This window comes from Acipenser ruthenus, chromosome 4, assembly GCF_902713425.1.
Source record: "Acipenser ruthenus chromosome 4, fAciRut3.2 maternal haplotype, whole genome shotgun sequence".
Taxonomy (NCBI): Eukaryota; Metazoa; Chordata; class Actinopteri; order Acipenseriformes; family Acipenseridae; genus Acipenser; species Acipenser ruthenus.
This window is the reverse complement of record NC_081192.1, coordinates 93677183-93749271: the sequence shown is the minus strand read 5'-3', so window position 1 is coordinate 93749271 and position 72089 is coordinate 93677183. Positions and strand designations below refer to the sequence as shown.

Below are 72089 nucleotides of genomic sequence, written 5' to 3'. Positions count from 1 at the left end.
AGAGGCCTCATTCAAACTCTTAGCTGTATTTAAGTAACATTATAAAGGTGGTTTTGTTTTAATTAGGTGATCTACTGTTTGTGATTAGTACCAGGTTAAATTGAATAGAGGTTGATTTGCAATTTGATTGGTTTACACACAGCTTTTAGCCATATAGTTAGTATAATAGACAGCTAGCCTATTTGTGCGCCAGCACGAAGCACCAGCCAACCAAAGAGCCTCTCTACCAAAGAGCCGGAAGTTTAGCTGTGGGAGTCCAGCGAGGAGAGACCTGCAAGGAGAGGCTATTGGAGAAAATCCGAACCTAGCAGCGCTCTGAAAGATGCCAACTATTAGACAGGTCTGTACCCTCCTGCTCCTGCTCCCACTACTACTGTACCTATCTGTCTCACCTGTCCTACTATAACTGTCTCTCATGTCCCTGTTATTCTGTCGTCTCACTCCCATCCTCTGTTCTCTCTCCGCCGCTGCTCCAATAACCCCTCTGACCTCATCCCTCTGCCTCTCCCCCCTCCCACTCCCCTCCCGCAATCTCTCTGGTGCCCTCTGGAACTGTTGCGCATCATCTCTGCCTTTGTCTCGCACCTCTCTCTCGATTTCCTTGCTCTCACTGAAACCTGGCTCTCTCCTGATAACACTGTAACTCCTGCTGCCCTGTCCTCTCTCTACATCCTGTCCCATACTCCACATCTCACTGGACAGGGAGGTGGGACTGGTCTTCTCCTCTCTCCCTCCTTGCTCTTTTCTGTCCCCTCTGACCTATCCTCACTCTCTGTTAACACCTTTGAATTTCACACTGTCCAACTAATCTCTCCCTGTCAACTCCTGCTAATTGTACTGTACTGTCCCCCTGGACCTCTCACTCACTTTCTCGATGAACTCGACTATCTCCTCTCCTCACTCCCCTCTCTGTCTGCCCCAGCTGTCTTGTTAGGTGATTTCAACATCCATCTCTCCAACCCCACCCACTCTGTCAGATTCCTTCCTCTCCTTCACTCCTTCAACTTCTGTCTCTCTCCATCCCCTCCTACCCACAAAGCTGGCCTTCAACTGGACCTAACCCTCTCCAGGCCTGCTGTCCCTTCACCCTCTCTGATCACTAATTCATCTCTTTTTCTCCGTCTCTCCCCTCTCTCCCTTCTCCACCTACCCCCACTGTCACCTCCTGCCTAAACCTCTGCTCTCTCCCCCTCTGTCCTTGCCTCCACCGCCTCTCTCTCACCACCCTCTTATCGACTCCTTCTCCCAACTCTCTGTAGACTCTGCTACCTTCACCCTCTTCTCCTCCCTCACCTCCTCCCTCGACTCCCTCTGTCCCCTCCCCAATCCTGGCTCTCCTCTGTGCTCCGACTCAGCAAGAACCAAACTGCGCTCTGCTGAAAACAATGGAAGAGAACCAAACTCCCTGCTGCCCTAGACATCTACCGCTCCCTCCTCTCCTCCTTCTCCTCTACTCTCTCCTCTGCTAAACACTCCTATTTTCAATCTATTATCCAATCCTCCACTAACAACCCCTGGAAACTATTTTCTACCTTCTCAAACCTCCTCCCTCCTCCCTCTTCTATCTCCTATGACGACTTTGCCTCTTTCTTCTCCTCTAAAATCTCTGATATCTGCAAACTCTTTTTGTGGAACAACCTTCCTATGAATGTCAGGACTGCCAGTCCCTGACCACCGTCCGGCGTCTCCTCAAGACACACCTCCTCAGACACCTCTAAAACTCAACTCTTCCCTTCTGGACAATATAGCAGTCTGCCATTTTTATGCACTTTAACTTGCACTTATCTGCTCCCTATTTTACTGTATTTAATCCTGCACTCAACCCAATCTGTAGTATTTTGTATTTCACTTGCACTCGTATCTAACCCTGATGTAACTATCAACACTGTTATCTGCTCTTGAATTGCCCCGATATCAAATCGTACTGTGTTTTGTATTTGCTGTTATTAGGACTGAAGTCATTGTATTTTGTATCTTGCTCTTAATTGTACTGTAATTCTTGATATGTATTTTTTGTATACAACTGTAAGTCGCCCTGGGTAGGGGCAACTGCTAAGAAATTATTATTATTATTATTATTATTATTAATAATAATAATAATAATAATAATAATAATAATAATAATAATATGTCTTATGCTGATGTTAGTATTATTAACTCATCAGCCGCTAGGAGGATATCCATTACACTTTCCCCTCGCTTAATCAAAACGTGCTCTCGAGCATAAACACATATATGAAATCAGTAATCACACAATGCAAAAAGGTTCCCACTTCCAGAGCTCATCGCTTCTGTTACACCCCTAAGGGTTGATGCCGTCTCTCAATCTGTGCTTGCTCACTGCCTGACTGCATACAGGAATTAAAAAAGATATAGCTGAACTACATCAATGACATCAACATTTAAAGGGGCTACATCCTGCTCCTGCAGAATCATGGAACTCTGTAAACCTCAGATGTGCACTGTGAGCTGAAACAGACAATGAACACCCAACTTGTTGGTCATTAATGCTGAATTAATTCTGTCCCAAGACACACAAAAAAAGTTCCTGACAGCACCTCTAATTGACCTTCACTTTTTATCATTCTTTAAATTATGCATGCTATGCATATGTTATCTTGCCAAGAGCTGCCAGTCTTGATTATTTGAATGGAAATCAATCAGGTGTAGCATGTACAATATTATTATCTGTTTTCCAATTAACTAGTAAAGATTGCTTATGCATAAATGTTAATAATAGTATCTGGTGATCAAAGAGTCATTGTTTTTTTTTATAAAAGCTTTTGTCCTGAATTTGCATTTGTTTTTGCTGCCAGGCCATATTGATTGAACAAGCGAACACAGATGGAAGGAGAGTACATTTACATTAACATATATCAATAGCATAGGATAACTGAATGTTATCCTCCGATACCATGACCAAGCAAATTGCATCATGACACCCAGGAGAATAAGAGTGGATGCCAGAAAACCAGTGGCTCCTGGAGGACAAAGGCAAAGTCTTGTAGGTGTGTGTTTGAGCTCACTGCGTGTATGGCCAGTAGGGTCCACTGTTCCACAATAAGAAACAGTCTTTGCCAATTTTACCTCCCTAAGCCCTGGGAATACCAGAGCCAATACGATGATGATTGCATCTACAGGTAACCAAAGGCAAATAGGTAAGTGATCCTGCTTCAAGTTATTTACATTAGCTATATTTAAGGAACATTATAAAGTGGTGTTTCAATTAGGTGATGTATTGTTTGATTTGTACCAAGTGAGTGTGGTTAAATTGAATAGAGGTTGCCTTGCTATTTGATTGGTTTACACACAGCTTTTATCCACCTAGTTGTTATATTAGTCAGTTAGGCTATTTGTGCGCCAGCACGAAGCGCCAGCCAATCAAAGCTCCTCACAACAAAAGAGCTGGGAGTCTAGCTGTGGGAGTTCAGCAAGGGGAGGCCTGCGCGGAGAGCCTGTTGGAAAAGATCCGACCCTAGCAGCACTCTGGAAGATGCCATCTACTAGTCAGGTCTATACCCCTCCCCCCCCCCCTCCCCCCCTCCCACTGTGCCTATTTGTCTCACCTGTCCTGCTATGTCTGTCTGTCACATCCCTGTTATTCTGTCCTCTCACTCTCATCCTCTGCCCTCTCTCCACCGCTGCCCCTCCACCCTCTCTGTCATCCCCCTGGACCTCTCTGATCACTATTTCATCTATTTTTCTCTGTCTCTCCCATCACTCCCTGCTCCTCCTACTCCCACTGTCACCTCTCGCCGTAACCTCCTGTCTGTCACTAACACACTAAACTCTGCCCGAGCTGCCTCTCTCTCCTCTGTCCTAATTCTCCTCGAACTCTCTGCTGCCTTTGACACTGTCGATCATTCTATTCTACAATCCTCTCTCGCTGACCTGGGAATCTCTGGCACTGCTCTGGCCTGGTTCTCCTCCTACCTCTCTAACCGCACTTACCAGGTAACCTGGCGCAGAGCAACCTCCACACCTCTATCTCCATTCCTCTGGAATCTACCACACTCTCTCCCTCCTCCTCAGCTAAGAACCTCGGAGTCACCCTGGACCCCCTGCCTCTCGTATTCCTAGCACATCTCCACCCCGGCACGCACTTGACAATTCTTTCTGAGCAACATACGAAGAATCCGACCCTTCCTCACCAACTACGCCACCCAGCTCCTTGTCCAGGCCCTGATACTCTCCCGCCTAGACTACTGCAACTCCCTCCTGGCTGGCCTCCCTGCGTCCGCCACCCGTCCACTCCAGCTCATCCAGAACTCTGCTGCTCGCCTGGTGTTCTCTCTGCCTCGCTTCTCCCACGCAACTCCACTGGCTCCCGATCACTGCTCGCATCCAGTTCAAGACTCTTGTACTCGCCTACAGATGCCTTGACCAGACTGCACCCAGCTACCTCCAGACCCTCATCTCTCCCTACACCCCCACTTGACCTCTCCGCTCCTCCTGCACTAGAAGACTGGCTGTACCTCCTCTACGCTCCCCGGCCTCCAGAGCCCGCTCCTTCTCCACCCTCGCCCCGCAGTGGTGGAATGACCTTCCTACAGATGTCAGGACTGCCCAGTCCCTGACCACCTTCTGGCGCCTCCTCAAGACTCACCTCTTCAGACAGCACCTGTAGAACTCCTCTTTTCCCTCTGGACACTTTATCACTCTTCCTTAATGCGCTTTACTTGCACTTGTAATCTGCCACAAGTGTTATTCAATCTGTAGTATTTTGCATTTAATCGTACCTTATCACTGACACTGTTATCTGCTCTGATATTGATTCGTATTTTGTAATATACTTGTACTTACTAGAACTGAAGTCATTGTATTTTATCTTGCTCTTAATTGTATTAATACTTGTACTGTGATTCTTGAAATGTATTTTTTGTTTACGACTGTAAGTCGCCCTGGATAAGGGTGTCTGCTAAGAAATAAATAATAATAATAATAATAATTGACAAATCTCTAGCATTGACCGGCAACTGTGCAAAGCCAGGGTGCAAACCTGCACTCCTCTGATGGGTGAGCTACTCGAGGACCATTCACTGTATAATGTTTTGGGTAACTATCCACAGCATGTTTTACCCTTACAGCTGTCTTAAAACACAAGTCTACAAAGATAGTCTATAAAGTAAAAAAAAAAAAAGGAGCTCAGATATTTCACTGCCATTACCTCACTGGTGTCTTGTCTGCAGTATAGCTACAAATTATGAATGAACGACTATAAATCAAATGCATAATCTATAACCCAATTAGACAATGTAACAAAAAAATCTTAGTTTAATGAGGTAACCTAATTGGTTATTGATACAGATTGGCTTGAGGGTTCGAATTAAAGACAGGGAAGACATCCACACAGGGAAGAAATCCATCCAGGGAGGCAAACTTAACTAAAGGCATCTCGTCTGGGAACAGTGACTGTAGCTGATTAAAGAATTGGCACAAAGGCAGAAAAAGACTACTGTCTGTAAATCTATTTTGTTGGATAGCTTGGTAGCTGGAAGCTAATAAGTTAATGGACCATCAATAGTCTCCCTAAAAAAGTCTGTAACTCTAGCAGACATGACTATTTAGTAGAGCTGTCCTTCTCTAAATGATTTTAGTTCTCAGATGACCTTCTTTTCTATCAAACAAGTAAATAAACACCTTTACCAAATGACTGATTTCAGTGAAATGGTACCACAATGACAATGCTATGATGTTGTACTAAAAGTAGCACAAAATCATCTATAATGTTATTTTCAAATTGTGTCACAATTAATTGAACCAATACACGCTGGTAAGCCGTTGCTGCAGATCCTTGGAACTGTATCAGTAACAGCATTCTTGCTTTAGGGCTACTCAGCTATAATTGTTACAAACCCATTGTGTGCTATTGCTGGTAACTCTATGGCCTGCTAATGATTCTTTTAGGGTTACTTCAAACTATTCTTTAAGCTTAAATATTTAGTTCTAGACGCATGATTACTGTAAGTTACAATCATTATATAAATAAATCAATCCACCAAGCTTATCTGCTACTTTACTTCATGCTTCAATACCTTTTGTATAATCAGTGATAAAGTAATTTTATTATCAGGCTCAGTGGAGATAATATGAGACAGTTTCATAGACTTGGTATGTTCTGCTGCTTTCAGCTGTTTTCATCTCTGTAAACACATTTGGGGGCTGATGTATGGATAGGCGTAATGCAAACCATTGTGGCTGCAAAATCCGAATTGCTTAGCGTCCAGGCAATTATTTTGCACTGTGGCTTATGTAAGCTTAAAAGCAATACAAATTACTCAACATGCACAAATAATGAGCTGCAATCATGATAATGAGGTTCGCAATGAGTGCCGTCTGTGCATTGGGCTATTTAGCGGCCACTGCAGCCCAGAGGTGAGGGGAGTTAGTACAGATGTACTTAGCTGTATGCGATTTGTGGAACATGAAAATCAAACCAAACCGAAATATATGTCAGAGGCAGGGCAGCAAAGCCTCTTGGTGCACAGAAAAGAAAAGTTTTCTGAGGAGCTGAAAGTCCTTAAGGAAGAGGTCACTCAGCATGAAATGGCTCTTTTCTTCATTTTAATACATTTCAATATAATTTAAATGGATTCATGATGGCAAAGTGCTAATTTGATAGCGGGTGCAGAACGGCAGATGAAAAACATTCTTTACATATATATATTGTAACAGACCAGGGGGAGGAAGGGGAAAAGATGTAGTCAAGGAGGGGCCAAAAGACTACATTCCCCAGAATGCCACGGGAGGGAGCCAGGATGGGGTACTCCTGGCTCTAATAATAAATGAATGCCACCTGCATGCAATTAGCAGGCAGGTATTTAAACTAGGACAAATGTTTGTTCTGATCAGTCTTCAGTCTGTGTGAAGAGAGAGGCTGTCACAGTGAAGATACCTGTGTGGTCTGTAAAAGGTACTGTGTGAACCTTTTTGTGTTTTGTGTGTGTTTACAAGTGTTTTGTTCTAATCAGACAGCTAAGCCATTTACTGATGATAGTTAGGGACTGAAATTTAAAAAGTTTAGTAAGTACTCCATGTGTGAGTTAGGTTTTGTTTTGGTTTTCATTTCTTTCATTTCTGTAATTAATAAAACAGCACAGAAGTGCTATTAAAAACTTCAAATTATTGTGTCTGGGTCTGATTTTAAGGGGCTACGAACCTTAAAATAAGTGAAATCATTTTTGTGGCAATGGTACTGAGCCCTACAGACCAGCACAATTTGTTTTTTCTTTATTATGGAAATATCAGAATAAAAATGCTGGAGCAGTCAACTGCTGCACAGCAAGAAGCGAACCGGAGATGGAGACAAGAGCTGGGGCTGCCAGAACCGGAGTCTTCAGAGCTGTAGCGGGTGCTGGAGAGAATGGTGTGGCCAGCACCGGAGCGAGAGGGGCAGCCGGAGGAGCGAGAGGGGCAGCCGGAGGAACGAGAGGGGCAGCCGGAGGACCGAGAGGGGCAGCCGGAAGAGCGAGAGGGACAGCCAAAGGAGCGAGAGATACTGCTGCCGGCTACAGATATGGGAGAGGAGGTGAGGAACCCACCTCCACCACAGCCCCGACCACCATCCCTGCGATCCAGTCTGGTGCTGCCAGGTACAGTCCCTTGCATTTTGCTCCTGGACACCCTACCGGTCTGCCTGGACCTCCCTGTGCTAAACCTGGGGCCCAGGCGTATACACCATCGGCCACAGTTCTTCCCTTCGTTCCCTACTCAGCTCTCCCCGATCACCAAGAAGTCGCTGGGCTGCTGCCACATGTCGCTTTGCTTCCCCTGGGTGATCGGACATCTCTGCGCTGGTCCCCAGTTGCAGACCTTTGCCCACTGCTGCATCCCCCTGTTCCCTGGCCGTCGCTTCGGTCAACCCTGACAAACCGGTGGGGTCCCTTGTTGCTGGTTCATGGTCCCGACCTGGCCGCACCGGAAAAGGAACCGACCCTCCCTCAAGTTCGCCCGAGGAACAGGGCGAAGATGGGACTTGAAGGGCCTGTGTGCTACACACAAGGGGGAGGATGTGTAACGGACCAGGGGGAGGAAGGGGAAAAGATGTAGTCAAGGAGGGGCCAAAAGACTATATTCCCCAGAATGCCACAGGAGGGAGCCAGGATGGGGTACACCTGGCTCTGATAATAAATGAATGCCACCTGCCTGCAATTAGCTGTCACAGTGAAGATACCTGTGTGGTCTGTAAAAGGTACTGTGTGAACCTTTTTGTGTTTTGTGTGTGTTTACAAGTGTTTTGTTCTAATCGGATGGCTAAGCCATTTACCGATGATAGTTAGGGACTGAAATTTAAAAAGTTAGTAAGTACTCCAGTGTGAGTTAGGTTTTGTTTTGGTTTTCATTTCTTTCATTTCTGTAATTTATAAAACAGCGCAGAAGTGCTATTAAAACTTCAAATTCTTGTGTCTGGGTCTGATTTTAAGGGGCTACGAACCTTAAAATAAGATTCTATTGTATATAGGCTCCCTTGAGAAAGATATGTACAACATATCAAAACATTGGGCAGCTGGCTCTTTGAGCTATATATATATATATATATATATATATATATATATATATATATATATATATATATATATATATATATATATATATATAATAGAAATAAACGAAAGAAAAAACATATTTTGTCTGCAGAATTTGATGGAGACAACTGTAAATACTGTGTGCATTTTGGTAGAAAAACAGTACAAAAATGTAGAGAAACTTGACAGGTTAAACTCAAGTCCTTTAAAAATGTGGGGTTCAGCAGTTACAAAACTGTTGGATTCAGTGGAAAAAACAGGCAGAAGCTATTTTTATATTTGAATAACTCCCAAGTATTGCTTGTTATAGTTGTGTTCTTCGTATGTTACTTAAATTTACTAGCAAATGTGTTCCAAATTGCACTGAAAGGAACATTTCCTTAAAGTATGTTATACTTTTTTTTGAGGTTAGGTCACAGGGAACCTTTTGTGTATCTTGAAAAATTTAGTGAACCTGTCAAGCTACAAGGCTACATCCGCCCCTGTTAGTCACTAATTGATTGATTGCGTTCACTGTTAAATAAATCCAAAAATCCTACAAGTTATATTCTACTTTTTTGTGTGTGTTTTGTGCGATGGGGAAGGACAAGTAGATTTAAGAAGGACAAGTATATTTTTCTAACATTTTGTCCCTTGGACAACAAGTTTTTTTCAAAAATTGCACACCCTTGCATCCACACACAGTAAACCACACACACACTTCAAACTTGTGAAGTCTGATAACTCGGGTTATAAAACTGTACTAGAATTTCACACTACAATTGCATTAAATTAAAAACTATAAATACAACCAATGATTTTTTTTTTTTTTTTTTTTTTATAGACTCTGCATGCTTTTGAAGCTACATTCATGGTTGAATGGATTTTTAGAAAGGGCTTAGCTGCAGAGCTTGATTTAAGAGCCTCTCTTCTGGACCGCAGTGTATTATAACTGAGACGCTCCAGTGCTATCTGCCTCTCCAAAATATAAGTCTATTACTTTTTTCTATCAATATTGTGCTGTATCAGTTTTTTTTATAGGTAAATCCTTTGTTATACCATGCAATAATTTCCTGTTTCCTTATATTCCCTTTCGGAATCATTTAAAGGCATGGGTCACTGGATGTGTAAGTCCTCAGAGTTGTTTACATCTACTAACCCTTCTTGGTGAATATATACCTTTTAAAAAAGTATATTGGTGAGAACAACAAGACTCACTTAATGGAGTGCTAACCAAATCTGTTGGTTTTTAACCTCTAGCAATAGTATCATAGATGTGAATGGGGTCTGTACGTTCTGACCATTTAAATGGTTGTCTTGTAACACAGGTTTGTATTATCAATATGCATTTTCAGCTTTTACTCTGTCCTGTCTTTGATGCTATTTCATTGGGAAAATCTATCATATCGCTGCACAGCACACTTACCTTGATTTACTAAGACATTTCAGATCTTCACACTTCCCAGTGAAAGTCACCTTGAACCTTTTAATTAAAGATTTGTAATTTAAAACGTAATCCATCCTTATCGCTCAACATCCATTATCTCTTTAATTTTTAACGTCTTGAGACTGGGGGAAAAAGAAGCATCAAAGCTGGCCCTATTGTTCAGTAGTAAGCACATGAAACAGACTGTAAACAATACTGCCTGAGAATAACACAGAATTGCTATCTATCGTAAGGCAATGACAGGATTGCAAACAATTTTTTTTGTATTTCTTTTTTTAAATAGTTAAAGTTCTCTTTCAAATGTACAGTATCATGGCAAAGTTATTCTGAATGCACCCTTTAACATCTTAAATTAACCCTTTAAAATACCAAACATTAGCTAAGTGGCTTTCAGTAATATTGAAATGTGTCATTACCATATGTTCACATTATTGACAAAGAGCTGGAAGAAGGGCGGGAGTATTTATGTTCTCTGTTTTATTCAGCAGGTACAGTATGAATTTGAATTATTAATTGTATGTATTAAATAGTTTAAGAAGTCTAACCCATGAGATCTATATGTTCTGAAAATAAACACAATTCTGCAGCTTCTATACACGCATTTACAATTATAGACTTCTCAGGATGTTTCTGCCAATCAGAGTGCATGTTTCGCCTTCTGTATTCCATGACACATCACAGAGAAACCCCATTCAATCGTGCCACTTTCAGTTTTTACTGTGCTCTATTCTCCATATCGGCACGGTTGATGTCACCTGCTATAAAAAAAACATACTTGAGTCACCCCTCGGAATTCTATCAACTGCAAAGTCCATTGAAAACGGTGACATCACAATTGGCTACATACTTCAGCCACTTAAAAGTGTTCTTTTCATTAACCTTTTCCCTCTTTTCAATGAAATTGACAATGAACTAAAGATTAGCAAATAAATTAGCAAATTTGAATTTGTGTATTAATAAAAAAGCAGCATATAATAGAGTTACAGGACGGTGAATATCTGTGTATGAGTTATATTGACATTCGTAACTCTTAAACCGATACAGGCTTTCAGCCTCAGTCTCTTCACTGTGTGCACTGGGTTATACTGTGCCACCAACAGTCTAGAGAAATGCACTTTACATAATGTGATAAGCAAAGACCTGCATTTGAAATCTTTACCATTTCAATGTGAAAGCCACCATGAACCAGTTAATGAAGGATATGTAATTTTGCTCAACATCCGTTTTCTCTCCAATGTTTGTATCTTGAGATGCGGATGCTGGAAAATACTGTAACACAGTATCTCTCTCTCTCTCTCTCTCTCTCTCTCTCTCAAAGACTGTGACTGCTGGTTGTTTTTCCTTCTCTTTGCCTACTGGGAGGTGCCTCAAGCTGCTACAGGTTTCTCCCGTTTTCTAACTATTGTACGGGAGGCCCTTGAATGTACTTAAAGACTTGTGGGAGGGTTTGAGCCAGAAAAAGGGAATTAACTTGGCGGCTTATGTGCTGAAAATTACGCAAAAATTGGAAGAAATGACAGAACTGACTCGGGGGAAATGCCCGGCGAAACCAAAAACGCTGGTATGATAGAACTGCCAGATCTCAAAATTTTCAGCCAGGCCAACAAGTACTATTACTCTTGCCCACCTCCGCGAACAAACTGCTTACCAAGTGGCAGGGCCCTTATACTATTTCCTGGAAAGTGGGGACTGCTACTTATGAAATTGCCATGCCCGAAAGGAGAAGACCCAAGCAGATGTTCCATGTGAACCTGTTGAAAGAGTGGAGATGCAGAGACCTTGGACTTGAGCCATCTTACTGGACAGCAACAAAGAGTTGGAAGCAGTTATACCAAAGGGTTTATTCAATGAAAAGCCTGGATGCACCAGTGTCATACAACATGATTTTGAAATCAAAGACTCTGCCCTGGTGTGCCCAAAAATGTACCGGGTCCCAGAAAGGTTGTTGCCAGAGCTAAAGAGAGAGGTTGAAACAATGAAGATAACACAGTGAGTCGTCTAATCCTGTTTTGTTGGTCCCCCAAAAAAATTGTCATTTACAGCAGGACGTGGGAAGAGCATCTGCAACATCTGTCCCTGGTGTCTGTTCGCATTAAAAGAGCGGGGCTTACCCTACAACCCAAGAAATGCTCTTTGGCCCAGAGGGGAAAAAAGTACCTGAGCTACGTCATTGGTCGGGGAATTATCCATCCCCAGCTGGAGAAAGTGTAGGCCATTCGCAACTGTCCACGGCCATGTGAAAAGAAGAGGGCCCGGTCCTTTCTGGGGTTCATCCTGGACTTCACATCCAGAGCAGCGACATTAACGGATCTAACAAGGAAATCAGGTCGTAACAAAATAATATGGACAGAGGCCTGTGAGTCAGCCTTTAATGACTTGAGGGAAAGTCTTTGCAAAGAGCCAGTGTTGCAGAGCCCTCAGTTTGATGAACTGTTCACTGTACAGACAGTGTCTGTAAGTGGACTGGGGGCTGTACTTCTACAGGGTGATCTAAGAGCTGAAACCAGTGGTGTGCATCAACCAGAAAATGTTCCCACGAGATACTCAAAATTCTACTATCGAAAATAATGTCTCGCCATCAAATGGGCCCTAGACGATTTAAAATATTATTTGCTGGGGTGGGAGTTTGTTTTAGAGACTGATCATCGAGCTCTCCAGTCGCTGGGCACCATGAAGGACTCAAATACTAGAATTACTTTGTGGGTTTTAGCTTTGCAACTCTACCGATTTTCTAAAAAATATCAGCCAGGAAAATAAAATGTTACTGCTAATTTATTATCTTCAATCCCAGTTTGCAAGCCTCCAGAGGAGGAGGAAAATGGGAGAGACTGATGGTGCTTTCTCACTATTCCGTAATCTCCTAGAAAATGACGTGATTTTAAACCCTAATATTACAAACTGCTTAAATGTTACATACCCCAACCCCAGAAATAGTGCTTATCGGTGCTGTCTCTCGCTGTGATACTGTCCAGTGGAGAGCTAGTATCTGTAAAAGAAACAAAGTAAAACAAACAAGTTAACGTGCTAACAGAAAGACATACCATAGTTTATTGCTTGAGAAAAGGTACCATTCACAGGCAATGCTATGTTATGTTTATGTGATGAATAATAATGTCTCTTACCAGCTTTCTGTCTATGTTTAGAGCTAACTTGGTTTTGGTTTTCATTGTAGCGCTCTGCAGTTTCGATTTGGCCGGGGCTGTGCACTGATGTGAATGAGGGCCCACGCGCATCCCCGTCAGCCTGCTTTAAGTTGTAGACATGCGCACAATGTAAAGCATAGAAGGAGACTAGATATAGCACTCTAAGGCTAAAAGATGTTTTTTAATATTATTATTTATTATTTCACCCATTAAAGAATGGTTTACTGGGTAAAAAGGATATATATATATATATATATATATATATATATATATATATATATATATATATATATATATATATATATAATATGCTTTGCATTGAAAAGGTTAAGTGGAACAGTTGAAAAGAAGCTGGATAAATTTGGGGACATCATCTACGCATATGGAAGCAAGAGGTTTGGAGTTGAAAAAAGGAAGGAAAAGGTACAAACTATTCCTGGAAAGTCTAGACGGCAGCAGGAGATTGAACGCTTAGTTAGAGAAAGGAGACAGCTGAGGAAGCAATGGAGAACAGCAGAACAGTCAGAAGGAGGGACTCAATCTTTTACAAAGGGTCATAAAAGATAAGCTTGCAACATTGCGCAGAGCTGAGTGCCTACGGAAACGCTACAAAAAGAAGGAGCATGCAAGAGCTAACTTTTATAAAGACCCATTCAAATTTGTAAAGAAGTTATTCACCAGTGAGAAGAATGGCACACTAAAAGCATCTAAGTTTGAGCTGGAGAGATATTTGGAGGAAACACCAACAGATTCGAAAAGGCAGGAGCCTATGTCAATTCCTTCAGACATCCCACCTATCAATCCACCAGAATACCAAATGGAGGACTGTGCACCTAAGTGGAAAGAAGTAGAGCAAGCTGTGAAAAAAGGAAGGGCTTCATCATCACCAGGGCCTAATGGAGTTCCGTACAGAGTGTACAAGAGTGCTTCAGGAGTTCCACGAATCCTGTGGAAATTGATGAAAGTGGCATGGGAAAAACAGGTTGTACCAGGAGCATGGCGCCGAGCAGGTGGAGTCTTTATACCTAAAGAAAAAGATTCTACAAGCATCAGTCAGTTTCGCCCTATTTCCCTATTAAACATAGAAGGCAAGATTTTCTTCAGCATTATTGCTGAGATTGTCAACTTACCTATTAAAGAACTGCTTCATTGACACTTCAATACAAAAAGCGGGCATTCCAGGTTTCCCAGGTTGCTTAGAACACATCAATGTGATCTGGCAACAAATTCAATTAGCTAAAAAGGAGAGGAAGGAGCTCCATGTGACATTCCTGGATTTGGCTAATGCATATGGTTCAGTGCCACATGAACTTCTTTGGGCAGCATTTGATTTTTTCAGTGTACCGACGACAATAACAAATTTAGTGAAAGCCTACTTTGGAGATTTGCAATTTAGTTTTTTAACTTCAGAATTCAGCACTACATGGCAATGCCTAGAAGTTGGAATAATGGCAGGATGCACCATTTCTCCACTGGCTTTTACCATGGCAATGGAAGTAATCATTAGGGCATCAAAATGGGTAGTGGGAGGAGAGCGCTTGGCTTCTGGAATGCGACTACCACCAATTCGAGCATACATGGATGACATGACAACCATGACTACAACAGTAGCCTGCACTAATCAGTTATTGGGCAAATTAACCAATAACATTGAATGGGCACGAATGCAATTCAAGACGACTAAATCAAGGAGCATCTCTATAATTAAAGGTAAAGTAGTAGATAAAACGTTCTTCATTAACGGTGAGGCAATACCAACAGTGTCTGAGAAGCCAGTGAAGAGTCTTGGGAGATGGTACGACGGGGATCAAAAGGACACAGTTCGTGTGGGAGAAGTTAGACAACAAGCAGTGGAAGGGTTGAAGAGCATAGACAGCAGCGCTTTACCAGGCAAACTAAAACTCTGGTGCTATCAGTTTGGTCTACTGCCGAGGTTGCTGTGGCCACTGACTGTGTATGAGGTTTCTTTGACAACAGTAGAGAAGTTGGAAGTCTTAATCAGTTCATACATCAGGAAATGGTTGGGAGTTCCACGCTGCCTCAGTAGAGTGGGACTTTATGGTAAAGGAATACTGCAGCTACCAGCATCCGCTCTAACCGAGGAGTTTAAGTGCGCCAAGGTCAGACTGGAAATTACATTAGTAGAGTCACGCGACAAATGCGTAAGGGAGGCAGCATTTGTGCTGAAAACTGGAAGAAAGTGGGTGGCAAAGAAAGCTGTGGAGGATGCAAAGGCTGCCCTTTGAATTGGTGATATCATGGGGCAAGTTCAGCATGGAAGAGGGGGTCTTGGTCTCAGTTCAGCTCCTCCTACATAGCACAAGGCAGCCCCAGCTCAACGGAGGAAGATGGTAGTCAACAAGGTGCAAAAGCAGGAGGAGAGGATGAGGTGTATTAAGGCCATTTCCCAGGCCAAGCAGGGAGAATGGATGAGATGGGAGAGTGTGGAACAACGCAAGATTGGCTGGCAAGACCTATGGTCAATGGAACAGAGCAGGATCAGTTTCCTCATCAGGTCAACATATGATGTTCTCCCATCACCACAGAACCTAAACCTCTGGGTAGGAGAGGATCCCTCATGTCCTTTGTGTTCATCACCTGCAATATTAAGGCACATTTTGACAGGATGTAAGGTGGCTCTTAGCCAAGGACGGTTTACTTGGCGCCATGACCAGGTGCTGCGATGTTTGGCCTTAGCATTGGAAGACAAGCGTAACATGACCAATAAGTTGCCACCTGTTCCATCAAAACATTACACACAAAAGACAACATTTCTCTGTCCAGGAGAGCAACCACCAAGAAAAGGTGTTAAAACCAATCCTCGTCCAGGACAACTGGAAGCTGCTAGAGACTGGAAAATGCTGGAAGATGTTGGTCAACGGCTTATTTTTCCACCTGAGATTGCCACCACTAACCTTCGACCAGATATTGTCTTGTGGTCTGGATCAGCACGCCTTGTTCACCTGGTAGAGTTAACAGTGCCATGGGAGGATGCTGTAGATGAGGCGTATGAGAGGAAGAAACTGCGGTATGCTCAACTAGCCACTGAAGCGGAACAGCAAGGATGGAGAGTCTGGGTTTACCCAGTGGAGGTGGGTTGTCGAGGATTTGTGGCACTCTCTACAACCCGGTTTCTCAAAGACGTCGGATTCAGTGGCCAAGAGTTGCGTCGCACAGTGAAGAACTTATCTGAAGCAGCAGACAGGAGCAGCAACTGGCTGTGGTTGAAACGGAAAGATTCTGGCTGGAGATCTCAAGCACAATAGAAAGAAAAAAACGCTGATGTACAGATAAGTAAGCTGGGCTGAGTTGAGTGGGGGATGGAGGGGGGTGATGCTGGGACGCCAGAATCACCGTCGAGCCCTCTTGAGGTGTCATGGGCTAGTCAACGAAACACCGAGGATGGAAGGTGCCCACTTGAAGACCCCAGAGATATACCCTACTTAGCTCAATCCAGGCGGTTGTCATGCTGATGCGCTGGGGAGACCGCACTGTGGTTGATCCCCGGAGCCAGCATCGCAGCCGTTAGTGTGTGCTGATGCGCTAGGGAGGCAAAATAAGCTGATCCCTGGAGCCAGCATTACACTTCAGCCATCAACACCTGACAGAAGGATATCTACATCATCATATGGAAGGAAGCGCAAATGGATGGAGACACCTAAGGATCACATTAGTTTACTGTAAAGCTACGTCTTAGTTGGTGCTTATCTTGGCGAGAGCCGAGTTCAAATCAGCATGAAGTTTTAACATCTACTCTTGTGTAATGGAAATAATTTTTATATATATTGTAATAAGTATTGTACTATAAGAGAATATTTAAGCTCAGATTTAATGAGGGTAATTAGCATTATTGAGTCATTCCTGTAAAAGTGGTTTAGCTCTAGGGAGGGGATAGCACTGGGGAGGTATAAAAGTAGTCAGTATAGACTAGACAAGGGTTATTTTTGTTTTGGTGGAGGAAGTTGTACTGAGTGTCTATATTGAAATAATTGTGCTTGTGTTGAAATAATTGACTTGGTAATCGGTCTCCATCTGTTTTTTCCAGTGGTATAGAAAAAGGTACTTCATGCAATTTCCAGATATCTAAATTACAGGTACAACTGCGTTGACACAATGTTCTTGAAATCTGATTTAAAATTATATGAGCAGAACAGATATCGATTTTATGACATGTGTCTTGTGATGGATTGTGACTTGCTGTGGACTGATTAAAGTCTTTATATTACCAAGTCAATTATTTCACCACAAGTCCTTCAAACACTTGTCTATGACTCATGAATGCTTGTTTCAGAACTTTGCAAGAATCCTTTTTTAAAAAAAAAAAAAAACTAAAAAAAAAATTACGAGTACAAATCAGAAAATGATGGGTACAAATAAAAAATACGAGTACAACTCAAGAAAAGCTACTGGTACAAATCATAATGTTACAAGTTGGCTAGAGCGTGACATCACTGTCAAAAATACATCACAGAGATCACAGGACAGGCTGTTGATTAGGGGAACAATCAATGAGTATTTAACAGTGCATGCGTCCAGCACCTTGCATTGCTGATAGAAGGGAAGGAGTGGCTGCATGTTGGCTATCAACCCCCTTGACAGGCAAACCACACCCACGTCCTGTCTGCTCATGAATATTCATGAGAGCCAACAATTTCGGACAGCACTTCGGCGATAAAGAACACTTGTCAGGCCAAGTGAAAACATTGATCGTAGAAATAATAACACTTTCAAATTGGGGGGGGGGGGAAATAATAAAAAATAATTGGCAATAACTAAATTTATTTAAAAAAAAATGTATCTATTAAATTCATTGGAACTATTACATTTATTGGAACTATTTTTCCTGGCGTAGTAATATATTTAAGAAAAAATAAACCTATATTCATTTTTAAATAAAAATGTGTCTATATCTGTATTTCTAAAAACTAGTAGGACTATTATTTTAAAATTGTGTTCTGTAGAGTTGATTGTAAGCACAACACATTTTTCTATGTTTGCTTTACTCATTGTAACGACAGTTGTAGTACATTGTTGTTTACTTTGGTTAACAACCTGGCCTGATTTGGGCCAGCCCTGCCCACTATAAATCTGACTAACTTTGGCCCTTACCATCAGAGTGAAGTTGTCAGCACACAGGTTCTAGAGGCACCTCATGCCAAGAACAAAAGAAATTCCTGAAGACCTCTGGAAAAAAAGTTGTTGATGCCTATCAGTCTGGAAAGGGTTACAAAGCCATTTCTAAGGCTCTGGGGCTCCACCGAACCACTGTCAGAGCCATATTGTCCAAATGGAGAAAGTTTGGGACAGTAGTGAATCTTACCAGGAGTGGCCGTCCTGCCAAAATCTCTCCAAGAGCAAGGCATAAAATTGTCCAGGAAGTCACAAAGAACCCTAAAACAACATCCAGGGATCTGCAGGCCTCTCTCGTCTCGGCTAAGGTCAGTGTTCATGACTCCACCATCAGAAAGACACTGGGCAAAAATGGGATTCATGGCAGAGTAGCAAGGCGGAAACCATTGCTCACTAAGAAGAACATGAATGCTCATCTCAAGTTTGCACCTGGATGATCCTCAAGAGTTCTGGAACAATGTTCTATGGACAGATGAGTCAAAAGTGGAACTTTTTGGCCGAAATGGGCCCCGTTATGTCTGGCGAAAACCAAACACTGCATTCCACAGTAAGAACCTCATACCAACAGTCAAGCATGGTGGTGGTAGTGTCATGGTTTGGGGATGCTTTGCTGCATCAGGACCTGGACGCCTTACCATCATTGAAGGAACCATGAATTCTGCTCTGTATCAGAGAATTCTACAGGATAATGTCAGGCCATCCGTCCGTGAGCTGAAGCTGAAGCGCAGCTGGGTCATGCAGCAAGACAATGATTCGAAACACACAAGCAAGTCTACATCAGAATGGTTGAAGAACAAATTTAAAGTTTTGGAATGGCCTAGTCAAAGTCCAGACCTAAACCCCATTGAGATGTTGTGGCAGGACCTGAAACGAGCAGTTCATGCTCGAAAACCCACAAATGTCACTGAGTTGAAGCAGTTCTGCATGGAGGAGTGGACCACAATTCCTCCATGGCGCTGTGAGAGACTAATCAATAACTACAGGAAGCGTTTGGTTGCAGTTATTGCTGGCTGTGTGCAACGATGAGAAACCCTGTAGACAACACTCCAGACACGTAGAATGGAGGTACAACACAGTTTCATTTACACTTTTTATAAGATCAAACAAACAAATGAAAACCTATTCCTCTTGGAACACTAACAAAACTGTTGCCCTAACTGTTTACAGGATAGCTAAGCTGTTTACCTGTACCAGCACACAACCTAAACAGTAGCCTCAGCTGATTTGACCCCACATGAACCAATTGAAGCAAACAGTGTTACAAAGCAAAGGTTCATGTGGTTCAATTAAAACACTAGGTCATGTGACCAATGAACAGTGTTTAGCAGTAGCTGATAGGAAGGAGTTTTTTTTTTTGTTTTTTTTTAACCCAATACATACTTTTTGTCAGCAGGGCTCACAATATGGTGTTTCAGTCAAGCTGAAAGGAACATTTTTTTTTTTTTTTAAATCAAGATGCAGCTTTTTGTTTTATATTTCATAAACATTTACGTATTTTTTCAAATTATCAACAAACAAAAAAGCTTTAAGTATGTACAAACAAAGCTCTTTATGAACATTTTTGGTAAAAGAAAAACGTCTGATCTATTATAAATGTATAAAGGACACAGAGTACACAATTTCTTTAAAAATGGAAACAGCAGCGATTCAAAACCACAATTTTCCACCTCTACTTTATAACTACAGCTATACTACATGCGCCACCGAAGAATCTGCTTGTAAGCATGAATCCAAATCTCCAACTTATCACACCGTCAAACACACTACAGTTGCTGAAGTCTCATCAAATCACATCTTATTTCAAGCACCAAAAGCTTGTTTTCGATTGGACAAAACTTATATTTCTAGTATGATTATTTAAGAAGGTTATATTGGGTAATCACGTGTGGTTGATATGTAAAATAAACATTCCAGGCAATTTCCGAAATGCACCTTTACACTGAAACGAAAAAGCACCGAAATGTTCCTTTACACTGAAATGATTGTTTAAATTATAGATGCCCAATTAACTGAGAAAATTAAAAACTGCTTGATATTGTATGTCAAAAGTGTATGGAATGTCACTATATAACACATTGTCGTCTCTGAGCATTAGTGCAATTGTCTACTTTACTAAATGCCTTCGCTCTGGAGGTAGGGGGCTGTCTTTACTCTCAATGTATTGATTGTGCAGATCTACCAAGAGATGGCACTCAGTGAATCTTTTTGCGAACCAAATGATTCACAGGGTTCAGGAGGCTTCACTTTTCCCATCACCACTAGTATTATTATTATTATTATTATTATTATTATTATTATTATTTATTTCTTAGCAGACTCACTTTGTACATAAGAATGTTTACAAACGAGAGGCCATTCAGCCCATCTTGCTTGTTTGGTTGTTAGTAGCTTATTGATCCCAGAATCTCATCAAGCAGCTTCTTGAAGGACCCCAGGGTGTCAGCTTCAACAACATTACTGGGGAGTTGGTTCCAGACCCTCACAATTCTCTGTGTAAAAAAGTGCTTCCTATTTTCTATCCTGAATGCCCCTTTATCTAATCTCCATTTGTGACCCCTGGTCCTTCTTTCTTTTTTCAGGTCAAAAAAGTCCCCTGGGTCGACATTGTCTATAACGTTTAGGATTTTGAATGCATGAATCAGATCACAGCGTAGTCTTCTTTGTTCAAGACTGAATAGATTAAATTCTTTTAGCCTATCACGACATGCCTTTTAAACCCACCTTTTAAATGCCTTTTCTCTCTCCTTCCAACACTCCACACGCCTTCTTATTCCCCATCAACCTGATACACACAAAATGGCTTCCTTTTATACATAGTACTCAATTATTAACCCATACAATTTATCAATTTATCATTTACCTCATTACACTCTATTGAGGTTACATTCAGGTGCTCTACCTAAAGCTGACTTCCAGCTCCCTTGAGGACTCTATTAGAACCGCAGTGTTTAAGTTTTGTCTTTAACAGTGAAACAAAGCTTTGGTCAGTCTAACAACTTTGTTTTTGTTTCTTTTATGAATTGGAAACCAGTATAGATTACCCATACCGGTGATAGCGTACCACAGTTTATCCACGCAGGGTACAGGTTTATAAAATCAATCCATTATGAGACATGGCACCAGAACTCCAAGAAAAGAAACATATCAGGAACATCATTTTATTTCATTAAATAGAGCACATAAAAGTATATGTTAAAAGGAATTCCCAGTTATGTTATTTCTATAGAGTATTACTGAAGTATGGTAAACTGCTTTGCATCAGATATTTAGGCCAGTGGGGTTTACCATTAGGTTGAATCACAAGACTCTTTTTAATACTGCACTGAGGACATTAAAAGGGCAATGTCAAACTTACAGGGGAAAAAACACAGACAATAAAATCCCAGTCACCACAGCATGATACACATTTATAGCATATGTTTTATTTAACTCTACCTTTTTAAATGCCCAGTTTATGTATACCAATGAATACCCAAATAATTCGGTGTGAAGAATGTCCTTGTGTAGGACTGAATGTCTTACGGGGACAAACAGAATTTCAGACATTTTCTCTACCTCAAAAACAAGACCATTCAAATGGAAAGCTATTACTATTCTTTATGGTTACTCATAAAAAAAATGTCCCACATTAAAATCCAATAAACTTATTTCCATACACCACCACACATTTTTATTATATAACAAATCAAAAAGCCTTTATCTATCTACATCATTTTAAAAAATTGCACAGGAATAAAGTATTTGTTCAAGTTGAAGGCTTGATTGAATTTCTGTATGAAATGTCATAGTTTGTTGGTCAAAGCCTGCTTACTGAAGACATAACTATATATGTTATTTTGTGTTTTCATGCAGTTATCTTCTCTTCATTATTGAATTTCAGCCCCATATATCTTGTAGGTAGCATTTCTTATCACGTAGACCTGCTACAACGTTCATAGCCTCCAGTTTATCTATTTGCAGTTCTTTGCCCACAATATCAATCAAGGCCTCGTTTACATCTTTCGCCATGTTCTTTGCATCACTAAAACAGAGAAAACAAAAGGATGAGTCAACAGAAAAAGATTTTAGATGATGATGATGACAAAATAATTCCATATTTTTTTAATACCATGCACATTTATTTACTGGTCTCAAATGTGTAGTTCTGAATGAAATATAGGTTTTACCAAACATGTATTTCCATTTTAACACTAGAACTGCCATGCGGGTCAGTTTCACCCATTTTGCATTTAAAAAGTTAATTACTCTTCCGCTGTAAATCGTATGTGTATGTCCATTTTTGACTTTTCCTAAATATATGAATTAGACATCCTGACTGCGTTTGATAGCCAGAATCACAAATATGATAAAGTTATAAACAGTTCTACCTAGAACCGCCACGTGGGTCAATGTGACCCATGCATTACAATATAACGCAAGATATTCTATTTTATTGTAAATGCAGCAAACAAGACACACCTCCTCCTCCTAGCACATGTGTTTTATTTTTATTTCAAGCCTTTCTTTGTTTGTAGACTGACTACGAGACAGAGATTGCTATGATTGTGGATTTGTCAAGATGCAAACTCAGTGAAAGCTTAGTTGCTTATTTTTCAATGTACCTGGAGACAATCCTTCGTTTTGTTCCACAAATGCAACTGTGATAGGACTGAGTTTCAGTTGGATTAGTAACAAAGAATTTGTCAGCTAGGGCATCCAGTTATCTTGGAGTTTTTGGTGGGAAGTAATGCCCATGACATTACAAGACTTTGTTTAGTAGCAGGTAAGCCACAAACCCATCTATTAGCTCCATTCTGTCTATATTTAGAGAGTGGTTCTAACTGCACACTGTATTAAATGGGTGAAGGAAGATTTTATATATATTATTATATATATATATATATATATATATATATATATATATATATATATATATATATATATATATATATATCTATAACCACGAAGTTCTATAGGTGGTTATGATTTTCCTCACAAATTGGTATAGTAGGAACTTCAGCCTGACATTTTTTTGAAACACTGAATATAATCACCTTAAACACTTTTTTTTTTTTTTTTTTTTTTTTTTAACTTGAAGGCATACTTACCCACAAACATAGATGCAACCATTTTCTTTAAGCAATATTCTGGTGAGATCTTGAGCACAAAGTCTTAGATTGTCTTGAACATATTTTGGCTTTGCTTCTTCTGTACTTCCCAGCGAATCCCTGGAGAAGCAGATTTTCAGGTGAGTTAAGGTGCCATTTTCCAGAAAATGTCTCAGTTCATCTCTGCAACACAAGAGAAAAGGATTCAGCAAAGAACCAGAAGAGCATACAATCTACCTATATTGGCCACAAGCCTATTCTATATCATTGTTTCAATACATCCTTAATATATTTCTGGACATGCAAAAATACACCAGCAATTTTGCATCCTTTATCGGTAAAACCATCACTAAAATAACATTTTCGACATCTGAACTGTGCTATGCTTGGAAATCAGGTTGCTGAATATCCACTCAATACTATGCATAACCATTAGTCTCAGTGGCACTTGAGAGTTGAGATATTTCAAATAAGGACTTAAAGGATAAATATTTTTAGAAAAACATTTTCTAGTGACACTTGATCTTTAAAGGGATGCTGTCTGTAATCTAAATCTATGAAAAAACTTTAAGAAATCAGCAAGAGAATTGAGCAGCTGTCTAAAGTATTATCATTGTCTGTGCTTTATGGATTTTACAACTTTTTCAATAGCACGCTAGCTTTGATTAAGGCTTTACGGCATCCCATAGGAAGTTAAGATACGAATGACCTTTTTTGTAGTGTTGACCTCTCATGCAACATTTTATTTAAATCCCATTACCCTTCTGTGTTGCGTACATGCCCCCTACACCTTTTCTTGGAATCAATAAACATAGAAAAAACTTTTCATAATAAACAGGGGTGTATAAAGATTTAACATGTCTTAGTTTGGCAGGTATTAATTTAAAATATAGAAACCTCTTAAAAATGTGTTAATAACACAACAAGAAAAGCTGTCATCTCCTAATTTGTCCTCATCTAGTCAACTGAGTACCAATCAATGGCAATGTAGTTCTACATAAGAATTATCACGCTAAGAAAGTTGAAATCAGAGGTTTAATCTTCCCCTGGACTAGAATCCCACAATTCGCTGCAGAGATGTTGCGCACATTGGGATGCATTTTTGGTGAAACGAGCAAAGTGATGGAATAAAGCTCGTCTTCAGCTGTGTAGAGAGAACAAATTAAGCATCCTGAAATAAATGAATGATTCATTTAAACCTTTTTTGTACATCCAAAAAAAAAAAAGTTTTCATTCATTTTCATTTTTGTACACTGCAATTATAACTCCTCCTTTCAAACCCTCCTGTTCCAGTTATGTTTGTTGTTTGTTTTATGTTGTCCTAATTAAACAAGTGACTGGTAATTTTCCCTCATGTTTGCGTTTTGACAATTTTTTCCGCTGGTTTGGTACAATTTTCGATTGTGTTTATATAGCATTTGCTAACACGATTGAACCGGAAGTATTATTTTGGCAGATAAATCCGCTTAAATGCTCATTACTTATTCATTTAGAACCGCAGAAAATGAAATGTGATCCGCTGGCGGATAAAACGGAGGATCACTTTAGAAAATAGGTGGATATTTTTTAATGGATTAACCTGTGAAAAAATTCCGCAGATTTTGCCGTTTCCACTGAAAATGAAACCCCTTTCGAAAATCAGGCCCATTATGTAGTGTTGACCTCTAAAGCAATATTTTATTTAAATACCATCACACTTCAGTGTTGCATATTCTCTTCACTTTCCCTTTCTCAAAAATCAAATAACATGAAAACTATTTTCTTAATAAACTACTATAAAATGTCAAAGTATAAATATCTTGCAACTTCAACAGGTCAGTCTGCATAATTATTAGTGTTTGTATGTGACTACATGACATGATAATTTTTGTTCTATGCAAGTGAAAACAGCCTAAAATAAAGGATATAAAAGTCTAAACATAAAAAAAAATCATACAACACTGGCCTGTGCTACCTTTATAATGTTTGTCAATGCTATCCACCTTCTTCGGTGTATTTGAATAGTTTTATAGCAAGTCTCCTTTCATAGCTCATTTTGCTATGGGCCTGTTTAATTTAATCTGAGGAAATATGCAGCCACTCTCTAACTTTGTTATTAAATTACATTTCTGCTGTCATACAATAGAAATGTATGCAGTGTCCATAAGATACACAGTAGATTTGTCACAAAGAACGAGTTACACAGAATCAGTAAAAAAAGGACGCTGTTCACGTGGGAAATGCACTTACCTAAAAAGAAAATCTTTGTCTTTATGCCGGCAGCCAAAAAAGAGCCATGTCTCCCCGAAATGAAAATCAGGGTTTTCTTGTCTCTGCTTTTCCCTGTAGAACAAAACAGTCATGATGAAAAACTTACTAAGTAACACATTCAACAAGGCAAAACTTTCATATAGATCTGTAAATCACAATTTAAACTGGTAGGATCAATAAATCAGTAAGCGCAGTTATTATAGTGTTTTAACCCCTTTACCGCTTAGAATTTTCCGATGCCTTGTTTAATTATGTGGCAGCTAACACTAGGGGATTTTGTGTGGACAAACAAGTTGTCTACAGGGTGTGCTGCCTCTTGTCCTGGGAACTCACTAGAAATAAGACATCAGTCTCTTTTGATGTAGCAACTATGAGTGAGAGCAAAATAACAAAGGCATTTTATGATAACTTCTACTTGTAAGAGTCAAAATTTCTAAATAAATATGCAAATATGTTTAAAAACATTCAACAAATCTACCGTATCATCATTCAAAGGACTTTTCCCCACACTGTGAATGTTTATTTCTTCAGTGCTGGAATCCACTCTTATCTTTCATGTCTTTGGATTTCTTTCAATAGTCCCGTCACAGTGTCAAAAACATAGACATTCTCCGCAAGAATACAATAAAAAGAACATTACAAGGTGAGAAAAAGCAGGTCTAATATTTAAATCCACAGCAGCAGATTACTAATTCATTACAAAAAACTCTGAAATAGGAATTTTGAATCTCTTAAATCAGTACTATTCAATTACATTCTCCTGCGGGCCAGATAAGCCAATGTCCAAACCTTGGGGGGGCCACAGGGTGCTCATGATGTCGTACCGGTGGGAGGGGCGGGTGGGGGGTTGTTTAAACGGTTATGAAAATCTGACTATCCAATCACACTTTACATAACAAAACGTTGCAACACTACACTTGCACCAATCAGCTAATACATCTCAGAAATAACTACTTACAATGATACAATGTCTGATCGCCATTTAATAATAAAAATAGAAAGCAAATATATTTTTCCTGATATTTTCCTGAAAATATTCAAACGACATCTTGCAAACAAATATTTATACAAAGCCCACTAATCTTAATTTTATTTAAACTATACAATTAAAATTATAAGTTAAATTCTGGAGAAATGAATTGACATCTAATTTCCCATTCTTATTGCCTGACATTGACACTCTGCAAATTACTGTGAAACAAGCATTCAAGTTAACTAATGAAAGCACATCAATTATGAATCACTTTATTTAGCCTCTTATGCGCCTGATTTAAAACTGTAGCACTGTGTCTAAATATGTATCAACATGTTCTGACTCCAATGTGTTTAAATGTAAATGAAAAGTTTCTAACTTAAATACATGGCACGACAGTAAACAGAGGGAAAATAAACTTAAGTGCATATTTAATGTGCCATCTTTGACAGTGCCGTAGGTGCATTTCTTATTAGTGCCAAATGTTTTTTTTTTTTTTTTAAAGCCCAAATAAAAGATCTTTGACAGGCTTGGTTTTTTCAGCTAAATTACTGTGCTTGAATAGTTTTTTTGTCTTCTTTTCTCTGGCTGTATGTCTGACACTGAATCACTCTTCAAAAGAAAGCATAATCATGGATCTCTAGGTAACTAAACTAACTGTGTTAAGTAAGTGGAGGAAGACACCTTCAGGATAGCTAAGGTTGTGTAGTCCAGTGGTTAAAGAAAAGGGCTTGTAACCAGGAGGTTCCCGGTTCAAATCCCACAGCAACCACTGACTCATTGTGTAACCCTGAGCAAGTCACTTAACCTCCTTGTGCTCCGTCTTTCGGGCGAAACGTAGTTGTAAGTGACTCTGCAGCTGATGCAGAGTTCACACGCCCTAGTCTCTGTAAGTCACCTCAGATAAAGAGGTCTGCTAAATAAATAAATAAATATTATTAATAATAATAATAATAATAATAATAATAGATAGAAATTACAGGAGAGGAGTAATTATTTTGAGAAGTTAAACAGTAAATTGTAAAATAGCATTCACTGTTGGGCTATGGAATGTACTAATATGAATAGGAATGAATGTGTACACAGTGTGTCTATATATTTTATTGATTTGAGGGTAGCTTGCACACAGAGTAAGTTGTAAACAAGGAAGGAGAAGGCAGATTTGGTATTATGGCGTGTTGCCAAAAAAAACTAAAAACACTGGTTAACAGGGGCCAGTTTTTCAAAACGTAATCTGGGAAACAGTGATCCGGATTTTATAAACCTATATTTTGTGATCGAGATTACTTTTATATAAAAAAAAAAAAAAAAAAAAAAAAAAAAACATTTCATAACTGTAATCTGGATAAGTAACCCAGCACTGACATTTTCTGAAGAAAAAAATGATCAAAACGATCCAGATAAAAGTAATCTCGATCACAAAACATAGAATTACAAAATCCGGCTCACATTGATCCAGATTACAAGTTTTGAAAAATCGGCCCCAGAAGATAGCGGCGACCTGTCAATCAGGGCTGCCAACTTCTTTTACAAAAACCCACTCGATCAAGAGTGTAAATTATGATATCACAATCACCTCTGATGTTGTTTCCCATTGTAAGCAAATAGCAACTACACTATTTGCAACTGTATGTTTTTTTTTTTTTTTTTTTTTAAGTTGTGTTTTATGTGCTTAATTATTGAACAGTCACCTGAAATACTAATCACTCAATCATTCCCTTTATTTAATCAAGTAAAACCCTTGAGAACAAATTCTCATTTGCAATAATGCCTGGCCAAAAAGGCTTACAAATGTATTGTAGCGATCCATGCGTTTGTGTTTTTGTGCTGTACTTCCACTGTATTTGTGTACTGTAATTCCCACTGTAATTGTGTTCCCTTCCCACTCTGTATTTCCCGCCGCTGGTATTGTGTGCCTTTGTCTGTGTCAGTTGTGCTGCGCATGGTCTGTGTCTCCCCTGTGATTGGTCCTCTCTGTTAACCACTCGTGTACACCACGGTTCCACCCGAAGTGTGCGGCCGAGGACCAATGGGAGATGTGTGGCGCTCTCCCCTCATCTACATAAGGGGGGGAGCTAAGCCTATAAGAAGGCGCTGCACCGCCATTTTTATGGGTTGTTGTTGTGCTGGTTGCCATGGTTGCTGTGTTCCTGTGTGTGAATCCTGTGTTGTTGACAGAGCTGTGGTGACCAGCGTCTCTCTGTTTTCTGCTGCCTACAAATGCTACAGTATTTATTATTATATTTAGGGTTGCTGTTTTTCTGTGTTTGTGCCCGACTTTTTCTTCTCCTTTTAAGAATTCAATTGATCCCTGTTAAGCCATTGTGTATTTCAATTACAACTGAGAAAGGTGTTAGGAATAAAATTGGTTTAATGTATGGGTTTTGCTTTGTGCAGAATGTAGAAACTGCATGCAAACGAGTGTGCAACATTTTAATAAGTGACTAATCTTTATTAAACTTATAATGACATTTTTATTTTATTTTATTCTGGACACACTTTATTACAATCACTGTTCGTAATTGTATTAACGTTAATAAAGACTAGTTACTTACTAAAATACTGAGTTCTCGTTTTTTTTGTTCATTCTGCTTTTAAATGAGAAAGTAAGGACTTTAGTTGTTTTACAGGAAAACCCCATAACTGGTTTTACTATTGTTATTATAGTATACCCTTTACATCCCGGTCTGGTCTCACTAGACTCACCTTATAAAAGTGCTTTTAATCTGCGATCATCGCAATCTGCTTGATATGGTGATCAGACGGCCCCATGTTCATCGAGACAGAGCCATTTCAGATTTCACAGATTCCCATCAACCCAATGCGCTTAAAAATACAAAGTTTGTTAACTCAATGTATTGTGATGATGGGAGTCTGTAAAACCTGAACTGTCTCAGCCTGTCCAAGTGAACATGGAGCCATCTGGTCACCCTATTACTGAAACATAGTTAAATTTATTTAAAGGCACTTTTACGTTTCTGTAATAAATAACATGTTGCTAGCTAGGGTTGCTTACAAAATGCAGACAAACTGGCCAAAGGCAACTTAACACACTGCAAGTTTCGCGTGTTTAGACCAAGACAGCAAACAGACCTAGTGTAGTTGAAGTGGGCAAAACAAAACCTACACCCACCATCTGTCGTTCAGGACAACATTTAAGGTAAGGGTTTAAAAAAATCTCTGTTGAAATGTAGTTCAAATTTCAGGGGTTTTTTTGTTTTGTCATGAAAAGATAAATTAAAGCCAGGATGCAACTGGCACGTTTTAGTAAGGTTGTAGCAGATGAAATGCCAGCTACCGTCAGATCTAATGTGTGTGGTTCATGCTCCAACAAGAACAAATTCTCACCCTTAAACCTACGGTTTGTGCTAAGCCATTTAGTTCAGCACAGATTACAAAGCACAATGTTTACATCTGCCAAGTGATATATTTTCACACACAAAGGAATCTCCATGGCAAATCCCACCTTCATTGGATAACCAGTTCTTAAAGTTTTGATAAAAAACTACTTAAGTGTAACGTAAGTTCATAAGTGAGATATACCCAACTATCGTCCTGAAAATTTCAAAAGCTTATCAAGTGGGTACTGGTTAAGTTTGAGCAACTAGAACCCAAACTGCACGATATGACATCTCTTATACAATGAGAGACAGCCTACACCCAACGTACTTAAAGAACAATTCTGTGACTTCAGACTTAATATTGTATACCTGTTCCTATATCAACTTGTATTTTATTTCCCAGATGGACAGGCAAGCTTAAAGGATCTTAAAAACAGGAAAAGTTCACAAAGCAGCTGAATCAGATCTACTCAAGTTTGACAATGTTTCAAGCAAACCACTAAGCATCAAGTGACTGTATGCTGGTACTTTATCTGGCAATGGAAATGGGTTGGCTGCAGTCCCAAAATATGGAAAATGAATCACTTGCAATGGCAGTGCATACTCTATCTGCACAGTACACCTGCTGCCAGCAGACAGCTGCCTAAAGATACGTGAAGTGACTTCTTAATTTAAGCACACAAAAACAGAAAAAAAGGAAAGCTGTTTTCTGAGCTTGAAATGTTAATATATTTTAAAATATCTTGTGTGGATTTAAAAATAAAAAACAGTGGAAAGACCACCACTCAACAAGAAATATAGTCAATAAAGAAGCTGATCAACTGACAAGTTATGGTTAATCTGTCTGCTAGGTTTAAATATTTGCAACAGCTAAATGTCATGTCGCAATAGCATCTTTTCCAAGCTTTGAATTCTGGGCCCCTCACACCAACTGCAAGCATGAGGCTGTGTGGTCCAGTGGTAAAGAAAAGGGCTTGTAATCAGGAGGTCCCCGGTTCAAATCCCACCTCAGCCACTGACTCATTGTGTGACCCTGAGCAAGTCACTTAACCTCCTTGTGCTCTGTCTTTCGGGTGAGACGTAGTTGTAAGTGACTCTGCAGCTGATGCATAGTTCACACACCCTATTCCCTGTAAGTCGCCTTGGATAAAGGCATCTGCTAAATAAACAAATAATAATTTAATCCGTAAACAAAATAAATGACCTGATTAAATCTATCATATTCAGTAAATTGTTAAATACAAGGGGTATAAACAAAAAACATGATGATTTTTCATGGCTACTTCAAATAATACATTTATGAGTAAATACTATAACAACTGTGGGCTACCAGTCCCTGTGTTTTTGCCTTCCCTCACTCATTGATTATATTGTATACTTTTCTTCAGACATGCATGTCTATGCCCCCAAGCTTCATGCATGCTTCCGCTTCCATTCGATGTTTGCTTGTTTATTAAAAACAACTGGTAAAGAATTCACAACATATTAATGATTTTAAAAAAATAATAAAATACAGTGGGGTATATTTACTTAATCTAAACCGAGAGGTATCCAAATGCTGCCACTAATAATTAAAAAAAGATAACTGAGTAAAACAACATTTTTTTTAAATTTAGTCATCGCCAATGGGTTTCTTTGCTTCCTTCTTGCCACCCTACCATACAGGGCAGCAGTGTGGAGTAGTGGTTAAGGCTCTTGACCGGAGGGTTGTGGGTTCAATCCCAGCTGGGGGACATTGCTGCTGTACCCTTGAGCAAGGTACTTTATCTAGAGTAAAAACCCCAGTAAAAACCCAACTGTATAAATGGGTAATTGTATGTAAAAATAATGTGATATCTTGTAACAATTGTAAGTCGCCCTGGATAAGGGCGTCTGCTAAGAAATAAATAATAATTGTTGTCACATGCACACTTTGACCAGTCTTGGCCATAAAAGCCTGTAGCTCTTGCAAAATTGCCATTAGCCTCTTGGTAGCCTCTCTGATCAGTCTCCTTCTTGCTCAGTCATCCAGTTTGGAGGGACGGCCTGATCTTCCACTTCTTAATAATCGTCTTGACTGTGCTCCAAGGGACATTCAAGGCCTTTGATATTTTTTTAATACCCATCCCCTGATCTGTGCCTTTCAACAACTTTGTCCCGGAGTTCTTTTGAAAGCGCCTTGGTGCTCATGGTTGAGTCTTTGCTTTGAAATACACTACCCAGCACAGGGAACCTACAGGAACTGCTGAAGTTATCCTGAAGTCATGTGAATCACTACAATTTACATAGGTGGAGGTCACTTAACTTGGTGTGTGATTTTGAAGGCAATTGGTTACACCTGAGCTAATTTAGGATTGCTATTACAAGGGGGGTGGACACTTATCCAACCAAGCTATTTCAGTTTTTATTTTTAATTAATTTTCTACAAATTTCTAGAATATCTTTTTCATTTGTAAGTTGTGGGGTAGGATGTGTAGATAAATGGGAAAAAAAACTATTTTAATGCATTTTAATTCCAGTCTATAAGGCAACAAAAGGTGGACATTTTGAAAGGGGGTGCAGACTTTCTCTAGGCACTGTAAATATATTTGTGTCTTTAAAATTAAATTAAAATGGTATGGTCCTTATTTAATATTTAAACGATGGCAGTATTTATATCAGCCACTGTTTTAGATCAATTAAATAGACCACACTATATTGATACATTTCTATCGATAGACCTGAAATAACAGATGGAGCAGTTTTTTTCTTTTCAGGTTGAGCACATTAATCTTGTGCGTGGCTCCTAATTTAGGCACAATCTAATTCGATTGTACTTTGTTTAAAATTACGAGAAACTAATTAAAATTTGACAAGTGGTCTGCCGAAAGCAAAATCATTATCCTCTTTGAGCCCAAGTTAAAATATGGACATCTGAAACTCAACTGAAATGAGCTGAGTGGTTTCTACTCTGTCCCAAGGTCAAGGATATCAATATTAACACCTGAATTCAATTCTGTGACATTAGTGGTGTGGAGTGGTGTTATAATTAATACAAATTACAGGGCAAAAGTATCCATTATATCCAAAGAGGTTCCTGACAGAAACTGTTTATTAATATATTCAGAAACAGCTTAGACTGAAGCCATATAAGAACAGAAGAATGGTTACAAACGAGAGGCCATTAAGCCCATCAGTGCTTGTCTGTTCCTAGTAGCTGACTGACCTCAGAACTCTGTCAAGTGGGGTCTTAAAGGATCCCAATGATTCAGAATCAACAGGTAAATCATTCTATACCCTTAGCACTCTGTTTAAAGAAGTACCTTCTGACATCTGTCCTACTTCTATCTTAACTTCATTTCCAACTTTGTCCTGTGGTTCTGGTTATTGTACTGCACCAAGTATTGGTTAGGGGTAACTGTGTCAACTCCTTTTTAACTTTGTCAATGCGACAATGAGACATCACTGTTGACTGAGTCATGGACATGCCTATTCATTTTCCTCAAGAACTCTATCATTGTGTTCATTGGTTATGTCTGGAGCAGTAGACTGTTGTTCTGTATGGAGTGACATGTTGTGAATGTATCGGCTTTCAATACCATGTAGTTTACTTTTCCTAAAATATTTTATACTTTGGACTATTTCCACTGGCCATTCCAAAGTTGTCTTTTATTGAGCCACTGTAATTAAAACACTGGTGCACAACTTTAAACAACGTTTAAAGCATTTCAAACTTATTCTGATATCACCTGCTCTTCATCAGAACTCCTCTAACTTTGTGGAATGGGAAGGTGGACGAGCAAGAAACCTGGAGCTATAATTAACCAAGATACATTTAAAATGAATCACGGGTCTAATGTGCTGTCTGGAGCTCTACTGATCTACTGGTGTGGCATGCTGGGCCATGTGAAGAGGAATACATCTTGTCAGCAGGGGTTAACCAATAACATGTTGTTGCAGAGCACAGAATGTCAGCTAGACCCTGCAGCCGGCACACACCACTTAATAGTGACCATTTTCCATTATTAGAGGAAGGAACCAAAAGGGACCACGCTGTTAATGTAAAAGTGGTTCTTGTCCAATTCAGCCTGGCAAGCTGCATTTACGAAATGGGGATCATTATTCATTATCTGAAAAAGGAATCTGAAGCAGTCATGCTGTTAGAAGTTAAAGGTAAACTCTCACTGGTAAAGACTTTTAGAGGATACAGAAGACACAGTATCTTTTATCTATTCCTTGTTTCACATGGGACTAGGTAGCACAGTAGGCAAGAAATGCAACAGTTTATATATTTTTTGTCGGAGGAGTTTTGTCTGAGAGGAATGGTAAAAAATGTGCTTGCCATTAATTCTTTAAAATGAGAACTAGACAACAAATCAGCCATACAGCCCGCAAAGCACTGTGACTTACAATAACCTAACCGATGGCCTCCAAAGGTTACCAATTAAGAATTATTAGGATAACTTAAATAAAAAGTATTAACATTTAAACAAACATATACATATGTCCACTAGGACCAATTAGTCATCAGTAGCTTAACTCCATTAACAAATTAACTTCCTTCATAATAGCTAATTGATAATGTTTTAACCAATACCTAGAAAACTTAATGACAATAAATAACAGTTTATAGCAAATGCTGACACTAGTACAAAAAGTATGTAAAAAGAAAGACCTTGCAAAGTCTGATAGGTTGGAGGCTACAGGTTGAAGACAACTAGAAATCGACATTCATGCTTCACCTGTATTTACAATCCTTTGATTCATATTTATGACGTATTGACAGCTTCCTGGGCATGTCATAAACTGTGCTTTGGATCAATACCTCTCTTCTCCTTGTTTGATCTGTAATTGTCCCTTTAGGTCTTGCTGATATAAAAGACGGCTTGCAGAATCCACCAATTTCTATTTCGAATGTGCTGGACATATTAAAAAAAAAACCTTCCGTGACATAAAGACTGGTATTGTATATCAATGAAGTCAGGCAACAGCAGAGCTGCCACAGGATCCAATTACAAGCAAGCAGTTGAGTGACTGCCAATCTGTGTCTACATTATTCACTGCAAAGGCTACAGTAGCTCTCAGTACATTGGCAAAACATGCAGAAAGCAGCCTGGCTTGCACAGCACTAATATGATAGTGATAATTCCACTCAAACTCCAAAGAATACTAATCTTGCTAAAAACCACAATTAAAATTATACACACAAAAGTTTCCCATTTTATTACTAAATTCCTTTTTTAGTTTTACAGTGAAACAGGAGGCTGTGTGGTCCAGTGGTTAAAGAAAAGGGCTTGTAACCAGGAGGTCCCCGGTTCAAATCCCACCTCAGCCACTGACTCATTGTGTGACCCTGAGCAAGTCACTTAACCTCCTTGTGCTCCGTCTTTCGGGTGAGACGTAGTTGTAAGTGACTCTGCAGCTGATGCATAGTTCACACACCCTAGTCTCTGTAAGGCACCTTGGATAAAGGCGTCTGCTAAAAATAATCAAATAAATTATAATTACGTCAGTAAAGGGACCGACAAAATGTGCCTTAAAGGGGGGTGGCCTTAATACTGACGGCACATAGTCAAAACATTTGTCAAATAATTCTAGTAAGATCTTATTTATAGTATAAGCTCATACGGTATATGAAAACAAAGTATGTTAAAATCGAAATGAAACAGTTGAATTTGGAGAATTCACCTGGTCTATTCTTTTCGTTGGATTTAAATTAATCTAAAGACAGATCCTGTGTGAGATCTGGTAAAGAAAAAATATTCATTCTGTAGTGTTGAATATGAACAAAGTTGGTCAACTCTACAATTATTTTGTTAATTCACACATATTTTACAAACATGATTTAAATAACGTCAATTTTAATTGTAGTACTATGTTGCTGTCTTTTACCATAGTGAAAGAATAAAAAAATTTTAAAAAGACAAAACAAAACTATACCTGTGCTGGAGGAAGCCAATGAAGGGTGCGACCCCTGTGCCTGGTCCGACCATGATAAACGGCACTGACAGATCGGAAGGCAGGTGGAAAGAATTTGGACGAGTACAAATAGACACCTGGAAATAAAATCATCATTTAAAATGGTTGTAGCTAACAAAGTACTTTCCTAAATCTTACCTGTCGTGCACTTTACATGACACGAATTTTAAAACAGGACACCTGGTATTAGAACAGGTAGAAGAAAGTTCCCAGTTTGCTAACCATAACTTGTGTTACACTGTGAAATGTGTTACACTTGCACTTCCTAGGTCATTTTTAGCTCATTTCTCTCAGCAAGACCATCTGAAAGCAATATCTGCAAACAGAGATTTCCTAACCTAGTGCAGTACCAGAAATTGTGTTTTAAAACGAAAATTCCTTGTTTAAAATGGAAACTGCTTCAAGTCCGTAAACTGCAGCTTTGCTCCTTGAATTACGTCTAACAAATATGAACACCAATTTAACTTATCACTTTTTTTTTTTTTTAATTGTGCTGCAATGGACACATATTTTCTTGTTCAATACTCAAGATAGAACTTTACCTGGGGACTCATATAAAACTATTACTTTATGTGTTGAATATGAAGCAATATTGCAATGAGTTTGATCTTCAACATAAATGAACCGAACAGTCACATGACCACATTACGGCAGCCATGTGTCACAAGTGAAAGGATACTGTTAGCGTTTTCAATGTTCATGCAATGTTAAACAGATGTTTTGAGAATATCAGATACAATTAACTGTTCTTAATATTGTAATCAGTTGGCTTTATCAAGTTTTTTTTTTTTCTTTCAACTGTTTGCAGATATGACCTCATATCAAATGGTAAGGATAATGGCCAACGTTTTAAAAGGTAAATATAAATTGAGTTTTTATGACCAGAATGCACTTTACCAGCAAATGTATTTTAGTGATTAATTTGCCATTCTACAGAAATATTGCTGTATACAGTAGCATTATTCACTTATTATGTCTGCTAAATGCCAGACCTTACATTGAAAATCAATAGGCTTCACATTTTGCTAATGTAGGGGAGTTTTATGTTTACAAACTTGTTTTGGACTTGTTTTATTTTTGACATTTTATTTTACAGATGTTGACTTTCATTTTGAATTTACCAGACAGGCTGCTCCTGCTAATTTGTTATCAGTGGTAATTACATTTAAAGTATGGTGCAATAATGCTAACACATCTGTAATGTATGGCGTCCTGTTCTTTTAAATACTCATCATTCTGAATGATTTACTTATGTTAATGTTTAAATCGTTATTTGCCAACTATTCCTTAACGATTCATCAGAACTAAATCATTAATCATACCTAAAATACATTTTAAATTATTTATTTATTAAAATGCTATACTGCTCAAAATGAACTTAAGAACATAAGAAAGTTTACAAACGAGAGGAGGCCATTCGGCCCATCTTGCTGGTTTGGTTGTTCGCAGCTTATTGATCCCAGAATCTCATCAAGCAGCTACTTGAAGGATCCCAGGGTGTCAGCTTCAACAACATTACGTGTTGTACCTTCTTCCAGATAAGTATCAATCTAGGCTTGCACAGACATCTTAAGAAAGATCAACTCGTTCAATGTTGCAAAAATATAAGTCCATCAAGGGATAAACTAAAAATATTTAACATCTTTGTATTAAAGCTACAATGTCTCACAATCAAGCGCAACTGTACAGATTACTATATTTCTGTAATGCCTATTAACTTAATTATTTTAATTTGCCTGTCTGTGCAATCTACTATATTATAATGCATTCCCTTTTTCCTTTCTAATTCATTAGTGTTTTTTGATCCCCTGAAAAACTAGTATGTCACTAACATCCATCCCTCCCACAAGTTCAAAACATAGAGCTATCAGCAGAATGAGAAAGTTGATTAGTGATTCTATGCATAGATGCAAAATTTTAATTGTCCACAGAATCTGGTATTCTCAATAACTTAAGTAATATTAATACCAAGTTCCATGACGACTGTATAAGCAGCTCTCCACATATATGTGCAAATGTGAGTGTCACACACAGATGGACATAAGTATGGACAGACAGACACACACCCATATCCCCTGAATTTGATAATCTCAATAATTTTAAAAGTGAAACCTGAATAAGCGGTCCTCCACATTCATGCAAAATGTACTTTACAGACAGGCAGATGCTCCTCCATATCACGTATTCTCAATAACCTATGCAAAATAATTTTATATCATGACAATAATAATAAAAGCAGTTCTCGAGATGTGTGCGACGTGTGACTTGCATAGCTACGATCGCCTCCACTATATCCCCTTCTCAGGGGATTCCCTCTCCAGCGGGGGATAGTAAACATAGAAAAGGAACAAGTCTAACTGTACTGTTAAATTAATCTGTGCTTTGGGCAAGAAACACTCACCTTTGGAAACAGGGAATGGTCTTGTCCCACCTCAGAAAGCTTGCCTGGTGTCTCAGAGATCTGGAGAATTGGCGATACCAGCTTTGACAGCCAGCCTGTGCATACACCCCTTCTCGGAATAGGTCGCTCAGAACATGAGGGAAACTCCACAATATTAAACACAAAATGCAGTTTTCCAGGATGAAAGCTACTTGAACTGCAAAGAAAAAAAAAACACAATATTAAAATATTCTTTCGTTTATTCTCTCCATTATTTTCCTCTATGGTTTACTTATTTATTTTATTTTTTAATTAATCAATTCCTCTACCCAATTTCAAATACCTATTCTCTTTGCACAAAGCCTTCCATCTGTATCCTTTCTTTTATTATGAGTCCTCCTGAGACCCCTGTAGACCGAACTTGAGCTATTTATTATTCAACATCCTAATAATGTTAAAACCAGATTTAAGACTTCTGAATTAATACTCAGAGCCACACATTTTAAAACCGTGATTTCTCTGTGCTCTGAGTAACTTCATAAGAACATTTGCTCTGATGTGTTTAAAGATTGATATGTTGTGGCATCAGAAATACAATACTGCTGGTGGGGATTAAAATGCAAGTCAAATCTTTAAAACTATTAAATAAAAGGATATAATGTTTAGGTGTTTCTTGCAAAATATGTATGTTCACAATTTACCCCATTAAGACATTAGTTACTGTATAAAATCTTGGAATTTCTGAACAGGTACAGTAATAGAATGGTCTTCAAATATAAAGCGAACGACTGGGGGTAGCTATTGCCCATTTAACACTAGTCACTTAAAATTAGGCAAATATTTAATAAGCAAGAAGTGCAGCAGAATGCCAAATGTTATTAAATAACATTCACTTTTATTTTACCCAAAAAGGGGGTTCCTGCAGTGGTGACTACCAAGACTGATTCCAATGTAATTTTAAAACAAATACAATATAAAACAATAGATGAGGAGTATAATAAAAAAAAATTACCAATACCTGGCTGCTGAATATGATCTGGGTTGCAATTTCGGCAAATGTTCTAAAAAAATTATAAGTGAAAAATATATTTATGAATTACTGTTTTTGAAGACTTCAAAGATATCATTTAATAGTGCAGTAATATGACTGAGAATCTAACTTGCAGACACTATAAATAAAACTGAAGTAAAGCATACAGCTAAGGCCAAAGGTTTTGCATCACCCTATAGAATTAACTCATTTTGCTTCATAAAGTTGAATGAAACCTGCTGAATAATGTTATGTTAATTAGCATACAGTAAAATGTGACATTTTGAAATCTAACATGGAATACTATTATGACTTCTGGTAGACTTTTGCGAAATCATTTTGTATTTTCTTTGATTAAATGGTGTTAAATAAAAAAGATCAAAATTATGTTCATATAGTTGTTTTTTTTGGTTTGTTTGTTTTTGAATGGTTTGTCTCAATCCTAAAATTCTAGGTGATGCAAAACTTTTGGCCAAAGCTGTACATCTAGCAACATATTCTTATGGATGCCTGCCATTACTACACTAAGCAGGCTACTTTATAGAATAGCTATATTCATTTTTCTTCATTCTGTTAAAGACATGGTTCCACCTGCTAAAAAAAAATCCATATTACATTGCTTCTGTAATATAAACTGAACTGCCTGAAAATGCTGAACATCTTAAACGTGTTAAAGTCTAAATGTCTAAAAACCCCAAACAGCTGTATTAAAGTAAGTATTTCCTTTTTTGGTTAAAGAATTCATAGAAGTGCCTTATACTGTGAATAATCCCAAATTAAAGCCATTTGTTCTTCGCCACCAACCTATCAAATATCAGCATTAAATTAACCACTTTATATGTGATAATCAACTGGTTACCATGACGATTTGATTTTCAACGATACTCATCCTGTTGCTTATTATCTTTTTGCCTAAGTACAGAAACGCATAGAAAGGGAGAGCACAGAAGTCTGTCAAATTGGCTTGGCTTAGTAATGAACCACAGTAAAATGATGCCAAGTTACATTTAAAATGGCATTACCAAAATAACTGGAGAAAATAAAATAAAAAGCTTCTACAGTGCTTTAAAGTGTTACCAAAATATAACTCCTAATATGCTGTTCTGGAATTACTTTTTTTCATTACCTTTATTGATCAAATGAATAGAGGTTTAAATAATTACCTTCTGTTCGTTGTTCAGGGTTGGAACAAATAACAGGGTAGTTCCTTTTTTTTTTTAAATGGCATATTTATAAGTGTGTTAAATTGTCTTCATACATTATGGGGAATTTTCCAGAAAACATTCCTAAAATAAACAGCTTTACCATACATTACAGTTGTGATTGCTTTGTGTCTACTGCCCTCTCCTGGAATGTGTTTGTATAGCATTAAAACCTCCCAGCAAACCTTCATGGTGTTAGAAATAGTGTGCTTCAATTCTACATTGCTAAAGCAATGCTTCCCTATAGTAAAATATACCCAATATTAGAAAATGAACAGTTAATTACAAAGCTACAAGTTTACTTTAAAAATGTACATGTTTATTAGATTGAAAATAAACTCAAAGAGGATGAAGGCTAACTATAAAAACAAAACAACCAAGGTAGCTTCCATAAGCACTCTTTCTGAATGACAAGGGGATTAACTACACATTTAACATTTTAATCTGAGTTTGTATTTACAAGGTGAGTAAACAGACTTCACTTCTTAAGAGGCATGCTTATTTTACAAAAACATTATTTTCAAATCATATGAGTTTTCAATAAACCCTCTAAAATGGACACCAAAACATTATAGGGTTGGAACAATAATTGAAATATTAATAATCACGCCAATTTTTTTGCAGTGTTAAATTTAATCGCCTTGAAAAATTATCACCAATAATCATAATTATCGTCCGTGACCCAATGAAGCAGGAAGCGGCTCTGCATTGAGCAGTAAGCAGCACTGCACTGTCTGTGTGAGCACTGCGTACACTGGGAAGTTAAGTACTGATTTTAAACAATATGCTTAGGCTTTTAACTTTACGTCATGGTTTCATTTTGATAATACGTTGGCAAAGCATGACTGGTTTTCTAACATAAAAACACAAATATTGTTTGTAAAACTGAAAAAACACTAGCTCACTGTAAAATAACTGTAGAAAAGTGGAACTTTGGACTATTAAACTTTTTTTTTTATGTCAATTGAATGTAATTGCAAAAAGAAAACACAACCATATGGCAAACATTTAATATTGCCTAAACAACTTTGTTGCTTCTGTTGCGTTTTTATTTTACACTACACAGTAAAGACATGAGTACTATGGGAGACTGTGTGGTCCAGTGGTTAAAGAAAAGGGCTTGTAACCAGGAGGTCCCCGGTTCAAATCCCACCTCAGCCACTGACTCATTGTGTGACCCTGAGCAAGTCACTTAACCTCTTTGTGCTCCGTCTTTCGGGTGAGACGTAATTGTAAGTGACTCTGCAGCTGATGCATAGTTCACACACCCTAGTCTCTGTAAGTCGCCTTGGAGGTGTCTGCTAAATAAACAAATAATAATAATAATAATAATAATAATAATAATAATAATAATAATAATAATAATATACTGCAGCCTATGCACCCCACAGGGAAAAATAAGCTTGTATATATCTGTTCCCATGGTGTTGCTATTGTGACAAAGGGTAGTTGCATAAATAGAAGAGTTAACTTTTAAAGGAAGGATAGGCAGTTTATTTGATTAAACTGTCTGCATACAAGCAGCGATGTGCAAAACTCAGTATGTTCCTACACAACTATATATACAGAGAGAGACACACACGGTTTTTTTTTAAACCTAGTTTGATTCTCTTAATGGCAGATTCGTCACAAAAGTAAAGCAAACAAATGCTTCCAGGTAACATTAGCAATTTTGTTTCGTTATATTAATACATTTGGCGGCACTTTTTTATGAAACTAAATGTTCTCGAATTAGCAAATGTTTAAATAAGAAAAAAATATATATTATTTTATAGGAAAACTACATAATTTATTAATATACTAATTACAATAGGTGTATTTTTATACTCACTGGGCACCAGAAATTTAAATACTGTCCAGTCTTTTTTCTTCTAAACTCAGTGACAAAGGCTGGCGGTTGTTATGCTGTTCAAGTATACACTTGATAAATTACAATCATTTATGTTTTATTTATTCAGCTGATAAATCATGATTATCGTGATAATTTACAGACGATAATCGATGGTTAAAAATGTAATTATCGTCCAACCCTAATACATTATGCAAATTACTACCAAAAGTTTAAATGTCCTTTGAAAGTTGTGTCCCAAACTTAAGAGAAACATTTCCCCCTCGTCATAGCCCTAGTGCAGTCATTAAGACAAGAAGAGTACGTTTATCCTTGAATCGACATCATAATTTGAAATCCCTTCAATAATTCAAGTTTAGGAGAATCAGACAGAAGTGTAATTAGAACTATGAATATAAAACAAAGAGGCGTCACAAACCTATGAGCAGACAAAGTGGTGGGGAACAGGATGAGAAGGCATGAAGTAGATCCAACACACAGAGGCTAGGGTCTCTAACAAAACGATTATAATCTGCAGACCCCTGTTTGCTGCATAGCTCCTGAAGCCTTCGTTTTTCACAGGAATCCGTGGTATACTCTACCAATGCTCGCAGAAATGCCTAGATGTGAGAAATTAAGAAAAAGTAATTAACAAAACCTTCCCTGTTTTGCACGTCCATTATCTACATAGGCCTATGAAAGAAGCACGTCATAAAGTGTAGCATTTATCATGTTTAAAAGAAGTTTACTCAACCATGTCTGTCTTTCAAAACTGCAGATCTGAGACCTAGATAACAAAAGTTCACAAGTATTCATGTGTTCACTATGATCCATGTAAGATAAGGATTTGCTTTACATAAGGATTTGATTCTTTTGAAACCTGTTAAAAACTAAGATGTTATCTCATTCTTAATATACTGTCAAAAATGTACTGTCTGGCAAAATAAAAATAAAAAAGACATGGTCAAAATGCAATTCTTTATCGTTCCTACTTAAATATTATTTTTGCAACACAAGAATGATTCAATTTGGGCACCTTCTTTGGAACAGCTCTTATTTCCAAACACCAGGTCAGAAGGTAACGTAGCGTGCTGTTCTCAGGAATGTATGCTGGCAGCTGTGCCACTGTTGGGAGAAATCTGTAAGTTACTATTTATTTATATTATGTCTGGATGGATATTAGAGGAGGTAAATCCATAAGTAAAGACAACACAGCATGGTGTGCTGGCATTTCGATAGTTTTCTGAATCCCTGAATAAAATGAATATTTATCAAACACTGGGGTCCAGTTCAGTGATCTGAACCGTGGTGGATCGAAACTCCAGCTGGTGTTTTCCTCCAGGACTGATATGTTGAACTACTTATTAACATTACTACATACATAATAAACATACAATTCATGAAAAATCAGGTTATTAACATCTGCCACTATTTACATTATTAAAACAGACTCACTGTTATATCCTTAAAGGTTTGAGCTCAGCAAGGTTCATAGCAATATGTTCTCTAGGGCTTTTTGTATTATTAAATGGGAGGCTGGCTCTTATCATGGCTCTTATAAGAGGGTGAATAGATTATTATTATCACCTCAAGACCTGTGCAAGCATGTCTGCACTGGAAAAAACAAACAAACATCAGACTCAATGCATCTCGTTAGCATCAGCAATTAACTGAAACAATGCTATTGTCAGCAAGGAAGCAAAGATGCTGAAGGTGAGACTAATATTCAAATTCTATGCAGGTTATACCTCATAGAAAAATTAGGTGCCCCCTAATAAGTAATGATTCTTACAACAGGCAGACTTTAACTGTATTTGTATTTTTTTTTTTTCTGTAGCATACCCTTCTTTTTGGTGTCTGGTTTAAGTTTTAGCTTAACACAGTGGTCCTTCTTTTCTGCAAGTTCCAGTCTCAAAATGAGTTGTTCCACTTCATTACTGCTGTTTGGGCAGGAAATATTAAAAGAATCTCCAGGCTGGTATGAGATTGGAGTTTCCTGCAAAACAAATATTGTCCTTAATAGAATACTCTTCAGGCAGCTTATTTCTGCTAGCATTTCATAAAAAGAAACAATGGAAATCTTGCAATGGAAACAGTACTACAAAATTCTCAAAATATTTAAAAATGAAACACAATAAAAAAAAATTACAAATACATACAGAAAGGTCCAGTTCAATTAGTAAGGCTGTTTTCACGGCATCCTTTTGTGTGATTTGCAGAGCTCCAGTAACTGGGACCTGGTATACAGTTTCCTGGGTACTCAGAGGACAAGCTTCCTACAAAAGTAAACACCCATCAGATGAAGAGGTACAAAATTACTTTTCCTATATTACTGTACTCTTTGTGGTTAACCTCAGAGGCATAATAGTCTTTGTGCTGGCTCTTATCATTAAAGTGGTTGTAACTGTTGGAGAAACATTCACTTTACAAGAAACTACAACATTTTACAAAATTAACTGGGTTTTAGATTGAGTTAGTATTTGAGTTTCGGTTAGTTATACAATTTGGGTTTTAATATTTATTGCTGGAGCAGGAAAGTCAGATGGTAAGGAGAAAGCTTTGAAGTGCACAACATGGCAATTTAAAAGGGACCCTGTGTTTTCTCAGATAATATTCTGGGGCTAATAATTACAATCTCCTTCCTTACATTATGGTTTCCTGAGTAAAACATCAAAGAGGCTTTGATGTTACATTCACTTAAGGTAACAAAAGGAAGGTGGACCCATGTGGTCAATGATATTATTGGTTGATAAAAATATGCATCAGTATCTATTATAACTTGTGCTTAAGGAAAATAGAGTACCCAGTTGCTCTACTGTATCTAATAAAATATCTTTGTTGAAATCTACAACGGAGTTCAGAATCACAATAATTTTTATACCACGGATGCACAGAGAAAAAAAGAACATTAAGAAACGTCTGAAATTTATTTTTAATTTCTACAGTAGCTAGCAAAATAGCTTCATGAATCTTACCCATGGTGCACTTTCATTCATTATGTAGGTCTTAAATTTGCCGTTTTGAAAGAAAGGCATGTCAGTGCACGTATTTTAATTTTAAAACATGACATCTGGTACTGCACTAGGCTAAGAAAGTTATCAGTTTGCTTGCCTTGCCTCCCAGGAAGTGTTAATGCTTCACTTCCTAGGTTCATTTCACTCCAGCAGTGTCTTGGGAGTTAAAGAGCATATTACAGATTGTAAAGCATGTTAGTCAAAAGGGGGGCAGCTAGCTGTTAAAAGCTTTAAAGGGGTCAGACAATTTCACCTCCAGATGAAATGACCAAAGGAGTGCAAGCCAATCTGAAAGCATGGGGGGGGGGGGGGGCATTTTAAAGTGTGAATGGACCAGTCATAACATACATTACAATATTTTCTGTTGAGGCTTTGTTTAAATCTATGTAAAATGTTATAATTATGGACAGAAAAAAAAAATACTGTTTTGTAGAATGGCCTGAGTCATGTCATTTCAGGCCAAAAAACTTGTGAAACGCAAAAAAACTAAATGGTCCTGTATGAGTGTTTAAATATGTAACAAGATTAACTAGCATAAACATTCTGGTGCGTGTGCAATCTGTTTTCATTTTCATTTGCTTTTTGTATTTAATGGTTTACTAAACGGTATGGCAAACAATATACAAAACAGCAATACCTTTTTATACTATAAAATATAGCAATAGCAATACCATACAATACAATACAATACAATTCAGTACCTGTCCCGATACAACGAGAAACTCCACATCCAAGTACTCTGGTGGCATTGCAGGAACATTAAGAGCAGACTTTGCCAGTGGTGGGATAGATCTGGTCAGAGAAGGCTCTGATGAGGTTGTCTCAGTCACTGGTTTGGTTTTGTCCGAAACTGGCTCTGAAAACTTGGAACCCAGGTCTCCTGAATCGTTTAACTTCAGTAGATGTAAGTTCAAGTGTGTAGCCGAGTTATCCACTGTCTCTTTGTCAGCGAAGGTTTCACACTCTCCATTTGGAACCACACCTGCATGGTCGCTTGCCTCCATTTTGTTCCGAGCAGTAGAAATACTTGATGTTAAGGCTTTCTTTGTTGCACTCCAAAGTCCATCAATCCAGGGCTCAACTACCAACTCCAAGCTAATTGGGAGAGAAAAGAGAAAAAAGCCCCCTGTATAATGGTGTCTGCTTCCCATAGTGTCCAGTTAACATTTGACACAACATCTTGCTAAGCTACCCTACTTACTATTTAATGTCCACAAAATAATGTGAATGATATGTTCTTCTCTTACCCCACACCATCATCTGCATGTCCTGTTGCATAGAATCGCTGAGCTCCCAGTTCTTGAAGACACCTGTCAATGGTTTTTCCACCGTTGCAGAAATTTGTATAATTTGAATCTCCCAACCCTTGAGAGGATAGAAGTTAAAAAGTTCAAACAAATAAAAAGAATATTAACGTGAGAATATTATGTGAACGTAATCACAACTGAGCTTCTGACGCAAACAGTAGTGTTCAAATGTTAAATCATTGGGTTAGCACTCATTTAACAATAAAAAAACACACAAGCTGGTCACCAGAGGGCATACATCCTACCTAAAAGAGCATAGCGCAGATGTGCAAAGTGATCAGGAGGGAGCGCCTTGGCCCTTATGCTCTTTACAAACTTAATGGCTGTGTCTGGTGGTTCACCATCCCCAGTGGTAGAGACAACAATAACAACAGGTGAGGTTTCTTTTTCCAGGTTGTACTGTAGAAACACAGGAATCAATGTCATAAATTAGGGGCGTGAGTTTCTGTTTCATTTCCTAATTGTTTAAACTTTAGGATCTAACATGTCTAGCCATTTAAACTTTACAATACTGTGAATGAATCTAACCAATCAAAAAAGCAATCATTAGAAATGACTGCAACATGTATTTGTGTTCGAGAGTGTAAGTATCCAGGCAGCACTGACATGTATATAAAAGGACAGTGATGACATGCTGAATATGTGATGAACAGTGTCAGATCTAAATACAGACATTGTTTCATTACAATTAGAGATCTTTGTGTCCTTGTATTTGGAAGCACCGTAGATTAGATCAATTGAACAGACCACTCAATTCTCTAGAGCAGATTTCTGTCCATGCGCATATGATGTGGAGTTACTGGTGTATAGTTCTGAAAATTAGAAAAGGGTGGAAATGTACATGATTACCTTTTCTTGTTGGCTCATACAACAAACATCAGCTACAAATTTATGTTCACTTGCTTTTTCGCAAATTTCTTCAGCAATTGCTTGAGCCTGTCCGCACTGTGAACCATACAGCAGCAAGAAGCGGTCTTTCACCTCGCATGGCATGACAGGGCAACTCCTGTATAAGCAAACAAAAAGTACTGATAAAACAATTATCTACTTTAAATACAAAAAAATGACATTACTCACTAAACGATGACACAGCAACAAAAACAAAACACAGCATTTTAAATAAGGTGCAGGATGAATCTGAAAAGGACTAAATGTTATGGGGCAAAATAAGAAATAAAAAACCTAACTTAAATACTTGCTATGCTTACTTCTGGTTTTATAACTTTAATGGGTGTGTTTACTCTTTTTACTTGAGTAAAAGGCTAGGAAAATCAGTCCCTATGCCTGCTTACAAAAAACAAATTACTCGAGTAGGATTTGAAAAATCTTAAACAACATTTCAGTTTTTTTAAAAATGGAAATGATTCAGTCCAACAGGCTTTGTATTGTAGTGCTTGCAGGCAGTACCACAGCGCCACCTGCTGACAAAAAAGACACAGTACAACTCTACAGTACATTATGCAAGTGTGGGACCCCACCCTGACCTCACCACCTGGGGCTACAGTATCGCCCTCAAGATCCAACTATTCAACTACGTAACTGGCACATGTGAATGGAGAACAATTATTACTTCAAATGAAGGCCAGTGTTCTAAATGGAATAGCAAGGTAGTCTATCTGGATCAGACTATAGCTTTGATTCAGAACTCACGTTTCAAAATAAGAACACCACGCTGCTTAGTTAGAAGGACTAGTTTAGGATTTTACATTTGAATTTCAAAACAACCCTAACACAAATGTTATACTGCTGTCAATATTCTAATTCTGCCTTGTTGTCACTCAAATTATAGTAGCCATCAGTGATCATTGCTTACTGTGCAAAATATCTGTCAGCGAAATGTGATAATGACAAGACCTGCGAGGCTGTGAAAACCAGAACCACAAAGCACTGTAATAACTTACAACTTTTATAATCAAAATGTAAGACATAAATAATCGTGCACCGTAGTGTAATCGCCTATATTACTCCAGCCCGAAAATAGAAACAAAACAAAAAATCTTACCAACAATATCTAAATGTGCCCAACAGCAGAACCACACTTTTCCACCTCTGACTGTTGTAATGTGGCACAGCAGCACAGTACAGCGGAACAGCACACGCGTTTCTTCCGATTGACGTACGCAAAATACTAGCCAATCGACTTTGTATAGAGGCGGGATGAATGGCTATTGACATCACCCTGTCAAAAAAAAAAAAAAAAAATGACGCTAATCTCGTTCTTATCATAGCATGTGAAGAACACTGTGTCACGTACTTTCTAATAAAATCGTGGGGGATTTTTTTTTATTATTATTATTTTATTGTAGAATATATATATATATATTTTTTTTTAAATAACAAATTCAACCTATGTAGCAAGTTATAAATCCATAGACAAACTCAATAAGTTAAAAAATATTATTATATAATAATAAAAACAAACAGAGGGAGACAGAGCAGAACAACACGTCCACATGGATCTGAGGCAGGTGTCGAAACCAGTGATAGTGTTTGTTTGTTTTTTGCTAACTGCAAATGCGCATAACTTTGAAGACATGCGCAGAGCTCAAGAACAGAGTAGGCAGACAGTGTTTATCGGGAAAATAAACTGATCTCTTCCGTATCGAGTTATTACACACACCTTACATCAGGGCTTCTGGTTTTCGTTGTTTTCGTCCAACTTTTCGCCTCTCCTTTACGAATTAATTTCACAATGAACATATTTCTCAGTTTTAATTCAGAAAACAAAACACAGCAAACAGTGCTCTGAGTCATTTTAAACGGAAAGTAGTTAAACACGACGAAAAACACAGAAAACCAGACACCCTCAATACCGGTATATGTTATTCAGTGCTAAGTAGCAGTTTGAAGCCTATTAGTTTGTCAGATTACATTTTGAAATGAAAACAACAGATTTTTAAGCATTATGATAGTTAAGACTAAATCAAAGTAGCTATTTTATTGGTATAAAACGAACGTAGCTTCATAAAGGTAGGTTTATGGTGCATCACTCGACTTACGCCGGTATAGCGCCCCCTCAGAAATCTGTATCCCTGCCGCATTGCGCATGTGTAAAATGAGATCGTCCCACGGGACGGCTGATTCTTCTTTTGCTCGTGCCTGAGGTAAAGTACGGGTGACGTGCACGTGCAGCACATTCGACAGGACGACATGATTTATTTGTGAGGTGTATAGTCAGTTATGGTCTGTTTTCATTAAAAACGTATTTGACTTGTTCTTTAATACGCAACTTATCACAATGACCTTGAGCAACCTGTTTAGTTTTTTTTTTTTGGTAATACAAGCCTACATGATATTACTCGCAGCTAAAACAATATACTTATGATTAGTCTAACGAATTAATTAGTAATGTGAGAATGAATTTCATAATGTGGCTCTGTGCCTCGTGATGTTATGTCTAGAATAAACACGACTTGTGTACATTATATTAAAATGCATAATGTATTAGATATAACGTTATTGTTTACAAAGATTTGTTTATGTTTTTTATTTTATATACAATACACACACAAGGTTGATATTGGGTATATATACATTGAGAAACACATGATACCAAATTAGACAGCTGACAATATCATAGTCTGGCTTGGTACCCCCTAGTGTGGTAATTAGACTTATTTTGTTTTAATTGACATTCATGGGGGGTTCAGAATGCCCTTGTTTAGCGCTTGAGTTCTGACATGCCAACATTTTTCTTTTTTTTTTTTTTTTTTTGGTTAACTGTATCGCATTTAAATGAACTCATTATTTTATAAACATTATTTATAACAGTATGTCTTATAGTAACAATATCATTAAGCAATATCATTATCTGAAATGATCAGACGAGCCCGAATCGGGTTTCTTTTTGTTGTTGTTGTTATTATTATTTGTTTATTTAGCAGACGCCTTTATCCAAGGCGACTTACAGAGACTAGGGTGTGAACTATGCATCAGCTGCAGAGTCACTTACAATTACATCTCACCCGAAAGACGGAGCACAAGGAGGTTAAGTGACTTGCTCAGGGTCACACGAGTCAGTGGCTGAGGTGGGATTTGAACCGGGGACCTCCTGGTTACAAGCCCTTTTCTTTAACCACTGGACCACACAGCCTCATTTCTTGTTGTTATCATTTCATATTTAAAAGCACAACACGAAAAACAAAAAAAGTAAAAAAAAAAAGTCAATTTCCCATTTTACACGAGCACAATATACACGGACCAGGAACACAAAATCTCAGTGACAGACAGGCCATTCGCCACTCCCCGCGATAGGGGATCAAACCATTTCATATTGCACAATTCTCTAAAATAAGAAAACCTTAATTTTATTTTATTAAACAATTCAGTGGCTGTACAATTTGTTTATTCATACCGCGACCGTGTCAACGAAGGATCGATTATATCAATGTATAATGCAGTTAAACAACTTTTAAAGAGTGTACCACCCCCTTAAATGTGATTGGCATGGCCGCCCTGCCCAAAGACTGTTCCAGAAAGTGCCGGTGGTTCAGCGCGGCGAGTTGGCTGAAGAGAGTGCATAGTAACGGGGAGGTTAACAGTCAACTGCATTGGTTTAAAAAATAAAAATAAAGTGAAGTAGATCCGCGTTCAATATGTCTAATTTGGGGACACTCGCCTTTGACGAGTATGGCCGGCCTTTCATTATCATCAAGGACCAGGATAAGAAGTCTCGACTGTCGGGCCTGGACGCACTGAAGGTACGGCAGATGAAATACAATGAGAATGAGTTTTCTTGTTAGCCTGCTGGCATCAGATTTATAATATGCATTAATGAAGTTGATACTTCTCAGACACGGTTAACACTGAAATACATTCTTCTTATTATTATTATTATTATTATTATTATTATTTCTTAGCAGACGCCCTTATCCAGGGCGAATTACAGTTATTACAAGATATCACATTATTATTTAAATACAATTACATTATTATTATTATATACTTGGTATAATAAGGTATATTTTATGGCATAGATGAAAGATGCGAAATAGATCAAGTTAATTGAATAATCTGCGAAAAGACAAGAGAGAGATTATACGCAGTATCACAATAGTAGCTTCCTTTCTTTTGAGAATAACAAAAAAAAATGTTCGAACCTTAATTTCTGCACGTTATTAAGTTTAGGATGTATCAGGATGAAGTGCATTTTGGAAATGTGTTTTCACACCAAATATGGAGTTTTAATGTATACTGCGCTGTTGCCTGTTAACCCATGTGCTCAAACTGCCACAATGGTGGCTCTGCGTCCTGGCCTGTACAGTAAACTGACTGACTACTTGTTGTCACAACTCTACTATACTTGTCATCCACCCCAGAATTACCAGTAACTACTACAATAATTGTCTTGCATTGATTATCAAGTGGTCTTTTGAAGCCTAATTAGTAGTACAATATGATTTATTAAGTGCATGTGTGGCAACCGATGCTGAAGGTAGCTAAAATATATTCTATTTGGACATCAGAGTTGAAGTTCTTTTTTTTTTTTTTTTTAAAGTGAGTTTTAGCATTTCAGTTATACTGTGCATTTGTTCTATCCATGCAGGCTAATAAATATAGCTAACTTGTCAATTTTATTTTCAGTCACATATTATGGCAGCCAAGGCAGTTGCTAATACGCTGAGTACATCGTTGGGGCCTAATGGTAAGAGTCTGTTTGTCCTTGTGCAAGAATTGTGAAGACCGTTTGAAAAGTGGCAAAATATTGATTACATATTACTGTTTCAGGACTTGATAAGATGATGGTTGACAGGGATGGTGAAGTGACTGTAACCAATGATGGTGCCACCATTCTGAGCATGATGGATGTGGAACACCAGATAGCAAAACTAATGGTTGAGCTGTCCAAGTCCCAAGATGATGAGATTGGGGATGGAACCACTGGTGTTGTAGGTAAGGAGACCAGTAGAAGTACTTGTGTTGTAATTAATGTATGTTTTTTAATTTCATAATGATATACCTAGAAATACATTCTCAGGGCTTGAAACTCATTAGAACCCTGCATTTGTCCATACCTACAGAGAACGCATTAAAGAGAGAAATGTGTTTTATTGTTTTTCCAGTTCTTGCTGGTGCACTCTTGGAACAAGCTGAGCAGTTGCTGGACCGTGGTATTCATCCCATCAGGGTAGCAGATGGTTATGACCAGGCTGCTCGCATTGCTATTAACCAGCTTGATAAGATCAGTGACAGCTTCCCAGTTGATCCCAAAAACACAGAGCCTCTCATTCAGACTGCTATGACAACACTGGGCTCCAAAGTGTAAGTACTATGAAGATTCTAATGTGTGTGTTTTATTGGTACCAATCTGCTGTTTGTCCAAGTAATTCCATCACACAATCATTTGTTTACAACTTTTTTGTGACAAAAAAAACCAGGTGCTACTTAATTTTTTAAACTGATGAGGCTTATTAGACTTTCTTTAATCATTCCCTCATTGTTTTCAGTATCAATCGTTGCCATAGGCAGATGGCAGAAATTGCTGTAAATGCCATCCTTACAGTCGCAGATATGGATCGTAAAGATGTTGACTTTGAGCTGATCAAAATGGAGGGGAAAGTTGGTGGAAAAATGGAAGACACACAACTTATAAAAGGAGTGATTGTGGACAAAGAATTCAGCCATCCACAGATGCCCAAGGTTACAAGTTGCTTCCCTTTTATAGAGATCATGTTTTACTTTCTTGTATTGCTTTTAATTTTCCCTCTCTACATCCTAGGTTTTGAAAGATGCAAAAATTGCAATTCTTACCTGCCCATTTGAACCACCCAAGCCCAAAACTAAGCATAAGCTTGATGTGACATGTGTTGAAGAATACAAAGCCCTGCAGAAGTATGAGAAGGATAAATTTGAAGAAATGATTCATCAGGTCAGTATCGTGGGGCCAAATCATTATTTAGATTGTTGTCTTCTGTTAATTTGCTCAAACAATTTAGGCTGAAAACTTCATATTTTTCGATAAAGTCCTCAGGCAAAATCTAACGTTGCCCTGCACTTTGACTTGTGACCCTAAGTCAGTGGTTCCCAACTTTTTCCAATGTAGGACCACCTTGGTGTTTGGATTTTTCCCACAGATCACTTGCCATGCATTTTTTCACAGCAGCATTTTGAAACTAATTTGTCTATGTATAAGTACATGCAGAAAGTAAAGTATTTATAATCGTACATAACTTGATATGTTGCCTGGGCTTGAATCTTCAGTACCAGGTCAGCAAGGAATTTTGTCATTTTGCACATTGAAAGTTGCTGATGGCAAAGCTCCTGTTTCTTTTTGATTTTAAATATTTTTTTTTGTTTTTCACATTCTGAATGCTTTGTAGATAAATGGCATCTCAGTTTTGCAGGCTTAAGAGTTTTGTTTGACAAAACCTGACAAATAATGCACTGGGGCTTGGGTCATCTTCGGATCCATTAAATGTAAATACGTGCTGGTGCCTGTAACCGTAACCTCATGTAGGAAATTAATTTCTAACGCAATGTATTGCACTCGCTGATCGCCAGCTTCGCTCGATGTACATATAAAAAATCCAGAAGACGAGGTGGGTGGGAAGCAATTTGAATAATTAAAGATTGTTTGTAGAGTGTACAGGATGTTACTTGCCACTTCTGGTGGGGTGTGATGTGTAAGTTAAACGGGATTGGTGGCACACAGTCGATAGGAATTATAGCATTTTGGTTAAATACGACAGCATCAAGAAAAGACTACACGTTATTTTCAGAAATAGTATTAATACAATTTCCTTTTGTCAGTCGTGAGATATTAAACTTGGCTGAATAAACCCATATAATAAAATAGAGCTGAAATCGGATCATTCACACTACAGTACAGTGCACAAGTCAAGCAACAAATACAGCCTTTTTGTTTCACATTAACTTCTGTTACTATATGCAGCTAACCTCTCCAAAAACGTATTGAAGTAATGGTATATTCCTATACCCCTTGCAGCACTGTATAGCACATCTTGAAAATAAAGTACTAAAACTGGTTTTTATGTTTTGTTTTTTAGTTATTCAAACAGTTGGGAATATTCAATGCAGTGTGCTACTTTTATGCTGAGCCAGATTTATTTTCCCCCTGAAGTTCAGTGAACACATGCAGTAGAATGGGCACAAATTAGAAAGCAGTGCATTTTTATTTTTTATTTTTATATAAATGCTGGCAAAAAAAGTATAATTGACAGGACAAATGTGCCTTCATAATGTGTAAGTTTATTTAGTATTTGTTTCACATTAGAAAGCTGTTTCAGTTAATGGTGGCTTTGATTTCTGGATGACCGAACACCAGATAATGGCTTCATACACAAGTATGCTGTGATTCCTTGGGTCAAGTTCAATCATCAATGCTATGATGAACTACCAATTAATTTTGAAAACCTTTGTATTTTGTTGTTCCTAAATGACATGCTACTGCTGTTGGAAGAAGGAAAGAACAGTTTGTATCACAAACTTTAAGAAAACAGCTGTAAAACATCATTTAAGAAATTTTGGGACTGACATATTGATGAGTAGAGCCCAGTGTCTTTTCAAGCTGTCTCTTGTTAGTCAGATTACACGTTATGTTCACAGGAAATTAACTTTAACTGCCACATTGTTTTTAACCTCGGCATATCAATGATACATATGTCTAATTTATTTCATGTTTGCAAACTATTTGGTTGGATTTTGTATTTAATATTTGACCTTTTGCTTACAGATTAAAGATAATGGGGCTAACCTAGCAATTTGTCAGTGGGGCTTTGATGATGAAGCAAATCATCTACTGCTACAGAATAACCTACCTGCGATCCGTTGGGTTGGTGGGCCTGAAATTGAGGTGAGTAGAATAGAATACTCCAGCTAAAATCAAAGGCTGAAAAAATGTTCTTGCATAAAATAAGAATTTCTTGCTACCAAGCCATATATACCTGATTTTAAACTAGACATTTTAGTAATAGCTTTGAGCTTTGCAGAACAGAGTTTAGCCTAGATTGTAAATCCTGATTTATGGGTATTACAAAGTTTATGCACATTTGCTTGAAAAAGCACTGCATCCTGGATTTGGTTGTGAATGCTTTGTACACGTTGCCATACAGGATGCCAAAATAAATACATTGCATTATGCAAATGGTAAACAAACCAATCACTGCAAATAACTACTGTGGTCCACTTTTGACGAAAAAAGTGATATTTGTCAAGTGGGTCTAAACATTTCTTTTTTTTTGTCCATTAGCTCATTGCTATTGCAACTGGTGGACGCATTGTTCCACGATTCAGTGAACTCACGCCCGAGAAGCTTGGTATTGCTGGAATTGTCAAGGAGATCACTTTTGGTACAACAAAAGATAGAATGCTTGTCATTGAGGAGTGCAAGAACTCAAGAGCTGTAACTATCTTTATCAGGGGAGGAAACAAAATGGTAAGAGGTTTTTGTTTTAATCGGTTTATTCCCTTGTAAACCGTTAAACACGTTGCAGATTTGTCAGATTGCTGCTTTCCTGGCTATCCATGGTGGTCTACTTCCAATTGCATGTCTCCTGAAATGTTTCATCTAAAGGGTATTTATTCGTAACCAATGACAAATGTTTTGGACAATCTTTTTCAACATTTGAATGTTCTAAACATTAGTATTTCTAAGTTCAGCACCATTGAGTGTTTCAATAGATGGATGAATAATCTATTTATTTTAAAACATTTGCATTTCTCTGCCCAGATTATTGAAGAAACAAAGCGAGCGCTTCATGATGCTTTGTGTGTAATCCGCAACTTGGTCCGTGATAACCGCATTGTGTATGGAGGCGGTGCTTCTGAGATCTCCTGTGCTTTAGCAGTTAACCAGGCTGCAGACAAGGTAAAGCTAGGGGACTTCTAAAAATAACTTTTTTTTTTTTCTTTCACTATAGAACAAAACTGTGTATTTGAATTGTTTGGAAACTAATTCTACATTTATACAAGGGAAAAAAATGATCGTGCACAACTTGGTCTAACACTTTAGATTTTTAGCAAAGTTTTTGGTTTTCTTTCGCTTCGGTGATTTACAAAGCTAACCTGAAATCCTACTAAATTGTCAAATGTTCATGAACCGAAAAGGAAATTAACAAAATATTAATAGTAGTGAAATATTCATAAACATTTTAGGTAAGATTACTAAATTACATTTTGAGGACATTTCTAAGGAAACTGAGTGAGTTTTGAAACTAACATTCAAACTAGGTAATTTATAGGGTATATTTCATCAGAGTGAAAACATTATGAAGAAAACAATCTTCAGACTGTCAGCTGCTTGGAGAGGTACAATACTGTATACTTTAGGTGGATATTTGCCCTTATAGAACCCTAGTCAGTCAGACCTCAAAAGGGTAGCATTTTCAGTCTGCAGAGTTAAATGGTATTTATTGTAGATTACTTAGGTAGAAGACCAAGATATTATCCTCCTGTATATAATTGTTTATTGTAAGAGGTTATAAGCATTTAATTTTTTTCCCCCCTCAGTGTCCTTCTTTAGAGCAGTATGCCATGAGAGCTTTTGCTGATGCTTTAGAAGTCATTCCAATGGCACTAGCTGAGAACAGTGGCTTGAATCCCATCCAAACGATGACTGAAGTTAGAGCCAGGCAGGTGAAAGAAGACAATGCTGCACTTGGCATTGACTGCTTGCACAACGGCACAAATGGTACACCTTGATATTTATTACGGCTTTATAAATGTTCTTAATCTGTTTTAAAAGTTGTATTTGTATGCATGTTCATTTGTGTGTGCTTTTAAACCCCCAAAAGTACAACTATAATATGGCTTAATTCTAATTTGTGACTAATGAACCGTACACATGGTATTTGGTGGCATTGCTATATAAATTCACATGTGTGACCTTTTCTGGATAGTTCTGTAAGTATAGTATCTCCCCTTATTTTTAATTGTATTTTTATTTTTCCCCCCCAGATATGAAACATCAACATGTGATTGAAACTCTAATCTGTAAGAAGCAGCAGATTTCCCTGGCAACTCAGGTGGTAAAGATGATTCTGAAAATTGATGATATCCGCACCCCTGGTGAATCCGAGGAATAATAGCACACAAGCCATTGTCCATTGAGGCTGTTTTGTCTTGATGTGCTTCTGGAGAAATGTCAAACTCCAGTACAATTATTTATTATTTGATACCGCAAGTTGTCGCTCAGAACTGTAATTGTACTGACTGCATAAATAAAACGTTGGTCTGTTTTAAGAAGTTTGTCTGATTTTAATGGTCATCAGTAAAGGTTTATGGTTACTATCCTGGATTTAGCATGGTGACTAATTTTCATATTTACATGACTCGGATTGCAAAACTACTTTTATGATGCTGTTAACCTGAGGCATTGCAAGTATTTAAGTTATTTTAGTCACCACCATGCATTGGCAGCAGAAATAGGCTTAAAAGAAACTATATTAACCCTAAAATGTAGGTGCATAATTTTGGTGAAGTCCCACAATGCACATTTACTATGTACCTATGTTAAATCTTGTGGCATGTTTTAGTAACAGTATGCTACTTAACATTGTAAATTGTAAGCCAGCATTGTCTTATGATTTCTGTGTCTGAGCTGAGGTCACAAGCTAGAGCCCTGCAGCAGGACTGGGTTCCCATGGATCCAACGGACATGATAGCAGGAGCGGGAAGAATGTACTTTGTTGTGGGCGGGACTGGGTGGGCACACATTTCAGACTGCAGTAATTTGCAGGAACAGACTAAAAATCTGAAAATTCCTAATTCTTTTGTAGAAGTATTTAGCTCCCGCACTCTGAATCTGGGTCTCGTCGTTCTTTGACGTTGCGTACGCAGAGTCAGTGCTGCATCAGCTTGCTGTCAGTGTTTTTGAAAAATGACTGATCTAAAACCTGAGGATGTAGAAGTTTTATTTAAAGAAGAGTCGAAGAAGCATGGCAAGTGAGACATTTGTTAAAAAATTTGTAAGTATTGTGCAGCTGTTTTGCTGATTGAGTAGGCTATGTTTACTGGCTGTCTAAATTGTTTCTTTGTTTTGAGTAAACAGTTCACGCTCTTACACACAGTGATGATGTCTTTTACAGTAGCAAAGCATTTGTTACATGGTTTAAACAAGATTTGTTTTACTTTTAGTGCCTGCTTGATAAAATATACAAATTCTGCCTTCATCCTCTTTTGTTAAACTGCTGAAAATAAATGAATAAATAACCAACCAATATGTATTGCTGTTTTTTTTAATATATATATATATATATATATATATATATATATATATATATATATATATATATAAAGTAACATGGGGAAGATATTTGCATTTGGGCTCAGAATCGGCATGTTTTTAAATCTAGCTCGTGTGGGATTTAAGGTTTTTGTTGGTGGGAGTGGGATAAAAAAAAAAAGAAAAAAAGGTGGGAGTGAGATTAATAAAATATTCCTGCGCAGGGCTCTGTCACAAGCCTGGAAAAATCTCACAAAGCATGATTTGGCACTTTCTTGAACTGCCTCTCATTTCACCATGCATCTGAGGTGCACATGGAAATTCAAATTATAAAGGCTATTAATCTATCCTAACCCTGACAACAAAGAAGACAAGATACACCTCCCAAGCTCTAATAATAATCTACTTTTATGTTCTGTGCCTGATATCTCTATTTAAATAAAAGAAGTACCTTGTTTTTGGCTCAGCATGCTTAATTGGTGTTGCAGTAAATTGTCTTACAATAGTGTGTGTTATGTTGAGTGCTATTTAATGAGGTCTTCAGCAGGACTAATATATGTTAAGCCCCAATGCCAAGATGTGTATAAAGTGCAAGTTGGTGTTCTAACTATAGGTCTAAATGTAACCTGAAAGGAAGCTGTAAAGTTTATACTTGCTATAATACGATTAAACATGTAATATGAGATTAACATTTAAAAGATATTTATCTAGGGTTGAAATTATGCTTCACTGTGAATAACGTGATGTACTGTATATTGTCCTCTGTGTAACATACATTTATTCATTCAAAATGACCTTTATGCTCAAAACTGTTTGGTACATGTATTGTTTTTGCACAATACATAATGAAATCCAGTGGTCAGCTCACATTTAATTGCCAATTTAAATCATTATAGTATATATTCTATTTAAGATTTCATAATATTAAAGTAAGTAAATTATGCAGCAATACCTTTTCTTTTATAGTTCTGACTGCACAAAATTGTAATGGTGGCCAGGGAAATAAAGCAGGTGCTGTTTATTATTATTTAGGTCAATCCCTAAACTAACCTGGGTACCAGCTTATATGTAGTTTACAGTGGTGGTCATTAACTAATGCTTTATGATTTCAGGACCATAAAGCTGCTAAATGTATCCACAGTTTAGTAAGCATGGAGACCATGGCTGCATTTAATTGTCCTTAGTTAATCTTTGTCAGATGAATTAAGTAGCTGCCTATAAACCTCCTTTTACCTTGTACATAAAACAGAACCACAAATGTACATTTATTTTAAAAAAATCTAATTTATTAGTAGCAATATTCATTAAGTAACCAACAGACCCATTCTGTTTTACAGAATGGGTCTTAAGATGCCACTGGTCAAAATGGAAAGCTATAGATAAGGGGCTTACAATGTAGTGAAATTCCAAAACAAAAATGTCAGCAACATACATAATCCACACTGTGACTAAATATAAAATTACGGTTTTCGGTATCATGAAAAAGTTGATCACCATGACCTACATCCACAGTTGGTACAGAATAGCATTTTAATAAATAGAAATGCGCACCGAAAAACTAGAAAAGGGATTCCCAATATATAACCAGGTGCCTCCTTGAATCCCCATATTTTGATATGCTCAATAACTGGTGCTTTCTAATTACAATGTTTTCTAACTACAAATGCAGGTGCCTCCATTATATCCCTGCGTGGGACGTTAAAGCACCAAGTCAAGAATTTTGATGTTAAAAATGATTTTATTGTCACCGAATCATTTAGAGTAAATGCAGACCCATCCACCTTAACATACAGAATCTTAAGAGCAGTCTTGCGATTTATTTCAAAATAAATAAGTAGTTCTGCAATACTTTACATTGTTCTATCAGATTCTGCAATTGAGAACTTATTTAGTTAAGTTCCAAATCTTTTTTTGAATCCTGCTTCAATACACCCACCTTGTCTGCTTTTTAGGATTACAAAATACAATGCAGCTCAAGCCATGCTATATTCACTGCCCCTTCATTAGTAGGTGAAAAGTGCAACAAAGTAGCAAAGGCCCAGAGAGCTGCCTATAACTGTGTTGTGTTTTGCTTTTGGACCGGGACATTGTAGTGTCTGTCATCCTCTGTGATGAGAGACACAGCTGGCCAATCTTCCTTGTGATCATCAGGGTAAAATGTGAGAAACTCATCAGTTTCAAATTTGTAAAGCCTGTACACATTAATTGTCAGTTCCAGTGCGTAGCCCAGGAGGAACATCTCGACCTGTAAGAGAAACAGCATTCTGTGATTAGATCAGGGCAGCAGGTGGTGGGTCTGATTGCCCTGAACTGCTTTACTTTTGTATATCAAATCTGTGCCAATTGAAATGGCTTTTTCTGTTGTTGTTGTTTAGTTTATTTATTTATTTTTGCATTAGTAAAGCTGTACCAGTCAACACATGTAATTAGTATACTATATACAGTATATGAGAGAGAGAGAGAGATTTCTTTATTTTTTATTGCATTTTTTTGATCAAGCTAATTTTTTTTGGCTCAATCACATTTTTTAAATGATGAAAAAAGGGTTTGTTTACAACATTTTAGACTTCTGCCCACTTTACTTGTACAGAAGGCAAAGTTTGCCTGTATTTCTCAAATAGGTATGCTCTTGCAGCAGTAAGAGGTTGTAAATTACAATAAATTGTGAAGTTAATCAAAAAATGTTTGTTTCACCATTTTTATAAGAAACATTGGAAATGATATTTTTAACATCGCAAATATGTAAAGACATATACCCCAGGAGCTCAAGGTGCTACTATTACTGCAGATGAAGAAGGAGGCAGAGAAGTAACATTAAAGTCAGATTGCAGCCTGACTGACCTGCTCGAGACCGCCGCTGAAGCCCACTTGATTGAGGTGGTTGCTGAGGAATGTGCAGGGGGTATCAGAACTGTCCCGAGCAAACAAGAGCCAGCAGAAAATGGGCACGTCCTTCTCCTGCTGCATGTCATTGTACAGTTCAATAGCAGTATTCAACATCAGCAATTTCACAGCCTCCAGCAAACTGTACTCCTCCTCTTCATTCCTGAAGATCTCATCACACACGGCTTGTCTCTCTTCTGCACTGGAGGATTCCACCACAGCCAACCACTTTACCAAGGAAAAATAAGAAAACATGAAGGAGCTGTCAGTGAAAATCTGGGGGTTTTAAATACAGTAGGCCTACCATTCAACGTTTTGTGATAATGTTTGGGTATTTGTAATGCATATTATAAATTATCATCACTAGCTAATCTAACCAATCAGAGCGCTCCATTTCATAGTTCTGAGTACAGGTGTTTTTTTACAACACAGATCAAAACCTCACAGGTCCTATGATTTTCTGAGCCCTGAGTTTAATTTTAAAATGATATAACAAAATTAAAATGACAAAGAAATGGAGACACCTACAGCAAATGTCAATACAGACAACATATATTTTTTTTTGGGGGGGGGGGGGGGGGGGGGGGGGAATTACTTTACATGGTAAATTTCTGCAATACAACAAATCTGATATGCACATGATTTATAAAAAACGTTTTGATGCTGTATTCCTATAAGATTTTATAGTGTCTTACACTCACATTGCCACACTCTTGTGACTACAATAACCCAACAGAACAACAGCACTCAAAATGACTATCAACCCTTTGCAGTCCATTTATTAAGTGCGCGTCAGGTCCAATTTACTTTCACACGCGCAATTAATTTTAGAAGCGCTGTTTAAAAGTTTTTTTTTTTCCACAGTCAAACGGGTTTAAAAGGCCCTGCATATCAACAAAGCACTCACTAGGCATCTCCAGCCCCGCCCCACCCTTTCGTTCGCTATCGCTTTCACAGATGCTAATAAATAAATAATAATAATAATAATAATAATAATAATAATAGTGGTACATACCGATCGATAATCTCCTGATTACTCGTTTTATCACCAAACTACTCAATAATGCAATCCAAGTCATTATTTTATTACTATAACATCTCAAAAAAGCTCTGCAAATGTCTGTAATAGCCTCTGTGCGCTGGTGTGGTATGACATAGCTTGTGTCCTTATACCCGCCCCTACTGTAATGCCAGGGGCATGTATGCTTATTCATGAGATACGCCTTTTTTTTTTTTTTTTTTCGGCTTGTCTCGGCTCCTGTCGCTCCCACTCGGCAATAGAATGGTTTTCTCGGCTTTTTCCGCTGAAAAAACGAATAGAAACCAGTTTTTTGCGTTTTTAAAATGATGTCGGACAGGGTCCGACAATGGACCTGATAGGAATAATTGCAATGTCGGACCAGGTCCGACAATGGACCGCAAAGGGTCAAACCATATAAAAAACGACTTTCATCACAACAAACAAGAAAACAAATTTTACATGGCCAGAATCCTAAAGATGTATACCCTGTGCTACTGAAAGCTGAAACAGAGGTATTTTTATTTCCTCAGAAATATCCATCTTGAAACTATATTAGCCTACATAAAAAAGCACCATCTTAGAAACATTAAGAACACTTTCTTACCTTTCTCTTTAGAAGCTGCATATGTCCTCTTAACAATTCCACCAAACGTCCATTTTCATTCTCCTGTGTAAACCTCCACTGCTTTATCCAGTCATAACAGGAGGCTAACTTTTCAGGCAGCTGACAAGGCAGGAAGAAAAGTTGTACAAATGTCATCAATAAACTTGTGCTGCTTTACATTCATTGGCCACTATCTATATTGATCCACAGAATACTAAGTACAGCTGGATACATTTCCATCCAAAAGACCAGCGAAAGTGTGATAAAGTTTGGGCAGCACCTCCTGCGGGACAGGAGTGAAACCTGTCACACATTCAGAACAGCAAATACTGTACAATCAACACACAGAACATGCTGCACTGATTTCCCTGCCTGATCTCCCCAAAGCCACAGTCTGAGTGTTATACAATGTGAGGGGCCGTCCTAACAGGCAATGCTGACGCAGGATACCACATCCTGGCAGTCTGTAGGCATGGAAGGATATTTTTACAGAACAAGGATATTGTCTGATTCAGACCCACTTTGGTATGCAAGGGCAGTGACAGATAGTAACTCAATAAAAAGTTATGCATACATTCTCCTTTTTTCAAGTGTTGCTAGAGCAGCTAGCAGGTTTATCTTCAAAGTGATTTATATTGGCAGGGATATGGATATCAGTAACAGCCACTAGGTAAAAATCATGTTAAAGTAGTTTCAGTAATCCCTACACAACAAAAAAATGAAGTTTGATTTGAGGTACAACCCATGCAGTATGTATACTGGCTCGTACCTGGATAAAGTCTTCTCTCTGAAGCCAGGCCGGTGCTTCATTACTCTGTACCAATGCCTGGAAAAGTGTTGCCCGCATCGCACAGTAATTATCTCCTCGCACTCTCCGAAGCCCACTGAAATTTGTATAAACTTCTTCATATCCCTAAAGATAAGTCAAGGAAACTGTCGTTTTTTATTTGGACATTTAGGACTTTTTGATCACTGACAAAATATAATCTTAAAATAGATCAATATGAAATAAGCTGTTCACTATACAGTTAATTATACAAACACAGTGTACCAAAACAATTATCCAATAGTTTAGTGACTCATCAGGGAAAATACATCAGCTGCTTTTGAATGAGTCCCCCAGACCAATTCCAGGCTTGGTAAAGTGCACACAAGCCAAATAACACTGATGTTGATACTATATAAATAGTGTAAATGCCTGACAAATATAATGCTTCTTTGAGGGTCTGTCAGTAAAGCAGATGAGTTATGGATTGTCTTTACAAATGGGTACAGACCTTCTGCAGGAATAAAAATAATGAACATTTGCTAGTCTTAGCATGTTTAATCAAACTCAGATATTTCCACTTGCCAATCATCAGTTTCAAATAGCTTCCAATTCTCACCTGATGAAGAGATATATTCGTGATCTTCAAAGCCTGTATATTTTTAATACACTTTTCAGCTAATCCTATTAGAAAGTCTTATTATCCGTCAGCCTTGCATTTACCATATCTTAGTTAACTGGATATTGCTACAGCATAGTATAACCAAAATGCAAGACACCTACAAAGTTCTTGTAACTCTTGTGGAATTAGTGTATATTGCATCCCAATGTAGCTTTGCCAATTGGTCCCTACACTATATCTACCAGTTCTGACTGGCTCACCTTTTTAATCAGTGCACTTTTGGCTGTGTTTCCTCTCCACTCATTTTTACTGTACGTTAACATGTCCACTTCTGGACAGATGCTGCACTTATCGTGTGGAACTGAAAAAAGAACAAAACTGAAATTGAGCTGCAATTTAAAAATAACACGGTTTCTTCAAAATATATAAATTTATATTGATTAGCTTTGCATCAGTGATCAAATATCACATTGGATCACGGAAGCAAGAGAAATAAGCATTGAGCTATGACTAAGTTACATTTTGAAATTAAAATGCTAAAGAAGCACTCACCCATCAAATCATCAACACATTTTGCTCCATTTTTTTCCAGCTGATCCTGTTCTATCTCTTCAGCACCTCGATACAGATCAGCTTCACTGGGAAGAGATCAGTAAGGCATATCAAAACAGCCTAGAGTATGGTGTCCCAGTGGTCTAAGCCAATTGGTAACAAAGCATTCTCCTCAGAGATATATGTATTTATGTATTATTACACTGGTTTCACTAGCTGAAAGTTTGTCCACTACTAATTAATTTTGTAATGCCTTATTCAAACATGAAACAGATTATGTCATATATATAAAGGGATCAGTACCTTGCGTTATCCTCATCTTCGACAGCAGCACTCATTTCTCTCATGGGTTCTTCATCCAAAGATTTCAGAGGTTTTGGGGCACTGGGTTTTTCCTGGGTTACACTTTGGCTCTCCAGTTCCATCTCTATGCTGGGCGTCCTTTCTGTGTCTTTCATGTCAACAGCACTTTCCTCAACTTCAGCTTTTTTGCCTCCCTCGGTTAGATGCTCTCCAATGTCTTCCAGAGACTGTACTATATTTATCTCCACAACACTGTCCGCCTGATCTGGACTTTCAAACGCTTGTGTATCTGCAGTTTTTTCTTCCTCCGAGCAGCTGGGAATATAAAGTATAGTTTGAAATGAGTAAGACACTAGACCTGTGGCTGAAGAGAAACTAAAATTGCACATGGTGTTTCTATGGTATCTATATTGATAAACCCTGCTGGCATTGTCTTTTAAAAAAAAGAAGACCTGTCCCCATGTTTTTTCAAACCAGACAAACAGGGGTTGATAACCACACTTCCACACGGTGTACTTACTTCCTTGAAACCCATGGGTCTTGGTTTTATGTCATTCATTGTTTTAAACTTCAGGCACTATGGCACAGACAGACACAGCTTATTGCTATGAAGGCAGATACAATGTTGTGCTTTTTGCTCAATAAATATATAATGCTAAGGTTTCTGTTAGTCTAAATGCATTCTCACAAGCCCCCAAATATTTTGCTGCAAATCTTTTTGTTTTGCATACTTTTTGTTTTATACTATGTGGTGCTTTATGTCTAATGGCAGTGCTTGATTTGTGCCATGTACTGACTTCCAGTGTTACAGGTAAAAGGAACCCTCTGACCTTACATATTTTTATATCAGCAGCAAATTACGTGAGCATAAAGCTCAGTTGGATTGCCTGCATTGCAAGTCAACAGCAGAGTGAGACAACTGAAATACAATCTGAAAACAATTACTATATAGAGCTGGGACAAATATGTTTTAAATTTATTTGTTATGTTCTTCCCATTCCTATCTAATAATGCCATAAATATGACCTGTTTCGTACTTCCATTAGCTACACAAGTCTCAAATGTGCAGTTTTTAAATAAATACATGTTTATACATTAGAGGACTATATAACAAATGGGTAAAAGGTACAATTTATGGAATTATTTTGTTTGCTACAATCAGTTTAATACACCACCATATGTGTTTTCAAATCTCAAAAAGTTTCTAGAAGTGAGTTTCTCTATAGCTTTGAGGAGGGGGTGCGGATACTGTGAAGATGGACAACAACATTTTAAAGCAGCAAAACCAAAAATTGTTTTGAGGGTAGGATTGTGTGTAGTTATTTTGTTAAGCCCAGACATTTACAACATACCTCTCACTCGTCACCGACTCCTCTGCAAGCCTTGGTCTCTTAGCTTTGTCATAAGAATTGATGGCCGAACTGCTGTTATCTTTACCCGCTGTCTCTGTTGCTAAACCTCTCTTGTCTTCCTGCACTGCATCCTTGACTAACCTTCCAATTCCATTTTTCATAGTCTGCTGCACATCATCAGTGCAAGCAGTATCATTGATTTCCTCAGTGGCAGGACATTCCCTAGATTTAGTCCTGTAAAAAATGTATACAATTAAATACAAGTGTGAGTACCTCACTAGCAAGTATACCACTACACTACAAACTTAAACCTGTATACCCAAGAATAAAACATCAGTACATTACAAGTGGAATGAGATTAGGTGGTCATAGGGCTTCTGTAAAATTGCTGGTTCCTTGGTTGTTGTTTTGCAATGTATGTATTTAGTATATGATCATCTAGTGATCTTAATTTGAAGCGTGCATCCTAATTAACATCCTAATGAAACAGCAAACTGGTAGAGAAATCTAAGTGAAGAAATCTCTCGAGTTCCATTACCCTATATCTCCCTTTTTTATTACAGAAGGTGAAGGAACCAGCCAATTATAAAATAGACTGTTTATAGTTAAACCTTACTCTGCATTGCTGGCTGGCTGCTCATGTTCTTCCTGGGTTACTGTGGCTTCAGTAACACTTCCTGCAAAAGCTGTATGTGCTGTGTGCTCCGGGCCAGCTGCCAGTGTCTTCCACTTTGGTAGACTGATAGAGTCGCTCTCCTGGTGCACAGCAACAGCCTCCTCAGCACAAGTTTCAGAGCATGCTGGCTTTACTACACCACCCTCTACCACCCTGTCGACTGGAGTGACTCCGTGATTATTCTCCTGGCTGGGAAAAACAATGGGTTTGTCTTGAGTCTGACAATGAATTACTTATTCAGCACGTTGCAAGAGTATTGTATTGAAATACTGGTGATACTCTTTGTATTCTAGGAGTTGTAGTACAAACCGTACTAAACTGTAGTGTAGGTTTTTTTTTTTAAAAAACTACAATCCCACAATGCTCATTAACACAGTTCGCTGGCCTTACACTTCCCTACTGCAACAAGACAACTATTTCCTTAGTTCCTTTTGTTTTGTTTTACAAGGAACAACTTGCAAAACATGGATATTTAAAAACAGTAAAAAAAAAAAAAAAAAGACAGATTTAAGTTATTCAGCTACAGCTTCTTTGTGGTATCAAAACAATATAATAATCATAAACCAACTATACATTTAATAAAAATGGATCCATACTGTCATGTTCTAACATTTCTCTCTATACTGACGATAGATTAAATAGATAAACTGTAACAATACAATGTAATACATTTCACATTAATTAATTGTTCAGTTGTAAAAACGACCATGAGTTAAAAAGTTTAATTGAGATTTTTTAGATGTTACTTATTTATTTACCTTTTGTCATGAACACCAGTAGATACATTTGGAACTTCCTTTACAGGCATTCTTCCGGTGTCTTTGAATTTCCCTCGTGCCTCTGGTTGGGTCTCCACAATATCATCCTTGGTGGTGTAATCTTGCTTATTTTCAGTTTTATGCAACAATTCTTTTGTTTCTTCTCGCTGGGGAAGTTGGTCTGAACAGCAGCTTCCCATTTTGTGTAGCTGTTTTATTGTATTACTGTGGGTTCTTTTCATTTAATAGAAAGGAATGTGGGGCTGAACTTTTCAAAGTGTGCGAAATGGATCGGTGGTGTCATGTCATGACATAATAACTTTATTGCTCGTTTCCAGGCTGTTTTTTTGTACACTTAAAAAATAAAAGGAAATAATAATGGTTAGACAAAAACCTGCATTGCGAAGACCACACTGATGAAGTAAAGGCGTCTGTCCAAATTATACTATATAAAAGAGATTGTAAATTGTAATTTCTTCAGGAAATAACGACATATAAACGGCAAACTGTAAGAAAATATAAAATACAAGGAAAGGCAAGAAACTAGAAAGTAAAAATACAACTATAATAAAAACCGCTCCCACTCGCAATTAAGTTATTTCTAAGGAGTACACCTTTAAAAATGGGTTTATGTCGTTGGAAATATCTGCCTTACCTTGCTTAAAGTTTATGCCCCAAAGAGGTACAGGTGAATTGACTAGAATATTACAGGTATGATTATGTTACAATAATGTATTAGATTTAAGAAAGAGGTAAGTCAAATTGTCAAAAAGATTACTCTGCTCTATGAACTGTCTCACAACTGTACAGTACGCATGTGCAGTAACTCACGGGGTAACTAAACAACACCTTGCCAGTACTACAGTAATTCTCCTACACAACTTCAATTCTATCTAGTTTCAACAAAGACACAACAAAGGTAAACATAAAAGGGTTCACATGAATATAACTCATTCGCCATGGGTTAGGCTACTTTTGTGTTCGAAAACATTTTTTTTTTATGCCTAAACCGGTTGTGCCTGTTTTAAAAATTGCTGCAGATTTCTGCACACGTTTGGTTAACATGACGTTTTTATATTATTAATAAACTTAACTTTGATAGTGCACGTGTTTATTTAATTTATAATGTGTATATGACAGTCTCTGTATAACCAGTAAACATCCCAGACTTATCCAGTAAAATCCTCTTTCTCCCATCTCAAAACATGTCCTAATCCTTGGGAAGTGTGACGTACGAAAATAAGAATCCTACAATAAAAAAAAATTGATAATAAAAAAAGTGTTACAAGCCACGTCTTTCTCTATAAACGATCAAATAGAAAACGTAAGCACACCCTATTCTTAAGCACTTAAATTTGGCGTGTACGCTCTGCATGCTTTTGCTGTTTCAGCAGTATCGCTAATTACTGTACTACACAAACCAACAGGACTTTGGAAGCAATAGAAATAAAACTTTTTTACCTTTGTATTTGGCTGTGGCGCTAGCCGTTGCTTCCCCAATGCACACGTCAGGATATCGAGTCTGCTTTAGTTTCACTTTCCTTATTTATAAACTGAAGTACGATCTGCAAAACAGTGATCTACAAACCACATGACGAATTCCCAGAAGCACACCAAACTGAGTGCTCTGCCATTTAAACATCATCTCATATAAAGTGTAAGAGAGCATAAGTACATAATTATTAGTATTATTTTAACCGAGGCCCGTGACTCATAGGTGGCTACGCCTTGATATAGATGGGCATTTGCTATGCATGTATGCAAATTTCTTCCAACAATATACAGTGTAGGAATGTATTCACAATACAGTTCTTGCTTAAAAGGAAAACGTTTTAGTTATGAGGTAGAACATTAGTAGATTGGAACAGTCATTAGCGTATTTTTTCTATTTTTTTCTGTAAGGGAAAAACAATACTAATTACAAGCCTCAGCATTACCTGGGTTGTTTATTTCTGTTTTAACTTTATTGGGTGCATTTTGCAATGTCTTAATTCAGACCCCTGCAATCACACATATATCAAATATGTATTTTATTTAATTGATCTGATACTCAGGTTTCCTAATGCAGCTGTGGAATGTCAGTTGTTAAAATAATTGTAGCTGACCCATGTTCACGCTTCCATTTGCAAATGGGCAGTTTTAAAGGAACTACATAACACTACATCTGGTAGGACACTCAATTCTAAGTTTGCTTACCTTCCCAGTGGTCATTTTTTTTTAAGTCAAAGCACATGAGTCAATAGGGGAAGGAAGCAGCTGATTGGTTAGGACTGAAGCCCGTTTATGAAACTATTCTGGTCAGCCACAATTACTTTAAACTTTACATATTTCACAGTGAATGCCTCCAAAGGCTGCTTATTCTGTCAGACGGAACATTTTACTGGCAAAACCTTATGATTCATTTATTGACCAAGGTTTAAGGACTCTTGCCAGCACAGAACTGCTTACATAATCAACCCAGGCATTGCTAAAGTTAGTCCCTCGCTATTCTGAAAAGCACGCTGTGCCATTTTAGTTGATATGTATGTGGCTGGGTGAGCGTGTGTGCATTTTATCACCTATTAGTACAGAGTATGGCTTTCATATATGTCTTTCATTATGCTACCATGTTATCTGATTTCTAAATGATAATAACGATGGATGAATGTATTATGTTATATCAACTTAACCAATCTGCAATTAAGCAGACTAAGGTTATGTCATTCCTGAAGATGCAATTTTGCAATAGCAATGTATAATTTATTTCTTGAGAGAATATCACAATTTCTCTGCAGTCATTATCCAACCAGCTCCAGTTCACATTCACATGACTCACCTGTAGTTCATCATTTTACCAACAGGTGCCACCGCAGCAGTGTAACACGTATATAGGGAAAACAATATATAGCATTCAAAAGATATTAAACTATTTATCAAAAGCTATATCCCACTGAAGGACTGTACCTGGATTTCTATCAAAGCTCTGGCAGGAGTTTCTTGTACCCTTTCAGTGTTTACAGCAGTTCTCCATATTGAGATTGTGTTGTTTTTTTTTGTTTTTTTTTCGTACAGACGTCTCTTTCTAGCTTTCAGCTTACTGCAGGGATGATTGAGGGATTCCAAACAGCTGTACTCTGTCTGAGCTCCTCACTCCTGAAAGCCATGGAAACTGTGAACTTCATTTCGACTTAAAACTAATGTCAGCCTGTGTTTCTACTGGGTTGAATTGCTAAGAGAGGCAGGTACAACGGTTCTCCTTTTTAGTGAATCTAGACTTTTTAAAAATGATTCCCAAGTTGTACGGTATGGAATGACCGCCAGAAAACACTGAAAAATTGAGAAAAAAAAGAAACAACGACTCCATAAACACTGGAGAAGCGCTCTATTGAGCTGGCATCTCTTCCATCTAAACATACAATGGAAGAATTGAGGAATCTTTTTTTTTTTTTTTTTCTTGGCAGTTTTACATTAGTAAATTAGAACTCAATAACAGGCAACATGTTTTTTCTATTCATATTGTGTGACATAAATCATGTAGTACTTGTACACAGACAGGAAATTGGAATTTCAAATATGGCACACACTTGTTTTGTGTTTTGTAAATGGTCTGTCCCCATGGTTTTCAAATGCAATCACAGACAATATATAAAAGTTGCATCTCCCTGCTTTATGTCAGTAGACACTATTTTGTGTGAATGTAACCATAACTGCCTATAGCTGGCTTACATACTTGGTCCAAATGTGCCACAAGAGTTTGTTGGCAGTTAAGTGGTAAATAAAAGACATTACATAGTTTGCAGAGCTTGTACATTTTCATAA

General features: G+C 37.8%; 3 protein-coding genes across 3 annotated transcripts; 1 reads left to right on the top strand and 2 right to left on the bottom strand.

Moving 5' to 3' along the window:
* Positions 1-21368: 21368 nt before the first annotated feature.
* LOC117400543 (methionine synthase reductase-like) lies at positions 21369-49670 on the bottom strand. Its single transcript, XM_059023105.1, has 16 exons — positions 49573-49670; positions 48576-48752; positions 47423-47579; positions 46819-46972; positions 46514-46631; positions 45968-46361; positions 44412-44528; positions 44095-44248; positions 43289-43377; positions 42692-42872; positions 39211-39253; positions 38214-38409; positions 35774-35889; positions 25541-25633; positions 23312-23494; positions 21369-22245 (listed from the first exon to the last, which is right to left on the bottom strand). Exons 2-16 carry the CDS (start codon positions 48746-48748, stop codon positions 22101-22103), a joined length of 2313 nt encoding a protein of 770 aa, XP_058879088.1. The 5' UTR covers positions 48749-48752; positions 49573-49670; the 3' UTR covers positions 21369-22100.
* A 1367-nt stretch (positions 49671-51037) lies between these two features.
* Positions 51038-57775, top strand: LOC117400724 (T-complex protein 1 subunit epsilon). The gene is made up of 11 exons (XM_034001025.3): positions 51038-51273; positions 52157-52217; positions 52301-52465; positions 52636-52834; positions 53020-53212; positions 53292-53441; positions 55266-55385; positions 55782-55967; positions 56262-56399; positions 57041-57221; positions 57488-57775. Exons 1-11 carry the CDS (start codon positions 51169-51171, stop codon positions 57613-57615), a joined length of 1626 nt encoding a protein of 541 aa, XP_033856916.1. The 5' UTR covers positions 51038-51168; the 3' UTR covers positions 57616-57775.
* Positions 57776-60472: 2697 nt separating this feature from the next.
* LOC117399757 (ubiquitin thioesterase otulin-like) lies at positions 60473-70013 on the bottom strand. Its single transcript, XM_033999126.3, has 11 exons — positions 69753-70013; positions 68292-68645; positions 67474-67722; positions 66858-67091; positions 65506-65820; positions 65203-65288; positions 64911-65011; positions 64032-64175; positions 63263-63382; positions 61596-61865; positions 60473-60999 (listed from the first exon to the last, which is right to left on the bottom strand). Exons 2-11 carry the CDS (start codon positions 68531-68533, stop codon positions 60805-60807), a joined length of 1956 nt encoding a protein of 651 aa, XP_033855017.3. The 5' UTR covers positions 68534-68645; positions 69753-70013; the 3' UTR covers positions 60473-60804.
* Positions 70014-72089: the final 2076 nt, after the last annotated feature.

Bases quoted from the DNA above. Each gene is read 5' to 3' on its own strand.
- LOC117400543 (XM_059023105.1), bottom strand. From the start codon at position 48,748: ATGTCAATAGCCATTCATCCCGCCTCTATACAAAGTCGATTGGCTAGT. The intron at 35,890-38,213 runs GTGAGTGTTTCT...TTTTATTTCCAG, and splicing joins ACCATTCCCTGTTTCCAAAG to GTGTCTATTTGTACTCGTCC. The intron at 25,634-35,773 runs GTATAGTTTTGT...TTTGTTCTACAG, and splicing joins ATTGGCTTCCTCCAGCACAG to GGAAAAGCAGAGACAAGAAA.
- LOC117400724 (XM_034001025.3), top strand. From the start codon at position 51,169: ATGTCTAATTTGGGGACACTCGCCTTTGACGAGTATGGCCGGCCTTTC. The intron at 53,442-55,265 runs GTCAGTATCGTG...TTTTGCTTACAG, and splicing joins TTGAAGAAATGATTCATCAG to ATTAAAGATAATGGGGCTAA. The intron at 55,386-55,781 runs GTGAGTAGAATA...TTTGTCCATTAG, and splicing joins TTGGTGGGCCTGAAATTGAG to CTCATTGCTATTGCAACTGG.
- LOC117399757 (XM_033999126.3), bottom strand. From the start codon at position 68,533: ATGAAAAGAACCCACAGTAATACAATAAAACAGCTACACAAAATGGGA. The intron at 65,821-66,857 runs GTATGTTGTAAA...TTATATTCCCAG, and splicing joins GAGTCGGTGACGAGTGAGAG to CTGCTCGGAGGAAGAAAAAA. The intron at 64,176-64,910 runs GTGAGCCAGTCA...ACTTATCTTTAG, and splicing joins AAAGTGCACTGATTAAAAAG to GGATATGAAGAAGTTTATAC.